This window comes from Grammomys surdaster, unplaced genomic scaffold (assembly GCF_004785775.1).
Source record: "Grammomys surdaster isolate TR1022 unplaced genomic scaffold, NIH_TR_1.0 61, whole genome shotgun sequence".
In the NCBI taxonomy this organism is placed as follows: Eukaryota; Metazoa; Chordata; class Mammalia; order Rodentia; family Muridae; genus Grammomys; species Grammomys surdaster.
In genome coordinates, this window is record NW_021604563.1 from 19,304,383 (window position 1) to 19,371,654 (window position 67,272).

Consider the following 67,272-nt stretch of genomic DNA (forward strand, 5'->3'; position numbering starts at 1 on the left):
TAATTGGCAAAAGACAAAATAAATAGATATTTTTCATTGAGTATACTATATAAGAATTCAGTGATAAAGTTATTGGTCATAGACTTGAATAGTAGGAGAGGAGGTAAAACCTTGCTGAGAATGGTAACTTCAAAGAAATAGAATGAAAAAATATTTCACTTCAAGACCATATCCAAACAAAGACAAATGCATCCTGTGAAACACCACACAGTTCTTTATAATTACACAAAGGGACAGACTGTGATTAAATTTAAAATGAAATGTAATAGAAATTATATAATATGAGAAAATGATATGGGGCAATGATGACACAGAACTTGTGAGAGTAGCCAACCAATATCTGGTTGAAATTGAGCCACACACCATGAGAGAGAACCCATACCCTATATTGACTGACAGCTTGAAACCAGAAACTGGATAGCTCAAAGACTGGCAAAAAATCAATGAAATGATTCCATGATACCTAACTATATTCTGCCATATTTTTAGATTGGTGGCCCATCTAGTTGTCATCAGAGAGGCTTTCTCTGGTAGCAGATGGGAGTGGATATAGAGACCCATTTTCATATATTATACACACAGAGAGACACAAAATTGGAAGTCTCCATCAGGTCCTTTTCACAGGAGCTCAAGGCACCCTGTGAAAGATGGGGAGGAAAGATTGCAGGAGTCAGAGAGGACAGAGGAAAACAGGAGAATGTATCCTATTAAATCAACTAAGCATGGCGGATATGGACTCACAGAAAGCAAACTGGCAAGCATTGGGCATGCAAGTGGACATACCAGGGCCTCTGTATATATCATATGTATGGCTGTTAACTTGATTTTTCTGGGGACTCCTAACAGTTGGAGAAGGTGTGTCACTCACATGGTAAGAATGTATTATATGAGAGAAGAATCTATGTTGAATAAAATAAAAAGCAATCAACACACACATACATGCACACATACATGAACACACACACACACACACACAGAGAGAGAGAGAGAGAGAGAGAGAGAGAGAGAGAGAGAGAGAGAAACAAAACAACAGCACAACCCCAAAAAATACAGTACTAATTCAATGAGTTTTACCTTCAAAATAAAAAGAAAGCAATAAAAGTTCAGCTTCACTGTACAGCTTTTCTATTTTCTTGAAACAGGAACATAAGTAAGCCAGTATATCTTGTCATAGTTCAGCATGTTTTCAGGTTTGATTTAGTAGCTCCAAAGAAGTGAATGTTTTCTCTTAGCCCTAATAATGCTTTATAAAAAGTAAAATAAAAACACATTGTTAGTCACACTGTCCATGTATTTTCTCCCTTGGAGTAAAGCAATAAATGTTATCATGTTTGTATGTATATATTTACCATGACAACTCAGGTCAAAAAGTTATATCAGCCCAGAATATTTAACTAGCCTTCCCCTTTCTGACAGAGTTTCAAAGTTAAATAGAAAACAGTAGCACAGCCTGATCAAATTATCAGAGTCATCTCTTCTGTGATATGTGTATTTAACTAATTTCACTCTCAACAGATATTTGCCAATGTTAGAAAATATTACATTGCCATATCTGGGTGAGAAAATTTCAAATCAAAGACCTCCACAGCAAAATAGTATAGGTATTGGTCTTTTAAAGCCATTGTTGGTGATTAATCTTTCCTATTGATAACTTCTGGCAACCATGTATCCAGTCTCTGCACTAGAAGTTTCTATTCCAAAAACTTCTATTTTAAAGTTTTCTCCATTAAAAAGTTTCTTTTGAGAAATAATCATGACACATCTGGAGTTAGTTTGTATTGTCAAACAATATCACGATGCAGAGAAATCATATGTAAAAAATATAGCACATACACACAGTTAGTTTGTCATCTCCCTTCAATGCAGTGTATTGCTTACAGGTTTTGTTTTTATGAATGTAGTTTCCAGGAGTACCTATCCACATTCTTTTGTGCTAACATAACTTTTTCATTTACAGGTTAATATGTTGTACTAGAATTACTAAGGTATACAGCAATCATGTGTTTTATAATAAATAATCCCACTACTTTAGAGAGACAGTGAAGTTCTTGTCTCAATGTAATAAGGCAGAGAGTGATAGAGTGGGACAGAATCTGCATGTGCATGTTCTCATGCATGCAAGTGTACATGCACATACAAATGAAAATACACACATACACATATACCATCATTATCATCATAATCATCATTCTTGTCATGACCATCATAATGTAGAAATTCTGTCACATACATATGCTACATTTCATTATTTACTATCCATTCAACAAGGATTCCATAAGTTAGCTATGGTGCATAGTGTGGTGATAATCACTGTTGAATAAGTATTTTGTTGCTGTTTGAATAAGTGTCTCATTATATAGCTCTGGATGGCTTAGAGTAAGTAGACAAGGCTTACCTCTAATTCACAAATATCTGCCTGCCTATAATCTTTGGGTGCTGGAGATAAAAGTGTGTGCCCCATGCCTGATGGTATAACTACTTGTAATGCTTTGATTTTAGTGGTATATACCCATATTCCATAGCTGGAACATAGAATAATTCCATGTTTATTTTTTAAGAACCTTCATATTGATTTCCATTCTAGCAACAATAGTTTGCATTCTTGTATGTGAATAAAGACTCATTATCTCCCACATCACCACTGAGAGTTTTATTTCTTCTTTAAAATAATTGTGTCCTGTAATTATAATTGAAATGAGATGGGATTTTAACACAATTCTGATTTTCATTGCCCTGCTAGGATAATATGTTGAATTATTTTTGGTTTGTACTTCTTAGATATTTAAACAAATTCCTTCAAATTAATTAAAATTTCTGAAACAGGATCACTAAGAAACAGATATCTAGATAGATAGATAAATAGATAGATAGATAGATAGATAGATAGATAGATAGATGATAGATAGATAGATAGATAGATAGATAGATGATAGATAGATACCTGACAGGTAAAAAGTTACAATTAAAAATTGGATAATGATATATAAAAGTTTAGAAGTAAGTATTTGAGAATGTTCTAACACACCCAGGACTACAGATGAGGAAGCCACAACATCTGCCCCAATGCCTAGAGTAACTGAATACCCCAGGATCCAGTAGCACAGGATCCTTCCAGTTTGAACCTTCATCTGGAACAGACCTGGGGTACCAACTCTGTTCCCAGTCTAAAAAACCTAGAGGGATCCCAACTCCCAGGTGCTCTGAAATGCTCTAGATCACAGGATCACAGAGAACGCTTGACTCCCAGGAGATCAGACACACCCAGGAGCACTGGAGCTCTGACAAATTCAATTTCACAGCTGAGGCCACAACATCTTTTCCAACATCTAGTATAACTGGGACACAAACAGGAACCAGGGAAACAGAAATCCCGGCCAACCAGAAGCACTGGTTCCTTCCAGCTTTCACCTGTGACCAGAGCAAACCCAGGACTCTGGTTCCCCACCCAACCCTACAACACCCAGAGAATGCTTGACTCCCAGGAGCTCTGAAACACCCAAGAACTTAGGATCACAGGATTCCAGAATCACAGAATCACAAAGACAGCTAGATTCTGAGGAGTTCTGAAACAAACAGAATCACAGGAGGGACAGGCTCCAGTCAGAGACAGCAAGAACATGTAGCACTAGAGTTAACTAGATTGCAAGAGGCAAAAGCAAGAACATGAGCAACAGAAACCAAGGCTGCTTGACATCATCAGAACCCAGTTCTGCCACTATAGTAAATCCTGAATACCCCATCACACCTGAAAAGTAAGATTTGGATTTAAAATCGCATCTCGAAATGATGATAGAGGATGTTAAGAAGGTAATAAATAACTCCCTTAAAGAAATACAGGAGAACACAGGTAAACAGGTAAACGCTTTTAAAGAGGAAACATAAAATTCCCTTAAAGAATTACAGGAAAATACAACCAAACAGGTGAAGGAATTGTACAAAATCATCCAGGATTTAAAAACAGAAATAGAAACAATAAAGAAATCACAAAGGGAGACTACCCTGGAAATAGAAAACCTAGGAAAGAGATCAGGAATAATAGATTCAAGCATCACCAACAGAATACAAGAGATAGAAAAGAGATTCTTAGGTGTAGAAGATACCATAGAAAACACTGACTCAATAGTCAAAGATAATGCAAAAGGTAAAGAACTCCTAACTGAAAATATCCAGGAAATCCAGGACACAATGAAAAGACCAAACTAAGGATAATAGATATAGAAGAGAACAAAGATTATAGACTTAAAGAGCCAGTAAATATCTTCAACAAAATTATAGAAGAAATTTTCCCTAATGAACATACAAGAAGCCTACAGAACTCCAAATAGACTTGACCAGAAAGGAAATACTTCTCATCACATAATAATCAAAACACCAAAAGCACAAAATAAAGAATATTGAAAGCAGTAAGTAAAAAAAGGTCAAGTAACATATAAAGGCAGACCCATCAGAATTATACCAGACTTCTCAACAGAGTTTATAAAAGCCAGAAGATCCTCGACAGATTTCATACAGACTCTAAGACAACAAAAATGATAGCCCAGGCTACTATATACAGCAAAATTCTCAATAAACATAGATGGAGAAACCAAGATATTCGATGACAAAAACAATTTACATAATATCTTTCCACAAATCCAGCCCTACAAAGGATAATAGAAGGAAAACTTCAAAACAAGGAGGGAAACTACACCTTAGAAAAAGCAAGAAAGTAATTTTCTTTCAACAACCCCAAAAGAAGATAGCCACACAACAGAAAGCTGCAATCACATTTCCTTAAGATCTATTAACATCAATGGACTCAATTCCACCATAAATAGACATAGACTAACAACCTGGATACTTAAACAGGATCCAGCATTTTGCTGCATCCAAGAAACACACCCGAGTGACAATCATAGACAGTATCTCAGAGTAAAAGGCTGGAAAATTTATTTTCCAAGCAAATGGTCTCAAGAAACAAGCTGGAGTAGCCATTCTAATATCAAATAAAATCAACTTTCAACCAAAAGTTATCAAAAAAGGTAAGGAAGGACACTTCCTACTCCTCACAGGAAAATTAAACCAAGATGAACTCTCATTTCTGAAAATCTATGCTCCAAATCCAAGGGCACCCACATTCATAAAATAAACTTTACTAAAGCTCAAAGCACACATTGCACCTTACACAATAATAGTGGGAGACTTTAACAACCCACTCTCAGCAATCCACAGATCATGGAAAGAGATACTAAACAGAGATGCTGTAAAACTAAGAGAAGTTATGGAACAAAAAGATTTAACACATATCTGTAGAAGAACATTTCATCCTAAAACAAAAGAATACACCTTCTTCTCAGCACCTCATGGCACCTTCTCCAAAATTGACCATATAATTGGTCACAAAACAGGCCTGAAAAGATAAAACAGTATTGGAATAATCCCATGCATCCTATCAGATCACCATGGACTAAGGCTGCTCTTCAGTAACAGTAAAATCAATGGAAAGCCCATATGAAGGCACAACATACCCAAACTTATGCGATGCAGAGAAAGAAGTGCTAAGAGGAAATCTCATAGCTCTAAGTGCCCACAAAAAGAAACTGGAGAGAGCATACACTAGCAGCTTGACAGTACACCTGAAAGCTCTAGAACAAAAAGAAGCAAATGTACCCAAGAGGAGTAGATGGCAAGATATAATCAAACTGAGGGCTGAAATAAACCAAGTAGAAATAGAAAGAACTATACAAAGAATGAACAAAACCAGGAGCTGGTTATTTGAGAAAATCAACAAGATAGATAAACCCTTAGCCAGACTAACCAGAGGGCACCAAGACAGCATCCAAATTAACAAAATCATTAAATAAATAAATAAATAAATAAATAAATAAATAAATAAAAGAAACTGAGGGAATTGAAAAACATCATCAAATCCTACTACAAAAGCTTATACTCAACAAAACTGGAAAATCTAGATGAAACCGACAATTTTCTAGACAGATACCAGATACCAAAGTAAAATCCGGATCAGAAAAACCATCTAAACAGTCCCATAACCCCTAAAGAAATAGAAGCAGCCATTTAAAGACTTCTAACTAAAGAAAGCCAGGACCAGATGGGTTTAGTACAGAATTCTATCAGACATTCAAAGAAGACATAATACCAATACACTTCAAACTATTCCACAAACTAGAAACAGAAGGAACTCTACCTAATTTGTTCTATCAAGCCACAATTACACTTATACCTAAAACTCACAAAGACCCAACAAAGAAAATTTCAGACCAATTTCTGTTACGATTATTGAGACAAAAATACTCAATAAAAGTCTCACAAACTAAATCCAAGAATCAAAACAATCATCTGTGGTGATCTAATAGGTAGGCTTAATCCCGGGGACGGAGGGATGGTTCAATATATGGAAATCCATTAACATAATCCACTATGTAAACAATCCAAAAAAGCAACAAAAAACAAACAAAAATCTACATGATCATGTCATTAGATACAAAGAAAGCATTTGACAAAATTCATCACCTCTTCATGGTAAAAATCTGTGAAAGATCAGGAATTCAAGGCCCATAACTAAACATTGCAAAAGCAATATACAGCTAACCAGTAGTCAACATCAAACTAAATGGAGAGAAACTTGAAGCAATCCTACTAAAATCAGGGAATAGAAAAGGCTGCCCCCTCTCTCCCTACTTATTCAGTATAGTACTCAAAATCCTAACCAGAGCAATTAGACAACAAAAGGACGTCAAAGGGATAAAAATTGGAAGAAGTCAAAATATCTTTCTTTCTGATGATAAGTTAGTAGAATTAAGTGAACCAAAACATTTTACCAGTGACCTCCTAAACCTGATTAACAACTTCAGCAAAATGGCTGGATATAAAATTAAATCAAACAAATCAGTAGTTTTCCTCTACTCAAAGGATAAACAGGCTGAGAAAGAAATTAGGGAAATGGCAACCTTTAAAATAGTCACAAATAACAAAATACATTGGTGTGCATCTAACCACGAAAGGGAAAGAACTGTATGACAAGAATATCAAGTCTCTGAAGAAAGAATGCGAAGAAGATCTCAGAAGATGGAAAGATTCCGCCAAGCTCATGGATTGGCAGGATTAATATAGTAAAAATGTCCATCTTGCCAAAAGTATCTACAGATTCAATATAATTCCTCTCAAAATTCAGATTCAATTGTTTTTAGAGTTAGAAACAGCATTTTGCAAATTAATTTGGAATAACATAAAACCCAGGATAGCAACAACTATTCTCAACAATAAAGGAACTTCCAAAGGAATCATCATCCCTGACCTCAAGCTGTATTACACAACAATATTGAGAAAAACTGTATATTATTGTTACAGAGACAGGCAGGTAGATCAATGGAATAGAATTGAAGACTTAGAAAGAACCCACACACCTATGGTCACTTGAGCTTTGACAAAATGAGCTTAAACCAGCCTTCGGAAAAAAGACAGCATTTTAAATGAATGGTGCTGACTCAATTGCCAGTCAACATGTAGAAGAATACAAATTGGCCCATTCTCATCTCCTTGTACAAAGCTAAAGTTTAACTAGATCAAGGATCTCCACATAAAACAAGATTAACTGAAACTAATAGAAGAGAAAGTGGGAAAGAGCCTCAAATACATGGGCACAGGGAAAAATTTCTTGAACAGAACACCAACGGCTTACGTTCTAAATCCAACAACAGACAGATAGGATGCCTTAAATTGCAAAGCTTCTGTTAGGCAAAGGACACTGTAAGTAGGACAAAACAGTAACCAACATTTTGGGAAAAAAATCTTTACCAGTCCTACATCTGATAGAGGACTAATACCCAATATATAAAGAACTCAAGAACTTAGAATCCAGAGAATCTAATAACCCTATTAAAAATGGGGTACAAAGCCAAACAAAAATTCTCAACTGAGGAATATCAAATGTCTGAGAAGCACCTAAAGAAATGTTCAACACCCTTAGTCTTCAGGAAAATGCAAATCAAAACAACCCTGAGATTCCACCTCACACCAGTCAGAATGGCTAAGATCAAAATCTCTTGTGACTGCAGATGCTGGCAAGCATGTGGAGAAAGAGGAAAACTCCTCCATTGTTGGTGGGAATGCAAGCAGTTACAACTATGCTGGAAATCAGTCTGGCTGTTCCTCAGAAAATTAGACATAGAATTACCTAAGGACCCAGCTATTCGACTCCTGAGCATATACCAAAATGATGCTCTAACATATAACAAGCACACATTCTCCACTATGTTCATAGCAGCCTTATTTATAAGAGCCAGAACCTGGAAAGAACCCAGATGTCCTTCTACAGAGGAATGGATACAGAAAATGTGGTACATTTACACACAATGGAGTACTACTCAGGCATTAAAAGCAATGAATTCATGAAATTCTTAGGCAAATAGATGGGACTAGAAAATATCATCCTGAATGAGGTAACCTAGTCACAAAAGAACACACATGGTATGTACTCACTGATAAGTTGACATTAGCCCAAAAGTTATCATAGACCAAATGAAGCTGAAAAAGAAGGGAGACTAAAGATTGGATGATTCAATCCTTCTTAGAAGGGTGAGCATAATAGTCACAGGAGAAAATACAGTGAAAAAGTGTGGAGCAGAGACTAAAGGAAATGCGATCCAGAGACTGCCCAACTTGTGGATCCATCCCATATGCAGTCACCAAACCCAGGCACAATTGTGGATGGCAAGTTGTGCTTTCTGACAGGAGCCTGATATAGCAGTCTCTTGAAAGGCTCTGGCAGAGCCTGACAAATACAGAGGTGGATGCTCATAGCCAACCATTGGACTGAGCCCAGGGTCCCCAATGAAGGCTTTAGAGAAAGGACTGAAGGAGCTGAAGGAGTTTTCAACCCCATAGGAAGAATGACAATATCAACCAACCAGAACCCCCAGAGCTCCCAGGGTCTAAACCACCAACCAAAGGTAGGGAACCTTGACTCCAGTAACATAAGTATCAGAGGATGGCCTTGTCGGACATCAATGGGAGGAGAGGTTCTTGGTCCTGTGAAGGCTCGATGCCCCAGTGTAGGGGAATGTCACGGCAGGAAGGTGGGAGTGGGTGGGTTGGTGGGGACACATCCCCCTAGAATCAGTGGAAGGGGGCATGGGATAGCGGGTTTCCAGGATGTGGGGACAAGGAAAGAGGATAACATTTGAAATGTAAATAAAGAAAATATCCAATAGAAGTAAGTATTCACTGATGTACATTATCAAATTTTAAAGTTATATCACTCATCTTGTAGAACCTCTTACAAAAGTAGAAAATGAGGAAGTATCAATAAATTTTGACATATTTTATGTGACAAAATTACCATGGTAATAATAAAATACCACTAGAATAACAATAAGATACCACAGGAATATTATGTACCTACAGAGTTCGTTTATAAACAGACATATATAAAATAAGTGAAAGCCAAGAAAATTCCGCATTACTTTTGACTTTGTTATTTGATTTTAGTTCAAAGAATGTAAAATTTTTAGCATAATTATGATCATTGCAAGCCTTATTAATCTTGATTATAACCAACAGTTATCTAATCTTACTTGAGGCTTGCTCAACACAAGGAAAATCCTTATAATGTAAACCTAGCAAAAAATAAATGACCAAAATGGAGAACATTAAGTAATCATGGGCTAATTAATACAATACTAATTAATACATCCAAAACACAACACTACACCTACCAGTCTGATAACGCTATGGATGAGGAGTGAGAAATGGTGTAAAATAGGTCTAGTCCATGTATGATGAGATAGTGTCTTCTACACCTGGCAGTGAACCCATGAAACCACACATGATTGCATAAACAATACCCACATAACAGCAACACTAAACAATATGTAAACATGGATGGAGAAAAATGTAACAATGTTTCTTTGTAACCCATACCTAAATGAAGAGTTATAAGAAGGCAAAGGCTATTTATAAAGAAGAATCAGGGTTTTTTTTTAACAGAAACAAACCCTAATCCTAAATGATCAGCCATAAATATATGTGAATAGGAGCAATGCCAATTGCTCTCCCTGTCTCTCTGTCTCTCTCTCTCTCTCTCTCTGTCTCTGTCTCTCTGTCTCTCTCTGCCTCTCTCTCTCTCTCTCTCTCTCTCTCTCTCTCTCTCTCTCTCTCTTTCCCTCTCCTGCTCAGTCTCCCTCTCTCTCTTTCTCTCTATATCTATATCATCTATCTCTATCATCTCTATCTATCTCTATCTCTATCTATCTCTATCATTTATATCCACATCTATATCTATATAGGTTTACCTAGATATATAGATCCTCCAATCTTGAGGGCATTATTAATCTTGGCTATAATTAACAGTTGTATTTAAGACTTGATCACTACAAGGAAACTCATAAGATTAGTGGCTGGAAAGATCATAGAACAGAGAATTGGTAAAGATCTTTTCACAATGTTTTGGTTGCTGTTTTGTCCTATTGACAGTTTCCTTTACCTTACAGAAGCTTTGTAATTTTATGGGATCCCATTTGTCAATTCTTGATCTTAGAGCATAAGCCATTGGTATGCTGTTCAGGAACTTTTCCCTGTGCCCATGTGTTCTAGACTCTTTCCCACTTCCTCTTCTATTAGTTTCAGTGTGTCTGTTTTATGTGGAGGTCCTTGACACACTTGGACTTGAGTTTTGTACAAGAAGATAAGAATGGATCAATTTGTATTTTCTACATGCTGACCTCCAGTTCAACCAGAACCATTTGTTGAAAATACTGTCTTTTTTCAGCAAATGATTTTAGCTCCTTTGTCAAAGATCAAGTGACCATAGGTGTGTGGGTTCACTTCTGGGTCTTCAATTCTATTCCATTTATCTTTTTGCCTATCTCTGTACCGATACCATGCAGTTTTTATCACTATTGCTCTGTAGTACAGATTGAGGTCAGGGATGGTAATTCCCCCAGAGGATCTTTTATTGTTGAGAATAGTTTGGGCTATCCTGGATTTTTGTTATTCCAAATGATCATACTAGCCTTTTTGTTCTGGGAATACTTTTATTCCTGCCTATCACATTAAAGCTTGTCTTTAGCAACATCAATATTTTGGCAGCCAAAGTACATGGCTGGAAACTGAAAATGAACCCCCAGACAGAGTTATTAAATTAACAGTCTGGCAAGCCAAGGAAGAATAAGATTATACATAGAGCCTTACCAGCCTAAGAGATAAGTGCATTGGTTTTGATAATGCATATTCCATGACAGGTAAGGAAGGCATTCCTGTCAGAAGGACCTAAGACAGGCTTAGTCTTGTTTATGAAATAAAAAGGGGGAGAGGCAGAGAGCTTTGGGGGCTGTTTCGCAAGAATCTGACATTGGCCAAGGACAAGGAAATAGGCTGCTTGGCAGGAATCTGACATTGGCCAAGGACAAGGAAATGGGCTTCAGGCAGGAATTTGACATTAGGCTAGAACAAAGAATTAATTTCAGGCAGGATTCTAAATATTAGGCTAGAACAAAGAGGTAAACTCAGGCAGGAATCTAAATTTTAGGCTATAACAAGGAAGTAGGATTCAGACATCAAAATGACTTTGGGCTGAGATAGGGAAGTAGGCTCAGATATTTTGATCATCCTGGTAAGCCTTTAGCAACAGTGATTACGAGAATGTTCATGGAATTTTGTTTATTTCCTTGCTTGTTCTTTGACTATTTGTGTTTATTGTCTTTCTTGTTTCTTCATTATTTACATCTATTATACTGCTAGTTCCTCAACCTAGAACTGATCTTAATACTTGCATGTTATTAAAGTGGTATAAAAACCAAAGAGAGGAGGGAGAATATGATAGGGGATTTCTAGAGTGGGGAAATTGGGAAAGGGGGTGGCATCTGAAATGTAAATAAATAAAATATCAAATAAAAATTAAAAAAAGAATAGAGTAAAAGCTGTTCCGTGTGTGTGTCTGTTTGTGTAAATAAAAATAATTACAGAAAAATAGGTCATAAATTGGAAATTAGGTTTTTGAACTGTATACAGAAGAGTTGGAAAAGTGAGAAAAAGCAGAAAAATGATGTAGCAATCATTATATATAAAATCCTCAAGTAATTATTTAAATCCACCAAAGACTAAAATAAATGAATGTACTCCAGTTAATTAGATAATCTGTAAGAAATAGATATTTGAAACTAATCCACCAAATTGAAATTTTTAAACTAACTTCATGAAGGCCATTATTTCTCTTAATCTAAGCCAAACTATGACACTACAACAAATGAAAATTGCAAACCAGTATAAGTTATGAGGAGTGAGGACAGATGTAAAATATTCATAAAGTTACTTTCAAGGAGAATAAACATATAACACATGAAAAAAAATGATGTGTTGTGATCAACAAGAATTAACCCTAAATACAAGACTAGCAGACCATACCCAAATCAATGACTGTAAACCTGTGTTAACAAAATAATTGGCTGAAATAAGATTATATGGACACTTATAGACAAGATTAAGCATATTGTAGCTCATACTTATAATGAAAAAAATTACCTCACTGAGGTAGAAATATTGCCACAAACCTGGACTCAAAGTGAACATGGACTTCCTAGTAAACACCAAATAAGCCAGAGCTATATAGAATGATGGTGTCTCAAAATGTTTCCTCATTTTGAGGAATTTTCACAAAATAACCTTTTATGAAACAATGCTCAATATTCTAAGTATAAAATGAATGTGTTTTAACAAAATTAATGTAATATATCATAAACATTTAATTACAGCATCTATAGTGGTTTAACAAATTATACCCGTTATTCAGCTATCAGGAATTTGATAAAGATAATAAATTTTTCACTGCTATTCAAAAACTAACTAACAGGAAGTCCTAATTAAAATTATTAAATAACAAAATATATTTAGGGTATCTGTTATGGTTAATAATAAAACTGGCATCACTCAATCTGTCTTGTTGTTATGGAGCCACCATGTTCCCATGTTCCTGACTAGACACTGCCTGAAGCCAAGAGCCAAGAGCAGCAGTGTGCTCCCGACACTGCTCAATTCTGACCTTGCCTCATACAGGCCAAAAGCACCAGCCCTGCCAGCCACGAGTCGCCAGCATGGAAGATGGCTCTGCCTATCTACCAAGCTGTCTCTACAATGCTTAGCTGAATCCCAGTCAATACACACCACCCATGTGGTACCCGATAGAAATGAGACTCTAATGCTTAAAGATTATCCAAAGGCTTTATATAATAAGAAATGTTCAATTAACAAGATGCTCATACAATTAGAGTTGTAACCCAATATTTAACCTTATGATATAAATCGTTACCCAGGATCGCCCTGGGCACAAGTGTGGTTCTCTATGGCTCCTACCTCTCCCCTTCTAGCTCCTTCTCTTCCTTTTCCTCTTCCTCTCCTTACTCCTCTTACTCCTCCTACCTCTCATACAGCCCATTCGCTGAGCTTTATTACAAATGTAGTGGGAAAATACCCCACTACAGATATCTAGCAATTAAAAGCTCAAAAAGAAATTAGCAAATCCACCTCTGCAGATAGCTGGATTTTATGAACAAAAAATTGAAATGAACACATATGTTTTTGTTTTATTTTTTGAGATTATAATTAATTAAAACATGTCACACTTCCTTTCTTCTCTCCAAATCCTCCTATATAGACCTACACATTTTACCTCAAATTCTTTAAGATCTCCAGTTGACACTATTCTTTTTAAGAACTAGTAAATTCAATAATTTTGCAGGATACAACATAAACCTAAACAATCAAAACCTTCTATGCATCAATACATGAAAATGAAATAAAGAGAGTTACTCTTCTTAAAATTTTATGAATGACCCAAAACGATTTGGAATAAAATTTTAAAATATATGTCTAATTGAAACAGTCATCACTTTTCTCACAGCCTATTCTTCTTCCATCAGTCCAAGGTACCCTCCTCCAATCCCTTCTATGTCACCACCTCTAACAAACTGATAGCCTCATTTTTTATTATTATTGTTAAGCACACACATACAAATGTATGTATATATGTATGTATGTATGTATGTATGTATGTATGTAAAGTATGCACAAACATATAAATACAAATTTCTGAGTCTATGGGATGGTTTGAATGAAAATGGTCCCCTTAGACTGATAAGTGTTGGCATTATTGGGAAATGTAGCCTGGTCTACTGAGCAAGTTCCAAGAGAGCAAAGCTTCGAAGGTAAAAGAAACCATTGAAAACAGAAAGCTGGTGAAATATATTTGAACAAGGAGGCTATCATGTGGCTCTGGCTTTAGAATCAAGGACAAAAGAAAGGTGTTATAGTATCTACCTCTATGGCTAAGAAAGTCCACTGAGGCCAAACATGTGGCAGGGGTGGAGGTCTGGAGAGGCTTTGCATGAAGCTGTGAAAGTGAAGCTTAAATTGCCTTGAATACACAAAGATGTTAGGGATGTCAGAGTTGTAGAATACTAGACAAGGAAAGTTCCTAACAGGGAGTGAAATCAGCCCAAGAGAAGTGCATTGCAATCAAAAAGTGAAAGGAGTTGGAGATAATATGAACAGTGATTTGTTATCAGATGTGGAGCTCAGGCATTTAGAGTTTGCTTAGTTAGTTTTTGGTTGTGTATTCAAGTATTTTCTCACTATGCTTCCTTTCTTCCTCTTTGGAATGATAATGTATATCTTGTGCCGTTATATGTTTATGTATGTAATCTCCTTTTAGATTTTGCTTTTTCAGTACAGTTAAGTGACTGCATGAATCTCAGAAGAGTCTTTGAACTTTGAACTTTTAAACAAATTTGAGACTATTGTAAACTATGGTAACTTCAAAAATTGGACTGAATATTTTTGCTTCATGATATGGCTACATGTCTATGGGGGGAGGGCGAGGAATAGAATGTGGTGATCTAAATGATCATAAGGAATTATCACTCATAAAGAGTGGCACCATTAGGACCTGTGATCTTGTTGAGGAAGTGTGTTACTGGGGTTGGGCTTTGAGAATTCAGAACCCCAAGCAACACGCAGAATTGCTCTCCTTTCCTCCCTGCCAATCTGAGTAAAGAACCCTCAGCTTCTCTCTAGTACTACATCTGCCTGCCAGCCTCCATGCTTTTCACCATGATGATAATAGACTAAACCTATAAACATGTAAACCAACTCCTATCAAATGTTTTCCTTTATGAGTTGTCTTGGTCATGGTGTTTCTTTATTAGCAATAAAACCCTAAGTCTATAGAGATATTTAAATCATCTGCTATTAATTGATTGGTTTTAATCTGTGTGTTCAAATCAAGTAGTATATTTTTTTAATGAAATTGGGTCCATAGGAAAGAGAAAAATTGGGTCTCAGGCTAGCTTTTATGGAGTTCCCAGAAAATGGTCTTAGTTGTTTCATCAACTTGACACTAATCATCTGGGAGAGAGGAGACTCAATTGAAAAAATGTTTCCATCAAATATGCCATAGACAAGTCTACAGCACCCTTTCCTGACTGATATTTTATGTGGAAAGACCTGATCCCACTGTGGTAGTGCCATCCTTGTGCAGGTGATCCTCTTTTTGGCATACCAAAAAGCAAACTGAGAAAGCCATGAGAACCAAGTAGGAAAGAGGCTTGCTATATAACCTCTGCCTCACTCAGTCCCTATCTACAGATTTCTCGATGAGTTCCTGTCCTGCTTTCCCTTCATGGGGAACTGTAAGCTGTAAGATGAAATGTGTTTTTTCTTCTCCAAGTTGCTTTTTGTCTTCGTATTTTATCACTGCAATAAAAAGGAAACTAAGACATGGCCTAATCAATAAACTGGCAAATGAACTAACCATATTTTTTTTAAAAAAATGACCAATGAATACATGAAATGTTGAACAATCTTAGACACCGGAAAATGTAAAATAGAACAAAACTGAAGTTTTATACGACTTAGATCAAAATACCTATCATCAAGAAAATAAACAAGAAACATTGAAGAGAATACAGACCAAAATGAACAATTTTCCACTGGGTATCGGACTATAAATTAACTCAGTAACTGTGGAAATCAGAATGAAGTTTCTATAAGTAGGTAAGTAAATAAATAAATGGATGAATGAATAAATAAATAAATAAATAAATAAATAACATTTCTATATAGAACTTTAACACCACCTACCCCTAATGATTCTGAATATGCCCCCAAATAATTCATGTTGAGTTACCAAAGAGCTACAGGCCAAAACATGTTTAAAGTGGCACCATTCACACTAGACTGATCATAGAATCAATATCGATGATAATCAATGGATGACAGATAGAAAAGCAGCGACATTATATATAATAGAGTTATATTTATAAATTAAACAAAATTAATTAAAGTTATAGAATATTGATAAAACTGGGAATCATTATATTGATTGAAAAAGACAATTTCACAAAGATATTTTTTCTCATACTTGAAACTTAGAAGGAGAGAAAAACATAAAATAACAAAAATATAATACTAGGGGTGTATAAGGAAAAGGAGAAATAAATGACAATAAGACAGATAATAAACAGTAATAGAGAGAATGAATATAAATAAGTACACTGTGTGTATGTGTATAAATATCAAGATGAAGTCCTTTTGTAAAATTAATGTGCACAAATTTTTAAAAAGTATCTCTGCCAATACAGTGAGATTTAGTTTAACAATGTATACAATAGAGAGAGGCAGACTGGAAACTCAAAGTTAGTGAAGAACAGCCTAATATGAAAAGCCAGTTATGACACCTAAGTTCATGATGAGATCTTGGTCTATGCTGCCATCATGTGTCCATGTGTCCATGGCCTTACAACAGCAGGAGTCTGTTACAGTCAAAGGCCAGGTACAAAGGCCAGACTGTACTGCTTCCTGGGGCAATGTTAATGTCTGAATGCTATGTGTAACTGAATCCATCCCTTCATTGGGCATTGTGGGACAGGTGGCCCAGACAGCATGAAAGTAGGAGAGCGGGCCCTGCTCCTAGTGAGCTGCAAAAATAGAGTCAGTCCTGCAACTCACCCAGGAAGCACAAGCAGAGTAGAGCTGGTACTGTTTGTATGAGTTGCAAGTGAGTCAATCCTGAGGGTGTGAGTGTGGAAGATTTTGCCCTGCCATTTGTCTGATAGGTGGTGGCACAGGTAAGGGAGAGATACTTCCCCCCTGCCACATGCTGCAAAAGGGAATGCTGGCCCTGGGGTCATGAAAGCAGGAGACCTAGCACTGTCCCTCACCTGCAGTAGTCCTAAGGAAAATGGGATCTGCATCTTGCCTGGACAGCACAATAGAGCTGATAATGATGGAACGGACACAGGTGAGCTGACCTGAGGGCATAAATGTAGGAGATCTGGCACTGCCCTTTGCCAGCTGCACCATTGGATGAGCTAGGCAGGGCAATGGTAGAGAGTTTGCTCTGGTGGTGTGGGGGCTGAAGAGTTGGTGAACTGAAGAGCTCAGATACCATCAATTCCCAGATCCAGGCCTTTGAGTTGGCCAACACCAAGATCCAGAAACTGCTGGAGGATATGAAGGGGCATGTCATAGAGATCCAAAGTTACAGGATCTCTATGACATGGGCCAAAAGGATATCTAAGTGGAGTTCCAGTTAGGTTCCAGTATTGCTAGTGTAGCAGAAGCCAGAGGTCTTGAATAAGACCAGCAACTCATTGCAATGAAAATTTGAAAGCAAAGATGTATGGACAAAAGGGTACACTGTGACACACTGTAACACGCTAGAGCTTCCAGAATGAATTGTTTTTTTCTTTTGGTGAGGATGTTACAAGGGCATAGGGCAAGTATGAAGGGACAGGGAGATGAGTCGATTAGGGGAATATGAGGTGAAATTCACAAAGGATCAATAAAAAGTTAAACAATAAAAATTCTTAGAAAATTCTGCAAAATATTGATGTATTACAATAAAGCAATATTTTATTACAGTAAAGTAAGTCCTTTTAGGGCTTTTCTAATTAAATGAGGCCAATCACAGAATTAAATATTATATTATTACACTTTTAATAAATGTCAAATTGACAAATCCATAAATGTATAAAATAGATGGGTGATTGTTCAAATATGGACAGTAAGATATGGTAAAGGTGAAAGGTTTCCTTCAGTACTCATGAAATACTTCTTAAGTTAAAATACATATTTTCACATTAAATTTTGGATGATGGTTGCAACCTTAAAGTTGTGTATGCCAAAGTGGACAGGAAAAAGTTCATGAAGTCCATATATATACATCCAACTAAGAAAAAAAAGAGTCTTAGATTTGAAAGCAGGTAAGAACATGGGAGGGTTTCGAGGGATGGAAGAGAAGGATAAATGATGTATTATGTAATTATATATTTATTTATATATTTTTCTTTTCCTTTTTTTTTGACACGTTTTCTCTGTGTAGCTCTGGCTGTCCTGGAACTAACTCTGTAGACCAGGTTTCCCTCAGATTCAGGAATCTACATGACTCTGCCTCCAAGAAATACTGTTTTCAAAACGAAAAATAGATTCCTAGGAATTTGAGATAGAAGAAAAAAGAAATGAGCAGCCAGGAGAAAAATATATATGTACTATTATACAGAAAGGGAGAGAGAGGGTAGGGAGGGAAAAGTATGCAGTATTTTCTAATCTATTGATCACAGTCAAGCAAAAATTTATTTGTCATCTTACTCTGGGCAAGATGGCAAATATCTGTACCAGATATTTAGTTATCTCATGAAGCATTTGTTAACTGTCATGCATACATAATAAATATTATCATGTTCACTTTCTCAATCACAACTAAAAATGGCAGAATTATGAAGATTTTATAATATGAACTTACATTTTAAATCGCTGCTTCTTTATAGCAGTGAATGCTATCAGCCAGAATTTAGGCTATTAAAAATATTTAAGTATATTTTCTTCTGAAAACTAAATGAATTACAGTCAAGATCATAGATGCTACTGATAAACTGTTTGGCCACAAATGCATTGTCAAAATTTTATACTATTTATAGTATTTTGAGAACATTCCTATTCAAATCAACATCATCTTTGACAGTCGTTCCTTTATCTGGCAGGGGATGGAGAATTAGAAGAAACAAGTGAAATAAACCTTGTAAGTTCAATAATTAGTTAAAACATGAATATATTTTAAACATAAAAATATTGATCTGTATATTTTTTACATACAAACTTTGAAATCTGGTAATAGTTCACATTTATAGAAGAATTTAATTCATATTATCCATACCATAGTTACTTAATAGACACAGGTGATTAATAGATACTATGTGTACTGACAAGCCAAGGAGACACTATGCAAATATTTTATCAACAGGTAATTGTATCTTGTTGTGATTGTGCTATGTCATAAATGTGTAAGAACATGTTACACAATGTCATAATTTTTTGAAGAACAGTAAATTCATAAGTTTCAAAGGCTTCAACAGCAGCCATTTGTCAGATAATCATGCCTGCCTTAGTACTCTGGCTGAGGGTAATTCAAAGGATTTTTAAATTTCACTCCTTATTGCTAATATAAACTTTTATACCATGTAAAACATAACATACATAAAATATATCTGTATTTATCATATATGGATATTATATGTAACTCCATGAATATGAGTTACAGAATGAATGTACGTTAAAGTGGCTGTGAGAGATTTCACCAGATTTCAGAAGTTGATTAGTAGACATGCATACAGAGTCTGTATTGAGAATATAATAAACCCAAAGCTACTTTTGTTAAATCAGGCCTTGGGAGGGTGAAGACTGATAGTCATGATATAGTCAGGTGCAGAGATGAAAGAACAGAACTGGATTGAGAGGAAGAAATCAGTTCTAAGTTCAAAGGGCTAAGCAGATGACTGAGGAGAAGGTAATCAAAAGAACCCAGATGTCCTTCAACTGAGGAATGGATTCAAAAAATGTGGTATATTTACACAATGGAGTATTACTCAGCTATTAAAAACAATGAATTCGAGAGGTTCCTAGGTAAATGGATGGAACTAGAAATTATCATCCTGAGTGAGGTAAGCCAATCACAAAAGAAGACACATGGTATTCACTCACTGATTATTGGATATTAGCCTAGAACCTTGAAATGCCCAAGATGCAACTCACAGGCCACATGAAGCCCATAAACAAGGAAGACCAAGTGAGGGTGATTCGGTCCTTCTTAGAAGGAGCAACAAAATACTCAAGGGAGCAAATATGGAGACAAAGTGAGGGACAGAAACTGAAGGAGGGGCCGTCTCAAGACCACCCCACCTGAGTATCTATCCCATGTGCAATCACCAAAGGTAGATGCTGATGTGGAAGACAGGAAGTGCATGCTGATAAGAGCCTGATATGGATATCTCCTCAGAGGCCTTCAAGAGTCAGACATTTTCAGAGGCAGATGCTCACAACTAGCCATTGAACTGATCATGGGGTTCTCAATAGAGGAGTTAGAGTGAAGACTGAAGGAGCTGAAAGGGTTTGTGGCACCATGAGGAGAGCAACAATACCAACCAACCACAGCTCCCAGGGTCTAAACCACCAGCCTGGGAGCACTTAGGGGGGGATCCTGGGCTTCAGCTGAATATGTAAAAGTGGAGGGCCCTGCTGGGCATAGGTGGAAGAAGAGAACCTTGACCTCATGAAGGCTGGATGCCCCAGGGGGTGGGAATTTTGAGGGTGGGGAGGTGGGAGTGGGGGGGTGTAGATAGAGGTTACATCCACAGAGAAGAAGGAGGAGGGGCGAGGGGATTGGGGGTTCCGAGGGGGTGGTGGGGGATGGGGTAAGGGGACAAAATAGGAAATGTAAACAAATCATCCAATAAAAAAAAAACAAAACAAAAAACAAAAAAAAACAAAAAAAAACAAACAAACAAAAAAAAGAAGTGACTCAGCAGTCAAGGTCACTTGATGCTCTGGGAAAGGATCCAGGTTTAGTTTCATGCATCCATATCAGACATTTCACAAACTTCTCTGACTCCTATTCCAGGGGAGCTAACATGTTCTTATGTCCTCCATGAGGATATACAGACATTCAGGCATTCATACATACACATACAAATACAAATAAATTAATTATATTTTTATAAGCAGCATCAACAGTGGAGGCTGAGCTCAACTGAAGCCCAAAGGGATGATGTAATAATTTTTTGTCTATCTGCCCTTGACATGCATGCACACCAGGTGTCAGGTAACAGGCAAGTACTATGAGTGATATGAGTGCTAGGGTAAGGGAGGTACAATCTTCAGACTGGCATATCCAGTACATTCATAGGCCTATATCCAGGATATGATCTTAATATACGCATGTGGCCTTTCAGTCTCAATTTATCACAATAAAGTTACATGATGGTACACTTTCTAGTCCCAGGAATACATCATTTATCACTCTTTATTACATTGTGGTACAGGACAGTTGGTTTTGTTTACAGATATATCTAGGTACTCAATCACCTTCTACTCTCATAATGGAGTCCAAAATCTATCTTAGGGCATAACACAAACTGGAAAACCATTGTTTTATAAAATAGGAATATCTCATGACAGGAAATAGCATGTTATTTATATTTTAAGCAATAAAAGTACACAAGAAGGGTTACAGAGGTCATGGTTTTGGTTTCTAGCCCCCATATAATGGTCTAAAACTATCTGTAATTCCAGTACCAAGGAATTGGTAACTTCTTATTTCCTCTGATGGTGCATGAACAAACAAACAGAAAGCACACTCATACACATAAAATGTAGTGTTCTCTCTCTCTCTCCTCTCTCTCTCTCTCTCCCTCTCCCTCCCTCCCTCTGTCTCTCTCTCTCTCTCTCTCTCTCTCTCTCTCTCTCTCTCTCTCTCTCTCACGCCCACACACACAGAGTAACTGCCTTCTTTGGAAGATAAGATCTCAAAGGCTGAATCTCAGAGGATGGGAGAGAGTATTATTTCCTTTCTCCTTCAATTCTGAATTTTAATTATAATTATATTATGAATTTCAATAAAAGACAAATATAAGAGTTGTTTGTTTACCCACTGGAGGACCAATGATATAAAACAATATCTAGTACAAAAATGCATCTAAAATATACATAGCTTTATAAAAGGTGTAGGGAGCATCTGAATGACAGAATCATAATAGATGGCCAAAGTATCTCTCAGTTATTTGATATTATGCTCCTGGCCTTGTCTTGTAATAAAGAATTTGCTTTTTCACTCAGAGAAAACAGATTATGTAGACAGAGTGTACAATTTAAGAGACACTTCTTATGCTAATGTGGCTAATATAGCCCATTGTTTCAGGTAGTTTTGTTTCCATAAGTAGGTTAATCATACCGGCGAAAAGGTATGGAGTGGTTGCTGGTTGCATGGCAACTTAGATAATATATGCAAAGTACTATAGGTTATGTAAATGTAAAGCATCATCTTTATAAGCATGGACATCAGTAGTGTACAACACCTCTTTCTCTCCCTAGCTACTTATTTTCTCTATCTTCTTCTTTATCATTTTATGAAACCTAACTTATATTTGCTAGTTCCTTTTTATACACTAAAGAGGTTTATAACCAATTTTCAAATAACTTTTATTGAAGAAGAATTATTACCATGTGCAATTGAAGCTAATACTTATTGTCTCTCTTTCTGAGTTGTGTTGGTCTAGAGTTCATAGGCCAGTTTCATTGTGAATGCTGAAATCCTGTAACTTTTTCAGAGAGTCTTAGAATAAAATGCATGATGAGAATTTGGATGATATACTCAGATGTTTCATGGTTGAATAGCTATACATTTGTAAGCAGTTGATCTATACATAGGTTCTCTTTAAAAATCAAATGATTTTTTTGAGTTTCCAATCACAGACAGAAGGGGAAGAACAAGGATTAGTTATGTGATATCAACATAAAACCATTTCTTTTTGTAATTTAGGGGAAATTAATTAGGTGAAGAAAAATCATCCAAATTTCTTATTAAGATTTTAGTGAACAAATTGCTTAGTATCTTAAGAATGGCCACTTCTCCATATTGATTTTATGTTTCTCAATTTAGTATAATATTATGGCTTTGATATTTCTATCAGCATATTTTCACTGCTCTCTGTGAGAATAATTATTTTCTCACATTATCTTTCCATTCCATGCACACACACCCCATTTTTTTCCTAAAGATACCATTCCATTACTTGGAGAGCATTACTGTCTACTAAATTGTGAAAGTGGGTTTCATTCAATTAATGAACTGGAAACAGGGAGACATTCCATAGTAAATGAGGTTTACATATGATAATGTTGGGTTTGTCGTATAAGAGATTGCTTCCTTCCACTTCTCTTGGAAGCCTAAATTTTGCTTTTATAGAGTCTGCTTGATGTTAATATAAATGAACTTGACAAATTGTACAACAAAATTCTAGTTTATAATAATACTAATGAACAAAAATTATTCTTAATTCATTATAAAAGCAGGCCAGCACTAAAGGCTAATTATCTTAAAAGCCAACAAAAGACACGTATGACAGAATGAGTTCTGATCTAGCAATGGTCCTATAATTATAACCATTTTCATTTTATCTAACCAGGAAGAAATAATTAATAAAATATGAAAATGCACATGAAACACTGGTTATCTTTCTATATATGTGCATACTATGGTGTTTCATTATTATTTTATTAAGAAAGCTAATAGAACTATAGCAAAATCTATAGATGTAGGTAATAAAATATCAATTAATTTCTGTAAATGGTATTTTAATGAAGCCCAGTTAATTAATACAAAAGTTTGTGCTAGCTTTTAATATTGTAGTTAAGAGATATAGGCTATGTTGCATAAGTAGACCCATAGTAAGTTGAGAGGAAAATTTAAAGCTCTAATTTATAGCTCATCTTCTTAGGGACTTATAAAAGCAGTACAACACTAACAGAAATTTAGTGATTCTGACATACAGTATGATCTTAGAACATTTAAATTGTCTTGACAGAATCACTCTCTAAAAATCTACACTAAAATATTTACTCACTAATTCTTTCACAGAAAGTTGTGATATACAATTTGATCAATACAACTCCAATTTCAACAGTGTTGTTAATTACTGATTAGAAACATGATTTTCCTATATAAGACACTATTAAATTATCTGTATATTTTCTTTAAATGCCATAATGATTTTGTTAGACAAGATGGCAGACAATTTAAATTCAAGAACATGGGAGGTAGAGGCAAAAGAATCTTGAGGTCAAAGCCAGATAGCGTAGCACTACAATACACTCTATCTCAAATAAAATTCCCATTCATATATATATATATATATATATATATATATATATTATACAAATTAATGTATATATAATTTATTTTATTATATTATAAATATATTTTATAGAAACATAGTATATAGGGAGATAAATGAAAAAATAATGCAAAAAGTCATAAAAGAGAATTCCTCTTTTAACTAATTTCCAAGAGGAGTACATGCAAGACTCAGCATTCCCTATGAAATTATTATAACTCCTTATAATTTGGTATGACAGCAATAACAATGATAAAAGATACAGTACAAATAAGCAAGCATTGGTTAATATACCTAATTGTAAATAATTGTTTAAAATAATTCGTGGCTGCTTTTTTTTTGAGTCAAGCACTATTTGTGTAGCCCTGGCTAACCTGGAACTCACTCTGTGGACCAGGCTGGCCTTGAACTCAGAGATCTGCCAGCCTCTGCATCCCAAGTGCTGGAATTAAAGGAATGTACCACCATCACCCAACTTAAAAAAATTCTTAAAGGCTTTTCTGCTTTATGCTACCTTTTTCTTGAGCAGTGAAACATTAATAACTTTTTTCCCTCACTTGACAAAATCTCCAAACAGGTCTCTCCATGATTCTAGGATCTCACTTTTGATGAAAATATGCCATAAGAGTTACTGTATTTCACCTGAAACTGATACTAAATACAGCATACAGAGACACACAGACAACTTAACATGCCAGTGTTTTCTCTCAAAATATGTGAGATTTAATGAAAGAGTTTTGAGAAAGTTAAAGAAATTTAATGGTAATGTTTTGATTCCTGAATTCCTGTTTTCATAATTGTTTGGATGTTACCTTTCTATAAAGTTCACAAAGACACTAGTTTATTTTAAAAAGTGTTTTATTCATATAGGTGTATTATAATCAGTCAAATAATCTTTTTAATATTTTGACAGCATATTATAGGTTGTGTTTTATAAAGAAAAAATATTTCATATAGTTCTTCATGATAGAAAGAAAAGGTGATAGAATCTATGAGGGAGTTTTTCTGCACAATAATATGAAACACAAGCTCAATATGTTCTTTATTTGTTAAATCCTTTCTGACACTATTTACATCATCAATGATCTATTTACAAACACTATCAATATATGAATCTGAAGATTGGATTTCTAAAACATGAATTTTGGAAGGAAACACACTCAAAACATAGTGATTTCTAACAACAATGCACAAATCATTTCCAATATTTAGCTATAGGCCTTTTTAGTTGTCACAGGATCTTACCCCAATGATGTGATAGCTTGGAATGTAACAAGAAGAGTGATAAACAAAATTTCTAGAAATGAACATAAACTATTTCCAACAAAGTATCCTATTCTCAGCAAAGTATCTGTGAATTAAAATATAAGAAAGATCCAAATTAGTGTTGCATTGTCATTAGTGATATCATAAAAAAAAGTTTAGAAAAACGTTTTCACAGGAAACAAAATCAATTTTCTAAAGCATGTGACTTGAAATTATGTTAGCTTATATAATAAAGGCTATGTATATCTAATAAAGTAAACTATGTTAAGATGACACTATTATATACAGTTCTATAGAGTACTTAATAAATAAAATTGTCTAAAATGAAAGCTAAATGAACCTTTTTAAAACTTACATCAATGTAAGATGAAGAAAGGAGAGAGGTATACAACTTTGCCATATTTGAGGATGAAGGAAAGAGGACATGAGCTTTAATAAAATTCATTATATAAATTGTGAGATTCCTGATTGCTATAACCATTAAAATAGATAAAAACAATGTGCAAAAAATCTTTTAAATAAACTAAAATTTTGCTTAGAAATGTTAGTTGCGGGCTGGGTGATGGTGGCGCATGCCTTTAATCCCAGCAATTGGGAGGCAGAGGCAGGTGGATTTCTGAGTTTGAGGCCAGCCTGGTCTACAGAGTGAGTTCCAGGACAGCCAGGACTACACAGAGAAAAGAGAAACCCTGTCTCGAGAAACCAAAAAAAAAAAAAAAAAAGAAAGAAATGTTAATTGCAAATCTATACATTAGAAATCAGTACCAAGATTTAGGTGCAGGAAAGGATGTTCTGAACTTGACATTATTCTCCCAGGACCTCACTGAACTAAACAGCTCTGTACAGAAAAATAATTGGTTGAGCAAGGAAGAAACCCATGGATTAGGAGAAATATCTCTGCTACTTTGACATCTAATAAAGTATTAACTCTCAGAATATACAAAGAGCATAAATAACAAAGAGTCAAGAATACCAACAACCCTATTTAAAAAGGGGCTATGGATCTGAGCAGAGCTCTCTAAAAAGAAGCAGAAATGACTAAAAAATGCCTCCAAGAACGCCTTGTATCCTTAGCAATTGGGGAAATACAAATGAAAAATACTTTGAGATTTTATATCGCCCTAGTCAAAATGGATATGATCAAGAAAACCCATAACAAAATTCTCGTTAATACAATCCCACTGCTGGTGGGATTGTAAACTCATCCAATCACTCAGGAAATATGTGTGGATAGTTTGATAAGCTAAAAGTAGACTATCCCTATGATACTATTCCTTGGAATACACATAAAGTACTCAATGTCTTACTATAAATAAGTTCCTCCGGCATGTCCAGTGGCATTTTATTCACAATAGCTAAAAAATGGAACAATCTAAATGTCTTTCAGCTGATGAATGGGGAACGAAATTGTACATATACACTGTAGAATTCTTTTTGCCTGTGTTTGGGAAAATTAAATTATAAACTTTCAGGAACCAGAAAATACCAATCAAGATGCAAAAGACAAAGACTACATATTTTCTTATTTCTGGGTCCTCAGTCTAAATACACAAATTGTAGTATATAACTTAATGTAACTACAGCAGACAGTCAAGGAGAAAGAGCTCTTGCTGGGAGGAGAGAAGAAGGAGTTCTAAAGACAGGAATAGTAGGACACAGGTCCAAAAAAAGTAGGAAATGAGGAAAACAAAGTAGACAGAAGTTAACTAGGTGGGAGGGTAGCATAAAGATATATAGAAGACAGTGGAAGTAACACTAAGGATTTTAAACAGATTGGGTAATTTTGGGGTTCCCGTGGGACTGTTTTGGCCAACTCAATTAGATATAACATATTCCCAGCACAGGAAGATTTGATTGGTAATAAGAGGTATCCAGTTGGGGCTTTGTCTCCCTGTTTGGTGATTTCATTTAGATTGGCTTCATATATGTATGCAATACATACATATATGCGCTCATACAAGTGTGTGTGTGTGTGTGTGTGTGTGTTTGGGTTATGTCTATCATATTAGATTTCCATATTAATCCTCAAATAGACATTTTAACTGTATGTCCCATATTCCCTCCTTTATCTTCCTCTTCCCTCTTCCCTCCCCTCCACTGTTAGGTTCTCACGTTTGAATCTCCTTCTTCCTATCCGCCCATAATTATCTATTCTATTTCCTTTTCCTCATGAGATTTGTGTGTTCTCTAGTCCCTTACTCTATACATAACCTCTATGGCTCTATGGATTACAGACTTGTTTTCACTAACTTAACAGGTAATACCCACAAATAAGCAAAGACATAAAATATTTGTCTTTCTAGGTTTGGGTCACCTCACTTAGGATGCTTTTCCCTCCTAGTTCCATCTGTTAATCTCTGAGTTTTAGGATTTCATGTTTTTAATTGCTGAGTAATAATCCATTGTTCATATGTACACTTTCTTATCCATTCATCTGCTCTGAGGACATCTCATTTTTTTCCAGTTTCTGGCTATTATGAATAGTGCAGGAATAAACATAGTTGAGTAATTATCCCTGTGGTAGATTGAAATGCCCTTTGGATATATTGCCAAGAGTGGAATAGCTGTGTCTTGAGATACATTGATGCTAATCTTCCTGAAGAACTGCTTTAGATTTCCATAATATCTGTACAAGTCTGTGCTCCCACCAGTAATGGATGAATAGCCTTCACATCCTCGCTAGTATGAGCTGTCATTTGTTTTATCAATCTTTGCTATTCTCGTGGGTGTAAAATAAAATCTCATAATAGTTTTGATTTGAATTTCTCTGATGGTTAGGGATGTTGCACATTTTTTGTGTGTTTCTCTGCCATTTATATTTGCTCTGCTGATATTTTTCTATTTATCTCTGTACCCTGTTATCAATTGGATTGTTTGTTTCCTTGACAGTTTTTTGAGTTCTTTAAATATTTTGCATCTTACTTCTCTATGAAATGTATCATTGATAATTTTTCCCATTCTGTAGACTGCTGCTTTGTTCTTATGATTCTGTCCTTGATGTGTGGAAACTTACCAGTTTCATGAATTCCCACTCATTTAGTGTTCATCATAGACACTGTGCTCATAGTTTTCTGTTCTCAAAGTCTTTTTCTGTACCAATGAGCTCAAGGCTATTTTCCACCTTCTCTTTTATCATGTTCAGTGTATCTGATTTTACGTTGAGGTATTTGATCAATTTGGAGTTGAGTTTTATGATAGGTGATAAGTATAGATCTATTTGGATTCCTCCACATGCAACCGTCCATTTTGACTAACACCATTTATTGAAGATATCTTTTTTTTTCCTTTGTGTGTTTCAGGGTTCTTTATTAAAAAGCAAAAACAACAACAACAACAACAACAACAAACAGATGCCCACATATGTTTGGGTTATGTATGGGTATTTTACTAGATTTCATTGATTAACCTGCCTGGTTTTATGCCAATACTATGTTGTTTTTATGACTATAGCTCTGTAGTATAATTTAAGATCAGGGATGGTAATACTTCTAGCAGATTTTTTAAAAACTTATCTACTTTATATCCTGCTCACTGCATCCATCTCAGTCACCCTTCCCACAATCCTCCTACCACCTCCTCTCCTTCTCTAAGGAGGTAGGGTAGTCCTGGATACACTTACCTCCACCGTAGCTCACCAAGTCTGTGAAGCTAGGCATATCATTTCCTACTGAGGCGAAATAAGGCAGCCCAGGGAGAAGAACACATCCCACATTCAGGCAAAAGCTTTTGGGATAGCCTCTGCTCTAGTTGTTTGGGATATACATGAAGGCCATGCTGCATATCTGCTACATATGAGCAGGGAGGCCTAGGCCCAGCCAGTGTACATTCTTTGGTTGTTGGTGCAGTCTCTCACAGCCCCAAGGGTCCAGGTTAGTTGACTCTATTGTTCTTCCTGTGGAGTTCCTATCCTCCTCAGGGCCAGCATTCCATCTTACTGCTCTTCCATAAGAGTCCCCAGCTCTATCCACTGTTTGGCTGCAGGTGTCTGCAACTGTCTGAGTCAGATGTCAAGCAATTATTTTATTATTCAGAATTGCATCAGATATTCTGGGTTGTGTGTGTGTGTGTGTGTGTGTTTCCATATGAAGCAGAAAATTGTTCTCTCAAGGTATGTGAAGAATTGGGTTGGAATCTTGATGGTGATTACAGTAAATCTGTACATTGTTTTTGATAGGATGCTCATTTTTACTATGTTAGTGTTACTGATCCATGAGCATGGGAGATCCTTTGGTCTTCTGACATCTTCTTCAATTTTTTTCTTCAAAGATATTAAGTATTTGTCATACAGCTCTTTTACTTGCTTGATTAGACTGACAACAAGATATTTTAAATTATTTGAAGCTATTTAGAGAATGTTGCTTTCCCACTTTCTCTCTCAATCTATTTATCATAAAAATGTGGGAGGACTAGTGATTTTTGTGAGTTAATTTTGGATCTAGCTACTTTGCTAAAAAATGTTTATCAGCTGTAGGAGTTTTTGTGTGGCATTTCAAGTGTCACTTATGTATACTACCATATCATTTGCAAGTAAAAGTAATTGACATTTTCCTTTCCTATTTCTATCTCCATGATCTCCTTTAGTTGTGTTAGTACTCTAGTTAAAAATTCAAGTACTATATTTAATAGGTATAGAGAAAGTTAACAATCTTGTCTTGTTACTGATTTTAGTGGAATTGCTTTGAGAGTCTCTCAATTTAGTTTGATGTTGGCTATATGCTACCTGGAAACTGTCTTTTTGTTATTTAGATATGTCCCTTTTATCTAAACTCCTTAAGACATTCATCATGAAGGAATGTTGGATTTTGTAGAAGACCTTTTCAGCAGATAATAAGATGATCATACAGTTTTTGACTTTTAGTACATTTATACTTTAGATTACATTTATCAACCTACTGGAACCATTCCTGTGTGTCTGGGATGAAGCCTACTTGTTTATTGTAGATGACATATTTTGTTATGGTCTTGGATTAGGTTTGCAATTATTCTATTGAAAATATTCTATGCTCATTTCTAGATTTTCCTCAATTTGGATTTGCTTCATTGATTTTATTTCCACCCTGAGACCTTGAATTGTTTTTTTCAGTTTCCTCCATTGCTTGTTTATATTTCTATGTATTGGGGACTGACACTTAGGAATGAAGATAGTCTATAAGAGAGATTATGAAGGGATGAAAGAAGAGATTTCTACCAAATCTTTTTAGTTCCCCAAATGTGAGGGCAGACAGTGAGGAGAGACCATAACAGCTAGTCTTCTAAAAATTGGGGATGATACTAGTAGTTTGGCTGCTCATAGAGAGAGGGAGAATGAGGATCTGAAACTCTTCTACCTATTTCTCTGCCAGGCTTGCTCCAGGGAATGTGTGCTAGAGTTAGAGAATGAGATAGTAGGATAAGTCAGGAGAAATAGTTGGAGGTCTCTGGAAATGGGGGAGAAAAGGGGAGACTGAAGCAGGTAATCTGCTACAGGGTTGGGGATGATAAAAGGCAGATGGTTTTAAAGAAGAAAGAGAGTGAAAGATCCATAATTAGGCTACCTGCTTCCTTTGTTGAAGTGCCCTGTAGGCTCCCTGGGAATATTTGCTGGAGTTGGGGACTTGGATAAAGCAATGAGTAGGAAACAGACAGATTGAATTGGAGGTGAAAAGAATGAGGGAGGGCAGCTCACAAAACCTGATGTACTAAGGAGCTTGGCATGAGACTGGGGAATTTAATTTGGAGGTAAGGGTGAAGGAGGTGAAAATCTGAAGTAGCTTACTTGCTTCCTGGCTGGAGTACCCTGTGGGTTTCCAGGAAATACCTGATGGAGTTGAGATCTACAATAACTCTTTGAGTTGGATGAAGGAAGGTTAAAGAGGAAGATCTCTATGATCCACTGAATATGGAGATAGGGAAGAGAAGGGAGAACACAGGAGATGGTCTGAGAGCTGAGGTGAGATTGAGAAATTGAATTCGCAGAAGAAGAAGGAGCAAAGTTCTGATACTCTTCCAAATGCCTAGCTGCCTGTCCATGGGTTCCCATCGAATACCTAGTGGTGTTTGGAGTCAGATAGTATGATAAGTTGGAGGAAGAAAAGTTGGTTGGGAAGGTCTGCTTACTCCACTGGAGATGGGGTCAGTGTAGTAGTATAGGTCACTCCAAGTGGACTAGTAGAGAGCTGGAAATGAGTCCTGGAGATTGGATTTAGAGGAGACAAGGGAAAACTGAAGAGCTGGGTTTATTCTACCTGCTTCTTGGCTGGAGTACTGTTTTTTACTTTCTTAGTAAAATGTATTTGTCTAGGAATTTGTCAATTTATTCAGTATTATAAAATGTGTTGTCATGTAGCTGTTTATAATAGTCTAATGAAATGTGGTGTTTCATACTTTTAAGGTAATGTCCTGCTAAATAACTCAGGAAGGCTTTTGACTTATTCTCTTGTCTCAACTTTTAGACTGCAAGGATTGCAACCTTGAGCTATAATGCCTTGATGAACTTTTTTGTGTATTTGCTGTTTAGTAATTTCTCTCTTAATATCTCTAAATTTATTTGACTCCTCACTGTCCTTTTCTCAGTTAGACCATCTGAGAAGGATATATTCTATATATGCGTCATTGATTTTTGCAATTTTCTTCATATTTTCATTTAGTTTCATTGTGATCTTTAACATTTCCTTCAATTAGCTAATTATAGTGTGGGTTTCTGTTTGTTTCAACAGCTTCTTTATATGCAGCAATATGTTGCTGAATTATTGCTTCTTGTTTCTTTGAAGTAGGAGTTGATTACTATAAATATCCCTCATTTACTTTCATCCTTTTTTCTCCTTGTCCACCAGTACATTTTCGATTTTACTCCATTTTGCAATTTGAAGTACTATTCTTACAATTGCACTTCTTATTTTCACTTGTTTTCTTCTTAGTAACTTTCTTACACTGCCACATATGCATTTATGCCTGAACATAAACAAATAAAAATGTATAAAGTCTTTCATTTTGTATTGTTGTCTGATTTCCAACCTATTTTCTTGTTCTACATTTCTAGCTTTGAAGCATACTGACCAGAACACATATCTGATCCAATTTTAATCTAATACTTGTAAATTGATTTTAAAAGTCTGATTTATATTATTTTACCTTTTAAGTTGAATCTATCTTTCTGTAAATTATATAATTTTATTGTTTTTTGTAAATCTATTGTAATGCCTTGTATACATGAACACACACATACAATTTTTAAAATCCATTCACTCGTATGGTCTCTATTACTTTGGTATTAAAAACACTGCTCTGATAAACATGAATGTGCAGTCATCTCTATGGTAAACTACTTTGGTTTTTTTATATGAATAAAATGAAGTAATATAGTTCTGTTTCATTTCTGAGTTAACATCTATGACCATGTCCATACTGGATCCATTCATATAGTATGCATTTTTGTCAGTAATTTTACTTCCTTGTCAGTATTGTTTAGTATTTGGATAATTGCCATTCTAACAAAAACACATTAAGTTTCACTTTAGTTTTGGATTGTATTATTATATTTCCCATTTTGTCCAGTTTCTTTGCCCATTTATAGAGCAAGATTTTTGTTGTTGTTGTTTGTTTGTTTGTTTTTGAATTTTGGGATTTTGATATCTCTCTCTCTCTCTCTCTCTCTCTCTCTCTCTCTCTCTCTCACACACACACACACACACACACACACACACATACACACACACACACACGCATACACACAGACACAGACACACACATGACCTGTGTGTCTGTGTGTCTCTGTGTGTGTGTGTGTGTGTGTTTGTGTGTGTGTTTTGATGAAAAAAAACATAATTCAAGTCCCAGACACCAGGGATGTGAGGCTCCCAGGGCCCAATGGGCATGACATTAGCCAAAATAACCAACAGAGGGGAGATAGAACCTGAAGACACCAGTGGAGGGATGGTGCCATCTACCCATCTCACAAATTTTAAACCAGAATTGTTCCTGTCTAAAGGAAACACAGGGACAAAATTTGGACCAAAGACTGAAGGAAAGGCCACACAGAGACTGCCCCACCTTTGGATCCATCTGAACCATACACAGACACCAAACTCCAACTCTATTAATGATGACAAGAAGTGCTTGCAGACAGGAGCCTGGTATGGGTGTCTAGCACTTGACTATGACAAATAGAGATACTCACAGTCAACCATTGTACTGAGCCCAATGGTTGCTATCTTTGACCAACCCAAAAGCTGGAAAGGGGGACAACATTTAAAATGGAAGAAGTAGGGGAAGTACTGAAGGAGCTGCCGGGGATTGTAACCCCATTGGAAGAACAACAATTCCAACAAACCAGACCGGACCCCTCAGAACTCACAGAGACTACATCATCAACCAAAAAGTATACATGGGCTGGTTCATGGCTTATGCTACATTTGTAGCAGAGGACTGGCTCATGTAGCATCAGTGGGAGAGGAGGTGCTTGGTCCTGTGGCTGCTTGGTGCCCCAGAGAAAGGGGATGCTGGAGGAGTGAGGTGGAATTGGGTGGTTGCATAGGGCAGTACCCTCTTAGAGGCAAAGGGGAGGGGGATGTGTAGGGGGGTTTGTGGAGGGGAGACTGGAAAGAAGGACAACATTTGAAATGTAAATAAATAAAATAATTAGTTAAAAAACAATATTCTTTCCTTAACAGGAATAAAAGTTATTCTATAGGCAAATTTTAGTGATCATGGCCTGAGAACACAGATTTGGGTTGCACTGAATCCCATGTTCCATGGCTGTTTATAGTTTTAAAGATCAGAATAAGTCATAAATCAGGGCAATTTGAAATAATTGATGAGGTGTGCCAGAGAGGCATTTCAATGGAGAGGGGAAGCTATTCTAAAGGCCTCAGACGTTGTCTCATGGCATTCTAGGCATTGAGTTAGTCAAAGATAGCAATATGTTAAGTACATAGACTCTAAAAGGTTTATAGTTAATAGTCATAGGATGTTAGTTCCTAAACAGAATTGATCAAGCTAAAGTTAATCAGAGATAAAGTGGTTCTGTACCAGATACATTTCCACCTCTCAACATCATTGCAGACTGGATCACCAGGTCATTCTCTCTAGATAACTTCTTTCCAGGAGACCTTCAAACAAGACCTCATACTAATACTCTTCAAACTATTCCACAAAATAGAAACAAAAGGAACACTACCCAATTCATTCTATAAAGCCACGATTACGCTCATACCTAAACCATACAACTACCCAACAAAGAAAGAGAAATTCAGACCAATTTCCCTTATGGATACCAATGAAACAATACTCAATAAAATTCTCACAAACCAAGTCCAAGAATACATCAAAATAACCATTTACCACAATCAAGTTGGCTTCAACCCAGGGATCCAGGGATGGTTCAATATATGGAAATCTACCAATGTAATCCACTATATAAACAAACTCAAAGAAAAAACCCACATAATCATCTAATTAGATGCTGAGAAATCATTTGACAAAATTCAACACCCCTTCATGGTAAAAGTCACGGAAAGATCAGGAATTCAAGACCCATACTTAAAAATATTCAAAGCAATATACAGCAAACGAGTAGCCAGCATCAAACTAAATGGAGGGAAACTTGAAGCAATCCTACTAAAATCAGGGACTGGTCCAAGGCTGCTCATTCTCTCCCTATCTATTCAATATAGTACTTGAAGTTCTAGTCAGAGCAATTATACAACAAAAGGAGGTCAAAGGATTACAAATTAGAAAGGAAGAAGTCAAAATTTCACTATTCGAAGATGATATAGTATACTTAAGTGACCCCAAGAATTCAACAAGTGTACTCCTAAACCTGATAAACAACTTGAACAGAGTGGCTGGATATAAAATTAACTCAAACAAATCAGTAGCCTTCCTCTACTCAAAGGATAAACATGCTGAGAAAGAAATTAGAGAAATGGCATCCTTCACGATAGTCACAAATAATATAAAATACCTTGGTGTGACTCTAATCAAGTTAGTGAAAGATCTGTATGATAAGAATTTCAAGTCTCTGTAGAAATAAATCAAAGATTTCAGAAGATGGAAAGATCTTCAATGCTCATGGATTAGCAGGATTAATATAGTAAACTGGCCATCTTGCCTTTGTAGTAGGTTTCAACCTCACCTGGAAATGCCACATAACCCCATTCTACTCTTCTCCAACCCTTTCCCCAACCTGATCTCTCCTATTACCAACCCAAATTGGTCTCAGTACACTTGCAAAATTTAGTCTATTTCCTCTTTCCAGAGAGTTCCTTGTGTCACACATCCCTCTCTAAGCCTTACTTTGGACTTAGCTTCTCTGAGTCTGTGGACTATAGCATGATTGTCTTTTACTTCACAGCTAATATGCAATTATACATGAGTATAAATATATACTGTGTTTGTCTTTCTGGGTCAGGGTTACCTCACTTGGGATGATTATTTTTCAAGTTTCATCTATGATTTTTATAATGACTCAGAAATTGTTAATTGCTCTACTGGCACCTGACAGTAATTGTGAAAAGCTCATATGCTTGAAAAATAACTGTTAAAATGCTTTCATTTTATATATTATATACTTAACATTAATATATTTTAATAAATTAGCACATTCATAATCACATTGAAAGTACATTTGAAGCATGTATTTCATGATGTCACTGTTTTTAACAGCTGAGTAATAAATACTCCATTGTGTAGATGTACCATATTTTCTTTGTCCATTCTTTAGTTGAGGGACATCTAAGTTGTTTCCCATTTCTTTCTATTATGTATGCAGCTGCTATGAACATAGTTGAGCAAGTGTCCTTATAGTATAGTGGAGCATTCTTTGGATATATGCCCAGGAGTGGTATAGCTGGGTCTTTAGGTAGATCTATTTCTAATTTTGTGAGAAACTACCAGATTGACTTCCAAAATGGCTGCACATTACCACCAATAGTGGAGAAGTGTTCCCCTTGTTTCACATTCTCACAAGCATAAGCTGTCATTTGTGGTTTTGATGTTAGCCATTCTGTCAGGTGTAAGATGGAATCTCTAAAATCATGATTCCTCTGTCTCACTACTATACTGTTTTGTGAAGCTTGCTTCATTTACGCACAGCAATTCAAATTGGTGAGTATGTGAGATTGTTAGTTATCCTTGTATTCAGCAATATTCTTCATTTGTCCCATTCATTTATTCATTTTAATTGTTATTTCATCACATTAATTGTATTAATTCAATGTGAGTTCTGGAACCAATCCTAAATTATAATGACAAGTCTTACATGTGTTGTTTACAAACATTTTACACACTTATACATTCAGTTGGTTTTAATTTTTGTAATAGCATTTATATTAATGAAAAATGCATTCTGGCATTTTCTTGTCCTGTGATGCCTTTACTGGAATTTAGTTTCACAATAACCATGATTTTTATAATGAGTTAGAAATTGTGACTTGCTCTACTGGTACCTCACAGTAATTGTGAAAAGCTCATGTCCTTGAAAAATGACTGTTACAATGCTTTCTTTTTTATGTATTACATATTTAACATTAATATATTTTAATAAATTAGCATATTCATAATTATATTCAAAGTACATTTGAAACATAAAATTATAGATATATGCAGGAAAATAATTATTTGGATTATAATATGAAAAAAATTGATTAAAAGTTTATATCCAGTGCAGAAGTACGGCTCCAGGAGTGAGCCTCTGAGTGTAGCAATGGAATCTCCAGGAGGAAAGATCATTGTTCCCGGAGAGAGCTAAAAATATTGTTCAAGAGCCACAGGGTACTAAGCAGGGATCAGAAACAGAAGCGTCAGGTGGTCGGGGCTGTGATAGATGAAGGGCTGACTACAAGAAGCAGGCTGGCTCGTGCCAATATCATGCTATCTGGGAAGAAGCACAGGAAACTTGCAGCAGGTCCAACTTGTCCTGGAAAGAAAAAGCAGCCATGGAAATGGAAGTCCCCTCCAAGTCAACCAGGGCTAAGTCAGCCAAAGCCCAAATGACAAAAGATGATAAAAACTACCCAGGAAGTAGATATTGGAGATAGATCTTGGAAGTAGATCTTGGAGATAAGAGCTTAAATTCCTACATCTTCTACCAGAAGATTCTCAACAGCACCTAGAAGGATTTGGAAGACTTTGGAAAAATATTACCATAATTCATTCTCCCAGATACCTCTTCTATAATGGACCACTGACCTCCCCTGGAGGTACATATTGGGAAGGAAGAGGATACAGAGAAACACTGGAGAGGGCCCTCTCTAGCAGTCAACTCCTTTTGTACTAAAGCTTTAGTGCTTAAAAAAGTTTATATCCACAGATCAAGTTATACTCTTAAAAGATGTAAATATATAGATATAGCTGAAATTAAACACAAACGAAAGGATTGACTCTTAAAATATAGGCACCACAAAGAAGCTAAAACCATCCTGTGGAAAAAAGACAGCGTTTTCAACAAATGATTCTGGTTCAACTGGCAGTCAACATGTAGAAGAATGCACACAGATCCATTCTTATCTCCCTGTACAAAGTTCAAGTACAAGTGGATCAAGAACCTCCAGATAAAACCGGATACACTGAATCTAATAGAAGAGGAAGTGGGAAAGAGACCTGAACACATGGGCACATGGGAAAATTTCCTGAACAGAACATCAATGGCTTATGTGCTAAGATCAAGAATCAACAGATGGAACCTCATAAAATTGTCAAGCTTCTGTAAGGCAAGGACACAGTCAATAGGACAAAATGGCAACCAACAGACTGAAAACAAAGATCCTTATCAATCCTACATCTGATAGAGTGCTAATATCCAATATATACAAAGAACTCAAGAAGTTAGAATCCAGAGAACCAAATAACCCTATTAAAAATGGAGAACAGAGCTAAACAGAGAATTCCCAACTGAGGAAACTCAAAAGGCAAAGGACTTAAAGAAGTGTTCAACATCAGGGAAATACAAATCAAAATTACCTGGAGAGTCTAACTCACATCAGCCAGAATGGCTAAGATCAAAAACTGAGGTGATAGCAGATGTGGACGAGGATGTGGAGAAAGAGGAACATCCTCCATTGTTGGTGGGATTGCAAGATGGTGTAACTCTTGGACATAGTACTACCTGAGAACCCAACTATACCACTCCTAGGCATATACCCAGAAGATGCTCCAAAATATAAAAAGAACATATGCTCCACTGTATTCATATCAGCCTTATTTATAATAGCCAGAAACTGGGAACAACCAAGATGTCCCTCAACAGAGGAATGGATACAGAAAATGTGCGTTTACACAATGGAGTACTACTCAGCTATGAAAAACAATGAATTCATGAAATTCACATGCAAATGGATGGAACTTGAAAATATCATCCTGAGTGAGGTAATACAGCCACAAAAGAACACACATGGTATGCACTCAATGATAAGTGGATATTAGCCCAAAAGTTGTATCTCAGATTACCCAAGATACAATTCACAGATCATATGAAGCTTAAGAAGAAGGAAGACCAAAGTCTGAATGCTTCATTCCTTATTAGAAGGGGCAACAAAATATTCACAAGAGCAAATATGAGACAATGTGTGGGACAAAGACTAGAGGAGTGACCATCCAGAAACTGCCCTACCTGGAGATCCATCCCCCATCCCAGGTGCAATCACCATATGCAAACACTGGTATGGATTTCTAGAAGTGCATGCTGACAGGAGCCTGATATACCTGTCACCTGAGAGGCACTCTCAGAGCCTGACATATACAGAGGCAGATAGATAAACTTGCCAGATTCCAGTATTCCATACATCTCTGCCATGTTCATTTACTCCCATATGATAAAACTTTATGTAACACTTTTAATCTCTTACAGTTCCTATAAGTTGTCTGATCATCTTACAAGATAAGACTGAAGGATAGGCAATGATGGATTAGTGATGGGCTCGACCACATCTCACAGATTGTTTGAAAATGGACCTTGGTCTCCTATTTAAGCTTTAATCTCACTTCAGGATCCTGAACAGAACTTTCGAGATCCACTAAAATCTATTTATAGAACGTCAAAATGTGGCCACATTGAATAAATCTCCTTTCTGCCTTCTTCTATTAAAGGGGGTTTCTTTTAGTCTTTTATTTATAATATTTAAATTCAGAAATAATAAACCAGTAAACTAAAATATTAATTTTTTTAAAAATGACAAATGTATTAATACAATAAGCATTTTCATCTTCTGTTAAGCAAATGAAAACCAAAACAAATAAAATAATGATAGTTTTCATGATCATTAATATCCTAGAGTAATAGACTCTGGTCAGTGATTGATTGAAACAGATAGCAATAAAATTTTCAATTTTATAGAAAACAATGCAAAAAAGAAATTATTTGTTAATATTAATATATAATGTGAAGTGACAGAGCCTAAACTATCTCAGTCTTCAATATCTGAAGTTAGCATGTCTGACAAATGGAATGTAGAATAGTATCCAGGGTACAGTGCAAATAGAATTTGCCATGAGTGTGAAGAAACTATTGCAAGATAATAAAAAGAATCATTCAATGAGATTGCAGTGCCAAGCAACCATACAGTGATGAAAAGATTATCTACATCTATAGGTCACTGAGTAAACTATGCAGAAGTAATTGACATAGTAAAAGGGGACTTTGCACTGTGATAGTTGTACTTAAGATACATTACAGAATTTAATTAAATTTAACACATACTAATACATTTTATTATGGAATTTTCATACATATTTAATTAACATTAATTTTCCTTTCCCATTCATGGTCCCTATCCACATTGTCATCCCAATACTGATCCACTTTCTGCCCGTAATAGCACCTACTCAACTCTCCCATCTGGTTCATTGCATTGCACTATTACTTCCTCCCTATTAAAGCACTGTTATTCATACTCATAGTCACTGTTCTAGTTTCATGTCATATACACACATGCAACATGTGATGAGCACACACACACACGCATGCACACACATGCACAAACACACACACACACACACACACACACACACACACACACACATACACATACACACACATACATTTTAGGACCAGGATGGAAAACAAAACAAAACAAACCATGTATATGTCTATCTGAATTTGACTATAATTAATATGATATACATTTTCAGGTAACAACGTGGTATAATTTTCTTTGCAGGTAAATAGAACTACATTTTATATAAGATTATAAAATCATGTTTCCCTGGGGATTGAGCCAGGAATTGATCTAGCTCAAACTCCACCTATACTACTCTTGGGCATACACCAAAAGAACTCTTTATCCTAATATAGAGATACTTCAGCATTCATGTCCATTTCTGCTTTATTCATAATATCCAGAAACTGAAAGCAGTTCAGACTTTTATCATATGATATATGGATAATGAAACTGTGGTAAGCTTAGAAAAGGGAATATTATTCAGCTATTAGAAGTAAAATTATAAAATTCACAGATAAAGGAGTGGAACCAGAAAATAATAATCCTGAGTAAGGTAACCTGTTGTCTAAAAGACAAATATCAATTTTGTTCTCTCATATAAATATATTAGCTTTTCATCTTATAAACATACTCTATAGTCTGAATAACCCAAAAATGTATCCTGTGTAAGACACCAGGACAAGAAAGTAAGAGAGGATATCCTAAAGAAGGGGAAACAGAATATAGTGCCACAGAATGACAAAGGGAAAACTAGAATAGCAAGATGTAATAGGGATAGAGATGCAGATGAGAGAGAAGGATATAAGGTATAAGAGGGTATAAGGGGCAAGACAACTAACATTTAAAATAAAAATATAAAAACCTATTACTGTAGAAACTTTCTAAAATATATACATGAATGAAAGATATATAAAAAGAGTAACCAAATAATAATGGAGAAAATGCTCCACTCTAGACACCTTATGCCACCAAGTAAAACCTCCAGTGCCACGAATTACTTATGTATTGTTGAGTCATTAGCCAAAGAGTTAACTTGAAAATCTCCAAACATCACAGGCTATTATCAAGACTACTGAATGTTTTCCACAACATGATGGCAAGACCCTACTACTCCAAACAACACATTCATCAAACACATAAAAGTTGAGCTAGTGAGTAACTGGAAGCTTCACACCTACTGGCTAGTGTTCATAGTACTGGATGTACTCAGTGTGCTAATAGATGAGAAAGGTGATCATCAGCCAGGACCCTCGCCCTTACCCTCACCCCCTACCTTTCCTCACCTGTACAATGTGCCCTGAAGTTTGGCAACTGCAAGATCCTGCTTGGCAACTGCAGATAGACTCAAAGCAGTGTACCATATCTTCTGAAGAATAGCAGGTTGCGGTCCTCCTAGCCCCCACGAATAACTAGGACCCGCCGGTCGGGTCAAGTGGCACCCAGACGTAGGGCTCAAGGCACGGACCCCTCCGGATGGACCCTCATTGAGAGGACGTGCACAGGACATCAAGATTGAGTGAGACAGAGATCGTCGCCCACGACCTGTCATCCTCGGAACCAGGTTGTTTCTGCCATCAAGAAGACGGTTGAAGTTCATTACCATCAGCTGAAAATTGAAGAGGACCCAGAAGTGACTCCACAGGAGACTGGCACAGCACCAGCTCCCCTGCCTCCCCCTACGGTCGACCCCTAGACTTCCACACCCTCCAGAAGGGTTCCTGGTATGCCTGGCTTTGCCCTCGTTTCTCTCACTAGAGAGCTTGGCCTCTTGATCACCACAACAAAAATTGGCTTTTTCCTAAACCAAGGCCGCCCTTGATATGGCCGCTAACATTGGGGAGCCTTCCTTTATGACAATATTACACCCCAAACTGACAAATGGTTGGTAACTTGAACATTTACAAGAGACTAGGATGGCTGTGAGTTAGCCCAATGACGGGATTATTGTAGGTCCACTTCCCAGGGGCCCACCCAATGCAGATGAAAAGGAGTGCGTGGTGCTGGGAGTGGGTGCAACCTACATGGCCTAAGACAGAGCTCTCATACCTCCTTTCACCCACCTCGGGATCCCTTGACGTTGCTCATCGTCAACAGCCTAAAGCCTCCGACCATGGATGTGACTCATCTCACATCAATGTTTTGGGGTTGTGAACTTGTCTAAGACCCCCCATAATGAGACATCCAAATTCAAAACTCACATACTTGGGATTGATCATAAGACACCTTCTCTAACTAAACAGAGAAGGGGGAGATGCCAGAAGCCAGGACCCTTGCCCTTACCCTCACCCCCTATCTTTCCCCACCTGCACAATGTCCCCTGAAGCTTAGCAACTGCAAGATCCTGCTTGGCAACTGCAGATAGACTCAAAGCAGTGTACCATATCTTCTGAAGAATAGCAGGGAGATCATAACTCAAGCAGTGTACCATATCTTCTGAAGAATAGCAGGTAGATCATAATTCAAGGCAGTGTACCGTATAGACCATGACATGTTTCAAGGCAGAGGCCAAGAAGATCCTGTACTTTTCTACCAACTGGCCCCTTTTACCCCCTCCCCTTGTAAAACATGCTATAAAAAAGCATTTCATGTTCAAAAAAAATTAATAAAAAACAAAACAAAAAACAAAACAAAACAAACAAAACAAAAAAACAAAAAAAAAGAGAAAGGTGATCATCAACATCATCCATCTATCTGTAGTTGATACCCACTGACAATGGCGAAATTAGTTTTTTCAAATGGAGTCTCCTTGTATGTAGCAACAAGACTTCACAAGAGGCTCCATTTCAAGGAGTAGTTGATCAACAAAGCCCAAACTAACTGGCATTTTTATAGACTTTTTGTTTCACTTTGTTTTATGTCTATTTTCTAACTATTGTAAGTAAAACAGCATAGACATGATCAAACACATATTTCTTAGTAGAATATTGAGTTCTTTTGGGGGATCCCATGAATGTGATTTTATTCAGTGAATGCAGTCCTATTCAGAAAGTCCTTTCCACTACCCACATCTTAGGCAGTGCCTACGTTCTTCAAAAAGATTCAGTGTTTTGGGATTCATTTAGATTTCATTATTTTTTCTAAATTTTCTAAATTGTTATTAAATCATTTTATTCACTTTCCAAATGTGGCCCCCTTCCTTGTCTCCCCTCCCCAAATTCTTTACCCAATCCCCCTTCCCCTTTGTCTCTGAATGGGTTCTCTCCTACCCACCCCCACCGGACTCCTGCCAGTATCCCAATTTTCATCAGGTTTCTACAGGATTAGATGCACATTCTCTTCCACTGAGGCCAGAAAAGGCAGTCCTCTGCTACATATGTTCTGGGGGCCAAGGACCAGCCCATGAATGCTCTTTGGTTGGTATCTTAGTCTCTGGGAACTCTGATGTGTCTGGGTTAGTTGACATTGTTGGTCTTCCTAGGGGATTTTCATCCCCTTCAGCTCCTTCAATCGTTCTATTTCTAGGAATTTTTAAATGTTTGTAATTTTTGTTTCACCTATTCTTCTTTCAGTAGTATATTGTTTATTCACTATGGGCTTTTGTAATTTCTAGAAATTTTTTATCTCTTCATATTAAACTCTATTGGGAAGGTTTAGGTTGTGGAGCCTTGTTAAAGAAAGTACATCACTCAGGCAAGGCTTTGAGTTTTCCTTGCACCACTGCCATTATACTATATCCTTCATCTTTATGGTTGAGCATATGTGCTATCAGCTTCTTACCTCTGATAGCATGGCTGCTTCTGGTGACATGCTTTTTTTTCCATGATAGAGTCTCATTCCTCTGGAAACATAAGCCTAAACATAAGCCTCTTCTATAAGTTGTCTTTGTCATATTTTATGACAACAATTGAAAAGTAACTAATATATTCAGGTATGTTTTGTGTAATAATAAGTGATCTATTTTAGAAAAAATTCCATGGGCTATAAAGTCGTTGAGATTCTTTAATGTTTGGGTAGAATATTCTGTAATGTTTTAGATCAATAATATGAATAATGTTATTTAATTTCAGTGAATCTCTGTTTACTCTTCCTCATATGGTCTGTGTGTTAGAGAAAGTGGGGAATTAAAATCACCTACTATTGCTGAGTTGAGATTAATCTATGTCTAAAAGTCTAGTAGAATAATTTTTCATAAATTATATCTGCCAGAATTTTGTTTGCACATGCTTATGATTTGTAATGTCTACTTGGTAAATTGTTCACTTGACCAGAATGAAGTGTCCTTTATCTTTCATAGTTAATTTGTGTTGGAAGCCCACTTTGTCAGATATTAGTATGACAACACATATGTGTTTCCTGATTCCATTTCCTTGGCATATTTTTCCATCCATTGATTCTACATATCTTTGAATTTAAGATGATTATCTTTTAGACAACAAAACAATGGATTTTATTTCTTAATCCATTCAATTAATGCATTCCTTTTGACAGCCAAGATAAGGTAATTGATGTTTAAAGTTATGATAGAAAAGTGTGTGTTGATTGCAGTCAGTTTTTTTTTCCTTTTTGTGTCCTTATTTCTAGTTTACATTGTTCCAGACTCTTCTGTCTTTTAAAGTTTCCATTGAGAATTAGCTATTATTCTGATGGATCTTCTTTATATTTGGCTTATGGTTTCTGTTTTCTCTCTTTTTTTGATTCTGTCTATTCAGTGTTTTCACTATACGTCATGAAGAGTTACTTTTCTGATCCTGTCTACTTTTGTATTCTGCATATTTCTAGTATCTGCAAGGATATATCTTTTCACCATTTCAGAAAGTGGTTTTCTATGATCCTATTGAAAAAACATCCTTTATGACTTTGAACAAGGACTCTTCTCCTTTGTCTATATTTTTTTAAATTGATCTTTTCATGGTTCTAGAAAGTTCTATGTATTCCTTTGCAGTGTGTGCTTTTAATGTATCATATTTTTGAATGAGAAGTTCGATTCCTCTACTTTATCCTTGAGTTCTGATACTGCTTTCTACTTGGTTCATTCTACTGATAAGGCTTTCCACTACATTTTCTGATTGGTTTAGAACAGAAATTTTAACTGAATTTTATTGTATATGTTAAATTTTCCACCATTTTATCTAAAACAACTAATCAATATAATGTACAATGTAATATGCAATACCTAATACAATGTTTTGCATTTTACATCTTATTGTGCTGAAGACCAAAAATGGCATTGTCTTATACATGCAGCTTAGTAAGCACTTTTTTTAAAATTTTTTTGAACATGAGATGCTTTTTTATAGCATGTTTTACAAGGGGAGGGGGTAAGAGGGGCCAGTTGGTAGAAAAGTACAGAATCTTCTTGGCCTCTGCCTTGAAACATGTCATGTCTATACGGTACACTGCCTTGAATTATGATCTACCTGCTATTCTTCAGAAGATATGGTACACTGCTTGAGTTATGGTCTCCCTGCTATTCTTCAGAAGATATGGTACACTGCTCTGAGTCTATCTGCAGTTGCCAAGCAGGATCTTGCAGTTGCCAAGCTTCAGGGGACATTGTGAAGGTGGGGAACAGCCTAAAGCCTTCAACCATCGATGTGACTCGTCTCACATCAATGTTTTGGGGTTGTGAACTTGTCTAAGACCCCCCATAATTAGACTTCCAAGTTCAAAACTCACATAGTTGGGATTGATCATAAGACGCCTTCTCTAACTAAACAGAGAAGGGGGAGATGCCAGAAGCCAGGACCCTCGCCCTTACCCTCACCCCCGACCTTAGTAAGCACTTTACCACATCCTCAACAATTAATTTGTCTGAGATAGGATCTAATGTTGAAGTTCAAGCTTGCTTCAAATTTGCAATACTCCTGTTTAATCCTCTGAAATATTTGGGCTACAGATGTGTGTTACCATGCTCCACATATATGACTTCTTATTCTTTAGTTTGAAATATACATTTAAAAGTAAATTAATTATAAGAATTTGGTCAGAATCTTACTGATGTTTTTATCATTTTACTTCCCAAATAACTACTTGACACTACTTCACTCTACCTAGTAATAACTTTAAAATATTTTAAAATTATTTTAAATATTTAAGACTTTAAATATGTATGTCCTTATAAACTTAAATACAAAGTAATGTGGTGAATTGGATTCCTCAAATTTCAATTTATCTCATCTCAATTATTTATTGTCAATACCTCATACCAAAGGAGTTTCCACCTATTAGTCCAGTTAATCACACTTAACCTCTATTTCCTAAAAGCAGATATGTTAATATCATAAAATGCAAAATTGCAAAAGCATATATTTACTCTCTGAAAAATGAGAAATATGAATGTACTTTGGCATCCATTTATCTAAGGAAGGTAGCCATAGGCATGAACATATAAATAATACGTTTTCTGTTCTTCTCATGAACATCTATTTTTCATCAACCCCATACAATGGTTTTTGTTAGCAATTGAATTGAGGACTGAATTCAGACTTTCCATATCATTTACTTTGAAACTAATGCACATGGTCTGTGTCTCCCTAAATGCTGATTTTCAAAAATACTTTATAGAAAAGAATTTTAAAAAGATCTAAGTCATTCTGCCATTTACACATTTTTTATATCAATGTACTTACTAGTGACATACATAAGTGTTTCCTCTGAACAGATTTAATTTTTAATTTTCCTGAATCAGTGTTAACCAGGAAAAAGGTAATTGTTGTCAAGAGTATTCAAACTGTCAGAATATCCTTCAATCTAAAAGCTGTTAGAATCTGTGCAAAAGTAATTACTGAAACTCTATTCAACTGTAATAATAACCTGCCACTGATGACAGCAATTACTGGGAAAGTGCAATAGAAATCAAAGGCGCATTTTTCTCTGACAAGTACATTTCTAACTAAGGTTTACATTGGCTGAATAGTGTTGACAATGATGATGTGCTGTATCATTCTTAATCACGTCTGGCATGATGTTACAGTTTGAACTGCTCACTGTTAGAAAGCGACTAATTGCTTGTTTCATTTGACACTGTCCAGGCTCTCTCTGCAAAGGAATATATATTTTAGATGAATAGAGGTTAAGTGTTATGCTTCTTTGACTGTTTTACATCCTTTTTAAGTGCAGGTTTTAAGTACATTTTGCCTCAAATAAAAGAAACTAATTGCAGTTAGGCCAAACTGACAAGGTAAACTTCTAAGATTTTACAAAGGTTTAGAAACCCATAATTAGGTCAAATTATGGCTGCTTCTTTCAACATGAACTTTTAGCAATGGTCATCTTCACTATGAACATTCTTGGACATGTTGCTTATATCATGCCTTGAAATAAAATTATATGGGATCCTTTAAATTGAATTCTCTTATACCATCACTAGGAAGAACTACAAAATGTGAAACAAGTAGGTTCTGCCTACTTTCCTTGAAAGAATAAGAAAATAATACATAAGTAGTTGTTTTTTTCCTTCTGAAAGAAATTAAATATATAGAAAAATTAATAATTATTTTTCATGAGAGACACAGGAAGAATTTGAACATTGAAGATACTATAATAAAAACTAAGACTTACATCTCTATCCTCTTTGGATGAATCAAATTGTCAAATAGTTTCTAAAACAAAGCTGGTTTTTTTCTTCCATTTCTTTACAAGTGATACATTGCCACTAAGTTGTAAGATAGAAACAACATGAAAACACAGAAGTAGAACTCAGAAGTCTAACTTTCATAATGTCCAGAACAAAGAAATATTTTAGATGTAGATTTTTTTGTTTTTTTTACAATATTGTTAAATTTTATATTACTGAAATTTAAAGCAATATTAGCTGAAGTACTGTATTTTCTAGCATTTTGTTTTTGCTCAAGAATTGCTTTTGGAAGTTTCTGGTAGAATAATCCCAATTGTTTTAAGTCGATTAATCAACAACTTTCAGTTGACACTACCAATGCCTTTGGTATAAAAAAAAACTATATGAAATACTTTAGAGGCTACCTAGAGAGTCTGCATCTCCTGTAGATGCATAGTATAAATACATTTTATTCTGAATAATTAGGAGGATGTGATGGAGATATTACAGCCATTCTGTTATTAGCTTTATACCATTATTTATTATGCTTTGGAAGAACAAGTAAAACCTCACCCCAAAAATGGTGAGAGTTCACAAAAGCTGAACTTGAAGCACACTTTACACCACCCAGGTACCTCAATAGTTTGGAGAGTGTCTTTTCCAAGTGACTGGGATCTATGCTCTGTTGATTTCTGGGCAGCTCAGTTGATTTCTGTTTTGTTTGGTTTGCTTGTTTTTGTTTGGTTTTTCAGTCAAAAAGAGAAATATTGTTTCTTTCTGATCTGGTCTTGGAGTCTTTGAAGCTTGTCTTGTCTTAGAGTCTTCTTTCCTGATTGGCTCATTTACTCTTTGAGGGAAGGACTTAGTGAATTTGACTTGTTTCCAGGTCATCTTGAAGCTATTTTGAGTTGTTTTCTTTCTATTTAAGGAGCTTTCCTGCAGAATGGCATGTTTCAATCTAGGAGAAAATGATTATAGAATATAGCCCTAGAAATCATTATATAAGAAAAGAACCACCTTCCATGCAAATCTTTTTCACACACATCAAACATACATGTACAAATTATGTACAAGTAGTAATAAAAATGAAGAGAGCTACTAAAGAAGATGCCCAGTGTAGACCTTTGGCCTCCAGAAACGTGCACATGCTCGCACATACATGAGCACACACATTAGCATGAAAATAATGTACACATATAAACCATAAAATATTATTTCTTCTGATTTAGGGAATCTAGATTCCCTAAGAGAAAAAGTAAAACACAAAATTAAAGCAAAATTTTAGTATATTTTAAAAATCAATCCATAGGGCAAAGGAGTCCCTCATTTTACCTTCTCCTTGTGATAATATGTCATAGATAAAAAGACAACATCAACTAAATAGAAGTCTCAATTCCATTTACAAATGTACTCATCACAATAATTGGAATATATTATAATATTAATAATCTTGGATTTGTGATATATACAATTAAATAATTGACATGTTTATACTTTCTAGTTGTTATAAGAATCAAAAGAAAGTTATTTCTCAAAATACTTTCTAAATTATTAACAATTTTGCAAATATCATGATAAATTATATTTTTAACCATCAATTAGCTGAGGCTGTGTTATGAGAAATCATTACTTGTTTTTGAATACTTGGAAGATGTTATTTATTATATCCTGTCACAAATAAAGCAGTTTAATTATGAATTATAAATAAAGTAGAGTACTAAGGATAGACAGGGAGAAAATATATGGATATAGTACTTTGAGACTTAACAGAAGTACTAAAGATACTCTAGGAAAAATATAGAAACCCATGACACATAAACTGAAAATATTCCATTGAGAAGACTTTGAACTTCGTGATAATATTAAATATCCTGAACCCTAGCCATCCATCTTCAATTTCTTTCAGGAATTTATTTTAAGGATTATTATTCTGCTTAGATAACAATTTCCAGATAACACACCCTATTTGGCATGGATTTTCATTTTTTTTATGGAACAGTCTATATCATTAAATTTAACATGATCAATACACATAATTTATATATTTTCTAGAGAAATTAATGATAGCTTAGACAAAAATGATACCCTTTGGCAATTTATTTTTTAACCATGGAAATTTTTCTCAGCTTCACTCAAGAATCACAAAACAAAAATAGCTGTTCTTGTAAGTTCCTGTAGTTTTGTATATACTTAAAGGAATAACTAACTTCTGTGAAGAATTTTCTATATGATCTAATTAATTGTTGATAAGTTTGGTCTAAATAGGTACATAGTAAAGAAACAGAAAAAATTATAATTCAGAAGCAATTAGACACAGGTTGTTTAACTAGAGGGTGGGTTTTTTAAAAAAATTCAGAACTACTCATTGAAATAGATCTATTGTATTCTCTCTGTACTCTACTCAGCAATGAATGGTGCACAGCATGCATTTACAGCTATAATATGTCAACAGTATGAATTGTTCCTTAAAGTCATTATGTGCTCAAATCATTTTGATTCATCTGTTCTGAAGAGTCTGGTTGATTGTACCAAATCTCAGCAGGAAGAATTATTTCACAGTCTACCAATGAGTTTAAGATGGGTTATCTGAGACATAGATACATTGGGTACCACAAAAATATGCCATCTTTTATAGGTTTACAGGATGCTTTACATGAATAGTTCAGGCTACACAGAATCAGCCTTTGTTAATAGACATTAGAATAAATTGAGCACCATAAACCCCAATGAAAATCAAGATATTTCCTCTTTCTAATGTAGTAATAGTAAAAATATGATTGTTAACTACCTGAAAAAGAATCTGTGATAACATACAAAATATTGTTTCAAGATTTTGATTATTGTGAATTCAGTCTAAAAAATTATTATGAAAAAATTTAATTATGAAATCATTAAAAAGATTGTATAGTGAACACTCATCAATCTCCATTCTATGTATGTTCCAGGTAGAATTTTGCTAAATATATGTTGCTACATATACTTTCATGAATCTATTTTTGAAGCATTTTTAAATAGCATGAATCAGCTGAATCAACTACAACCATATCAAATTTTGTATCATTTATGTTAGATATATATTTAATAATGCTTTTGAAATTTATATTTGGGGTTAAATGTATTCATTTATTCCTACTCACTGTTGGACAAGAGTCAACTGCCTGACTCAACTATAATATGTTTACACTGATGATAAATAATACAAGGGCTATTTCTTATTTGGGCTATTATGAATATAGCTGCTCTCTATCCTCTTTAAAATCTGATTTCATTAATAAAAAGTACAAATTCATCTTTTGTACTTGTAGGTACAATTAAGATTATGGTTCTGGAACACAAACTATTAAGATATTTGAAAAAAATCTCATTTGTATAAATAAAATATAGGCAAGTGTGCTAATGTAAACCCATAATCTCATCTACCCAAGATGCTTAGGTAGGTGGATTAAAAGTTTAAGACCTACCTGTAAAATGATTAGAATCTGTTGAAATTACTGAGACCCTATATTAAAATTAAGTTTGTTTTTTTTTTAAGTTGTGAGGTACAATTCTTTGATAAAGTACTTACCTAGCATTCTAATGAGTCTAGGTTCATCTGTTGGTTGCTGTTTTGTCCTAATGACAGTGTCCTTTGTCTTACAGAAGTTTTTCAATTTTATGAGGTCTATTGTTGTTCTTAGAGCATAAGCCATTGGTGTTCTGTTCAGGAAAATTTCACCTGTGCCCATGCATTCAAGGCTCATCCCCACTTCCTCTTCTATTAGATTCAGTGTATCTGGTTTTATCTGGAGGTCCTTGATCCACTTGGACTTGAGCTTTGTACAGGGAGATAAGAATTGATCAATGTGCATTCTTCAACATGCTGACTGCCTGTTGAACTAGTAACATTTGTTGAAAATGATGCCTTTCTTCTACTGTATGGTTTTACCACCTTTGTCAAGATCAAGTGACCATAGGGGTGTGGGTTCATTTCTGGATCTCCAACTCTATTTCATTGATCTACCTGCCTGTACCTATACCAATACCATGCAGCTTTTATCACTATTTCTCTGCAATACAGCTTGAGGTTAGAGATGATGATTCTCCCAGAAGTTCCTTTACTGTTGAGAATGTTTTTTGCTATCCTGGGTTTTTGTTTGTTTTTGTTTTGTTCTGTTTTTGTTATTCCAAATGAATTTGAAAATTGCTCTTTCTAACTCTATGAATAATTGAGTTGGAATTTTGATAGGGATTGCATTGAATCTGTAGATTGCTTTCAGCAAGATGACCATTTTTAATATATTAATCCTGCCAATCCATGAATATGGGAGATCATTCCATCTTCTGAGATTGTGTCAAATTTATGCAAAAGTTTAGAAAAGAATAAATTTTATGAAAAAGGTGTGAACAAATGTGAACTAGAAAAGAATTATACATAGACAGCTCAGTAAACAAACAAGTAAAAGAAAAATACAAATAACAATCAAACCAACCAAGAAAACAAACAAAAAGAAAAAGGAAATCAGCAACTACACTAGAGAGTAGCCATGATTCTGTAACTGAAATTATGATTGGCTGAATTAATTTAAAGACAAAATTCAACTCATGGTTATCTGTAAAGATATAAAATGCTCTTATAAAAACACATGCACACACACACACACACACACACTGAATGTGAAATCATGGAAAGTGATATTTGACAAATAGAATATCAAAGAAAGAACAGTAACAATAAATATGTATGACAAATGGGATTTTAAGGCAGATTTCAAAAATATAGAGAAACTCACTGTTAGATTACTGACCTACACCATTAAGCCAGTTCCCAGACTGAAAAGATCAGGTCACACCTCCCTGAAGACTTCCATAGCACAGAGAGTAAGAAGCTATCTATGTTGTTGCCTAACATTAGCCCATGATTTATGCTATTGAATATCTTCCTTCATGTTCTTTGTCATGTGTAATATTTTAGACTAAATCATGTGATATGAAACGTCTTAGCAACTCTTAACATTTACAAAAACTAAGATCTCTCCATTGTTCCAAGGAGTGAGCCAAAACTTAAGAAAATTGTTGGGAATATTTCTCTGAAAGATGCTCTCTGAAAAGACACTTCTGGTGTTCCCTTTACCCTCCCTTTCATAACTTCTGTTCCTCTATGTCTGTTTTTTCTGTCTCTGCCTCTGTGTATATGTCTCCCTCTCCTTCTCTGTCTCTATTGTCACTCTTATTTATGTCCCTACCCAGACTTTAAATGTAATCATTTCCTTCTTTTAGGGCTCAAACATTTTTAAATCTCCATATATTGCATTGTTTCTGTTTAATGCTTTCATTTCCACATTGCATCATATTCATAGCTTTGAGACTTTTTCATTCTGATAATGCTTATTAGAGTAAATTATCTGCAGCTTAAGTTCTGGACTGGCTGCTGCCACCAACTTTTTTTTTTTTCACTTAACAGTTACTACATGTAACTAAAGAAGAGTCCATCAAGAAAAATAAATAATGCAATTATCAGTAGAATATTGATGAAATTAGTGAAAATAGTTAAAATTTCTACCAAACAAAAATAAATTTAATCCATTAGAACTTTTATGATACACCCCTAAAAGGAAGGTATACAGCTATGAAAACTTAAATTACAAAAAGCAGACAGAATAAAATAAATATATTAAGGTATCTGAGAAAAACAACAATCCAAATCTCATATCATCCATGGAAAGATTTAAGATCTTGGCAGAAGTTAATGAGATGGAGATTGAAACAACAATACAAAACCTATGTATTTGTGGCTTTTAATAGGTAGACAATATTGAGAAATATTTCACTAAGCTAGCAATCAGAAAGAAAGAAGGATTTAATAAGATGAGTGATAATTAACTGGACATTGCAAATAGTAAAAATGAAACCCGCAGCATCATTAGCAAATATTTTGAAAACTTTTATTCCAATAAATTAGATCATTGAAATTTGAATAAGAAATAAATTAACAAACAAACACATGTAACATACATTAAGTCATGAGGATATAATCAATTTAAACAAATATGAGAGATATGAGAAAATTATTGAAAAGATCATGTTTCCAACAAAGAAAAGCTGGGTACCAGACAGATTCACTTATGGATTATTTCAAATATTCATACTTAAAAATAATGTTCCTCACAAGATACAATAGAAAAATATTCATTTATGCTCATTATCTGAAGTTAGTATTACCCTGTTATAAAAGTCAGATACAGACAAAACACACACACAAATATATCTGCCTGAAAAAAAGTGATGCAGAAATTCTCAGTAAAATATTCATAAGCAAAATTTAACTACATATTTAAAAAACTGTTCATTACCAAGTTTGTTCATTACATGGATCTGGGCACTGTTTTAAGCAAATCACTAATAGAATACAGCAAATTGCTAGAAACAGTGTGGTGGCTACTTTTATATCAACTTGACACAAGCTAGAGTAATCTGAAATGAGGGAACCTCAGTAGTGGAAATGTTCCCTTAAGCTCCATCTATAAGGCATTTTCTTAATTGGTGATTGATGGGGGAGGTCTAAGCCCATTGTGAGTGATGCCATCACTGGGCAGGTGGTGCTCTGTTCTATAAAAAGCAAGCTGAGGAAACCATGAGAAACAAGCCAGTAAGCAGCACCCCTACATGGCTGTGATGCTGTGAAAATTGGATATTTACAAAGAGAGGAATGAAATTAGAGGGTCATTTTACACCTTGTATGAAAATCAACTCAAAATAGAAAAAGTACCTTTAATTTAAGACTCAAAACATTGAAACTACTAGAGGAAAACAGAAAAATAATTTGAGTTATTTGCATGCACAAGAAGTTATTGAATAGAGTTTCAATATCCAGTAAACCTGAAGAATTTTCAAAAAGGAATACATGAAATATAAAAGTATCTGCAGAACAAATGCAACAGTCAATAGAATAAAAAGCTATCCTATAGAATTAGAGAAAAAATCTTTATCAGTATCGATTTGACAAGGAAGGAATATTCATCATATGCAAAAATAAATGCACTAAAATAATTATTGATTCAATAAATAGGAATAATAGTTCACACAGGAAAAAAACCCACAAATGTACAACAAATATATTGATTAGTCTGCCATTTTTAACTACCCAAGAAATGTAAAATGAGATCATTTTAGGAAATTTTATAGAACATAACACTATCGTGATATGTGAAATATGCCAAATTCATGAAGATGAATATATCAGAGATTATCTGTATTAAGAATCTGGATTTTACAAATGTATTAGTTTAGTTAATATTTTAGTTAGGATTGTGAAAGAACAGCATAGTTTCTGGTTGAGCACTGGCTAGAGATGGCTGGAGACACAGCAGGTTGGAGACCTCACAGGCTTCCCTGTAAGAAACAGCATGCAGTTCACCATGCTCCCAAGACTCCAGGCTCCTGACATGAGGCCGAAGATCTCCATTGATCCGTGCCTTTCAGGCATGTAGGACAGCCTTCTACAGTCCCTCCCAAAGAGAGGTTTGTGGTCATCAGTCATGTAGCACAGGTATAGCACGTTACTACATTCTACAGAGCCTCAAGACATCTCCATATTCATGATATACCTAAAGGCCAGAGAGCGTAGCCAATTAAGCATTCCTTTTCAGACCCTCCTCCTCACAAAAGGTATTTAGACTTAGGCCCACCCTGAGAATACGGAGTATAGCTTCAACCATTTTCCACCATGACAATAAACTTTTTAAGACCTAGACTACATCTCGTCTTTGGGTCCTGCCTTGGATAACCGTGGAGAAGGTCTACAACTACCGAGCCTCCATTTAATCTCCCCACAGAGGACCTCTCTCTGTCCCAGCCATGGAGATTGCCAGCTCAAGTGAGCTAGCCAAACCAGCCACGACCTAGTCAAACAAGTTGCAGCAAACAAGTGTCTCATTCCCTGTGGGGTGCCACTAGAGCTTATCTTCTCCCCCTCGTCCCTTTTGGCTGTTGGTCAATTCATCCCATTCGCCCCCATCTTGGTCCTTCCGCAGCCTCTCAGCAATTGACACAATAAGTATGTACTAATAGTAAAATAAATACAAATATTTCAGAGATGAGGATTTTTATCAGTGATAGAGCACTTTTATAATGAGAACTTGCATCTACTTTACAATCTTGAAAATATATACAAAAATTTGACAGCATGCAACAATTAGTTCTAGTACTGGCTACATACTAGATGTTAGGCGTATTGAGAGCTCTGTTCAATTATTTTCCACATAGTGATAGCAGAATTCTACCATTAGAAAGAAATTCAGTTATACATTGAAAGTTTCTCATTTCATTTAACAGTGTTATAATGGGTTATGTACTATCTGCTAAGAAAGCTTCTAATTGATCTCTCTAGGTCATTAGCAAAGTATAATGATAGACCTCTCTGAACACATAGGTAAACTGTCTTAGCTCATTTACTAAAAATATCTTGTGAGTCACAGACTCTTCAAGATAATTAACATGTGTAGTACTAACTCTTCAAATAATACTATACTTGCTACTACGATAATAATTAAAAATTTTATTATTTTAATTACATATGTGTGTGCCTGGGAATGAATATGTACATGTGAATGCTGGTGTCACAATTGCCAGAGGTGTTGGACACCTCTGAACTTAGAGTATAGATACTATGTAAATATCATACATTGTCACCATTAGTCAATTTAGCGAGTTTTATATTTCCTATTCACTTCCTACCCTTAAATGCATTGTTTATTTTTGAGACAGTTTTAATTTTTAAAGCATAATATTATTGAGCTTATGTGAATTTATATGATGTCATAATTTCCTCCTCCATATTAATTGGAATAAATTTGTTTTGTAGTCTACTTATCCTTTCTTAATATAGTATTTCTGTTTTTTGAAATTAAAATATAATTATATTATTTTCCCCTTTCTGTTCATCTCTTTAAACGTTAACATGTACTTCCCCTACCTTGCTCCCTCTAAAATTCACAGCCTCTCTTTTTAATAATGTACATTATATAAATAAATGGTATAATCTATAATATAAATATATTAATATAAATAATAGATTATGTGATTAAACTATAAATTATACATATATGTACAATTTATTAGACTTCTCTGAACAACTTGTAACTGGGATTTTTATGTCTGGTGCTGGGGATTTTGTTAGTCTATGGTCTTGGGCAGACATTTTTAGATCAGTTTTGAAACTTTTATTTAAGCTATATATCTATAGACATAGACCTGTACTCATATATGCTATTGTAGTTAAGAATATAATAATATTATTTCCTTATGACTTTTTAAGAATTCCATGTTATTTTTTACTTCTCCATCCCTCTCCATCTGAATTGACCTCCCTCTTCTTCCTCCTAAATAAATTCCCCTCTTTTTCTCACTTTCCCCTTCAAATCACTTGCACACTGCTATTACCCTCTTCATTTCCACCATGGCCATATTTTACTTTCTTATATTCTTCATTTACTGTATATTATATACCTTTTTCTAAAGTTCTTGTGTTAGGAGCAACAGAAAAGAGAGAATATGCTGTTTACCTTTCTGTTTCTGAGCTACCTCACTCAATGTAATCTTTTCTATATCTCTATGTATTTATATTCAAAGTTCATGATTTCCTTTTTTTCTTTAAAGATGAAAAGTATTCTATAGCTTATATATCCATATTTTCATGAGTTGAAGAATGCTTAGGTTATTTCTATTTTCTAACTACTGTGAATAGAGTTGAAATGGACATGACTGATTATATATATATCTACAGTAAAGTGCTGAATCCTTTGGGCATATGCCAAGAAGTATTCCATCTAGTTCATATTGTAGGTCTATCTTTACATTGTTAATAAATCTCCAAACTGGTTTCCAGAGTGCCCATTCCAGTTTGTAATCTCACCAAGAGTAAATGAGGGTTCCATTTTCCCTACATCCTCCACAACATTTGATGTTGATTCTTTTAGTTTATCTTTCCCACTCCAATTGGTAATCTTCATATTTTTTTTTACCTTAGTTGTGAAGTCTAAACAGGACACTTGTCATTTTTTATCATGCACTGGGGGCCAGACCCAGCCTTTTGGGATTTGGAATTGAGGTGGAACACAGACTTAGACAAAAGCCAAAACACTGATGATTTCTAGCCTTGTAACTCTCTCCACTGTACTGAGGGCTAGAAGCTGATGAACTCTGGCAACTTAACACTCTCTTGATCATTCTGTGGTTGAAAACTGCTGGATTCTTTTCTCTTTAATTCTGTGTTTAAATAAGTGCTGTAGAAACTTAGCTCTGTGTTTAAATAAGCACTGGAGAAACATAACTCTTGGTGTTTAAATAAAATCTCCGAAATCTTCACTTTTTGTTCAATGTTTCAATGAGCACTAAAGACATAACACTTTAAAAAAAATTTTACTTGCTATTTTATATATTTACATTTCAAATATTATCCTCCTTGCTGTTTTCCCATCCCCAAATCTCCTTTCCTACCTCCTTTCCCCCCAGCTTCTAAGAGATTGCTCTACCACCCACCTACGCATGTACCCACTCAGGTCTGCCTCACTGCCCTATCATTCTCCTATGCTGGGGCATCAAGCCTTCACAGGACCAAGGGCCTCCCCCTCACTGATGCCAGATAAGCCCATCTTCTACTACAGATGTGGCTGGAGCCATGGGTCCCTCCATATATATTCTTTGGTTGGTGATTTATTCTCTGGGAGCTCTGGTTGGTTGATATTGTTGTTCTTTCTATGGGGTTGCAAACCACTTCAGCTCCTTCAGTCCTTTCTCTAACAGCTCCATTAAGATTCCTGTCCAATGACTGGCTGCAAGCATCTGCATATGTATCAGTAAAACTCTGACAGAGTCTCTCAAGAGACAGCTATATCAGGCTCCTGTCAGTAAGCACTTCTTGGCATCAGCAATAGTGATTAGGTTTGGTGGCTGCATGTGGGATGCGTCTCCAAGTGGGGCAACCTTTGGATGGCCTTTCCTTCAGTCTCTGCTCCACACTTTGTCCTTGTATTTCCTTTAGACAGAAGCAATTCTGGAATAAAATTTTTGAGAAGGGTGGGTGGCCCCATCCTTCAACTAAGGGACATGCCTAAACTCTGGATATGATCTCTACAGGTTCTCTCTCTCCTTTATTGTGTAGTTCAACTAATATCATCCCTGTCAGGTCATAGGAGCCTCCTCTTCCTGATATCTTGGACTTTCTGTTTTCTACCCCTGTTGCCAATCCCCCATTGTTCCACATCTCCATTTAATTTCCTGACCCTGTGACCATCTCCCCCTTCTCCTCCCATACCTGATTCTGCTCCCTTTTTTCCCCTCTCCTCCTCCTCTCTTCTTTCCAAGTCATTCCTGACTTCTACCTCCTTTGATTATTTTGTTCCTCCTTCAAAGTAGAACTGAAGCATTCACAATTTGGTCTTCCTTCTTTTTGAGCTTCATATGGTCTGTATGTTGTATCTTTGATATTCTGACCTATTTCCTTAATATTCACTTATCATGAGTACACCCCATGTGTGTTCTTTTGTGAGTGTGTTATCTCACTCAAAATTATATTTTCTAGTTCTATCCCTTAGAAGAGTAATTGGGAAAGAGACTCAAATACATCAGCACAGGGGAATATTTCCTGAACAGAACACCAATGGTCCGTGCTGTAAGATCAACTATAGACAACTGGGATCTCATAAAATTGAAAAGCTTCTATAAGGCAAAAGACACTGTCATCAGGACAAAATAGTAACCTACAGACTGTGAAAAGACCTTTCCAATCCTACATCTGATAGAGGGCTAATATCTAATATATACAAAGAACTCAAGAAGTTAGACTCCAGAGAATTAAATAACCCTATTAAAAATGGGGTATAAAGCTAAAAAAAAAAAGAATTCTCAACTGAGGAAACTCAAATGGCTGAGAAGCACCTAAGGAAATGTTCAACATCCTTAGTTATCAGGGAAATGCAAAACAAAATGACCCTTAGATTCCAGCTTACACCAGTCAGAATGGTTAAGATCTAAAACTCAAGTGACAGCAGATGCTGGCTAGGATGTGGAGAAAGACAAATACTCCTCCATTGTTGGCAGGATTGCAAGCTAGTACAACCACTCTGGAAATCAGTCTGGTGTTCCTCAAAAAATTGTACATAGTACTACCTGAGGTCCCAGCTATACCATTCCTGGGAATAGATACAAAAGATGCTCCAACATATAACAAGGACACATGCTCCACTATGTTCATAGAAACCTTATTTATAATAGACATCATTTTTAATGGTATCTTTAGATTTGCCACATCCAGTTCCCAATGTCATCACTTCATTAGTATCTTTTTGACATCTAACATCTAAATGAACTAACATCAAAATGAAATCATGAAGTTTGCAGATCAGTGAATGAAACTATAAAATATCGTATTCAGTGAGGTAACCCAGACTCAGAAAGACAAATATTACATTTTCTATTTCATATGAGGCCACTAACTCCAAATCTTCAGATGTGAGTATACATCTTAGAGTAACTACAGAAACCATGAAAACAAAACAAAACAAAGGACCATTTCCAGCCTAGGAGAGTGAGGAGCAATACAGCAGTGAATAACAAGGCAAAAGTGACCTGACTAGAGAAAGGTGAGGGTAGATCTAATCAGAATAGTTAGCATAAGAATACAGAAGAAGAATGGAGGAGCCTAAACTAAAATTAAGAACATCTGAAAAGTTGTAAGGAATCATACTATCAATTAACTACCTAAAAAGGACCCTATAGTGTGCCCTCCTCCAGCCTTGAGCAGGCCAGAAAGACCTTGTTTGCCACAGGACCTTAAGGACTCAGGTGATGACATCCACCCTGCCTGCATGTACAACTTCCTACAGGAACTTAGATGAATACACTGATTACTGAGCTTGCCTTGTGGTATAATCCAGCTGAAACAAAGGATGGGTTCAGTGGGGCTTTTCCTATATATACAAAGTGCTGAAAATTAAACTTTGAGCCTTGATCAGAGAACTTTGTCTTGGCTTCATGCTTCTCACACCACTCTCTCTGTTTTTCATTTCCAGCCTCCCTTTCAAGTAAACCCAGTTCAAGCATGGCTACCAGTCAGCTACAGGTGGCACTTGAATGTGGGTCCTGAAAATGGGGGTTGGGGGAACTGGTTGAGAAATGCTTTCTTGGGTGGAGCTCCAAAAAAAAAGGAAGAAGTAAGAGTATCCTGTACAGTAAGCAATGAACAGGATTGATGCTAGCACTACTTATCTTTTGGAGACTTTGTTGCAGGTGCATTAAGTGGATATAGCTAGACTGAATAGGTTTTGACCCAATGCCGAGTTCTCCTAGGGGTGACAGCAAAATTTCAAGCAGAGGAATCATAGATAGTCCTTCATCCACAGCCTAAAAGCTGCCTCAGATGAGAGAAGCAGGGTTAGGAGGAATTGCAGAAGTAAAGAAAGCAGGGCACTGAGGAGTAACTATCAGTAGCTGCCAATGCACCTCTGAAAGAAGGAGATAAGAGTTAGACCTTGAATAAGCTATTTTAGAGCTCTCCTAGCAACAGGAGGAAATGGGAGAGATCCTGCTTTCTCTATGGCACCTACTGGAGAAATACTTAGTTCTCTCTATTGTCTGTTCAGGTGTGTCAATTGTCTGTTATTGTTTCATTGTTTGAATGATTGTTTTTCTGTGTTTCATGTTAAAAAGATAAAATGGTTAAAACTTTATCTGCTAGCTACCCACCACTTGGTTTAGTATGACTTGTTTAAAATTCTGTCTTAATGTGCACAGCAGAAACTGGTAAGTTATACTGCACCTGTAGTTAGGAGTCAAGTAAAGCTGGAGAAGCCCTGCTAGGGGCTGATTATCTACACAAGCCACTCTTAAAGGGAGCTGATGACTGTTTTTCCTAGAACAATCTCTTTGACAGTGTTTATTGGGTTCAGCAGGTGACAAGGTGCTTCTCTCTTGAAATTACAGCTAGAAAAAGTAAGATTACTTTGTTTGGTTTACATATATAAGATGTATATCTACTTCATTTTTGTTTCTGACTGGTTTTAAAAGTATTAATATTGTTCTGCATGTCTTGGTTATAGATTATTGGCTTATAAGTTATTGAGTATGATTAAAATTTGTAACATCAGTAACAGAAAGTTGGCTTAAAACTGGTAACTCAGGGTTGGAGTCATTCAGACAACACATGGCATTAGTCAACCCAGGAAAACAGGTTTCTAAAGATCATAGAAACTAGACTTATAAAGATAAAGTTTAGGGCAGTGTCTCTTTGGTGAGGTATTGGAGACTCCACAGTTGTGCATTTGTGTGCAGGAATTAGCAGCCAAACATTGTAGCATGGGGTGATTCACTTGGTATTTTTGGAGAAATTGGATTGTTTGGAGGTTGAGTTTTGCTTTCCAAAGTTGTAGTTGCTCTGGTGTTGCATGGGAAACTTAGAGGTATGGTTGAATTGCCACTGGCTTCAGTTTGCAGTTAAATCACTGTGTGCTTGGGATTTTTGACTCACCCATATTTGTAATTGAGAAGAGAATTGAGCAGGCAGAGATGATGGCAAGAGTAATAAAAGAGTTAAAAACAGCTATAAAACAGTAAGCCCTGCTGCTCCCTTTTACACAAGCTCTATTGGATGTTTTAAATGTAGAGTTTTGAGTCATTTTAGAAATGATTTTCCCAGGAACAAAGGCACTAGCAGACTATCTTAGGTGGCGCAGATTAAGAACATTTACATTTGAGTTAATACAAAGCTCAGAGTGGGCTCAGCAGAGGTTGTGCAGCATTCCTTTTGTCTTGGTCATCCTGACTAGCCCCTAGATGCCCCTAGAAATGTGTTTTCCAGATTTTGTTTATTGCCTTGCTTTTTCCTTGGGGAAGAGGGGTCAGCCTCAGACCCCAAGGCACTCACAACCTGCAGCTTATAGACCAGGAGTTACAGATGTGGGAGAAATTAAAATTATGGCTGTTTACCCCCATGGCAGTATACCTGTACCTGCTAACAATTGCTCAAAGAGTAAGAGAGGATAAGATTGGCCTTCAACTTGGCCTTTATCTGATACTTATACTCAGCTACAAGGGATTGCTTATTCCAATAATCCAAAACAAAGTTCAAACTTAAGATTTATGGAAAGTTAATGAAACTAGGAACTTGTGAGGCATTACATCCTGACTTGCCTACTCGAGCTGCCATTCCAGAAAATGCATATAGAATTATTATGGATTTAGAGGATTGTTTTTATACTGTTCCTTTGCACCCTGGTGACTGTGGAAGGTTTGCATTTAGTGAGCTTGCTTGTGATTTTGGAGAGCCCATGAAGTGATATCATTGGAAACTTTTGCCACAGGGAATGGCTAATAGGCCTTCATTATATGAAAAAATTGTTTCTGTTTTAATACAAGAGGTTAGGACTTTGAATCCTTCAGTGTATATTATTTATTATATGGATTTTTTTTATTAGCTGATCCCTCTGAAGTAGTTTTACTGCATGCCTTTGCCCTCATTTTGGTGAGTGTTTGTTTCTCCAGAAAAGATTCAAAGACAATAACTTTTTCATTATTTGGAACTTCAGTTATATATCCTAAAAGATTGTGGCACAGAAAATTCCAATAAGAAAACATAGTTAAGGGCTGGAGAAATGACTCAGCAATTAAGAGCTCTGACTGCTCTTCCAGAGGTCCTGTGTGTTCTATTCACAGCAACCAAATGGTGGCACACAGCCATCTGTAGTGGGATCTAGTGCCTTCTTCTGGCTTGCAGGTGTACATGTAAAAGGCTTACTTTTAATGATTTTAGAGAGTAGAGATATTAATTGGATAAGACTTCACCTTAAGCTTACCACAGGAGAACTTAGACCTCTGTTTGATATTCTCAAGTAGATTGCAAATCCCAATTTCTCTGGACAATTAACTGATGAGGGACAAATAGCTGTGCAGAAAGTAGAGGAAGCCAACAACAGATAAATTATACAGACTAATCAACAACAGATACATTATACAGACTAATCAATTGTTGGCTGTTTCACAGCAGTTCTTTTGCAAAAGGGATCATTAATGTGGATTCATCCTTCCTTATCTCCAAGTAAACATTCTATTATGAAACTGTTGCTGTCTTAAATACAGAATTGTAGGATAGAATACGGAAAGTATTTTGGATGAAATGTTTATTCCTTATTTCAAACAACAACTAAATTGGTTATTATAGAATATTGATATTTGGCCTATTGCATAGCAAATTTTTAAGCAAATTTGATAATCATTATCCCAAAAACAAGGTGTTAGAATTTTCTTCTATGCATGCTTTGGTAATTTCTGTAAATTTACACATGCAGCCCATAGAAAATGTTCTTACTATATTAACAGATGGCTAATCTAATGGGTAGGCAGTATATGTAGTTGGATCATGTGTTAATTTTCTTGACTTTCCCCCTACTTCAGCACAAATAATTGAATTATGTGCTGTAGCCACTGTTTTTGAAATGCTGAAAAATCAGGCTTTTTAATTTGTATACTGATAGCCATTATATATAGCTCATGGTTTATAATCACTTGAAAGCGTTCCTTTTATAGATACTGCTAATGTTAGGGTAATATTTTAAAATGGGGTGCCCTAATCTGGCTTGTTCTCAGTCACCTGCTATCTTGCCGACTAGACTAGGCCTGTGGCCACAAGTGGTAGCAGCATATTTTCACTACTGTTTGGCTCAGGTTGCTGGCTCAGATCTCCAGTTCCAACCACTGGCTACGGCAGCCAGAGACACTGGCCCTGCCACTCATGAGACGCCAGCATGGGAGATGGCTCTGCCAATCTTCCACACTGTCTACACAAGGCTGGGCTGTGCCCAGACCATCCCACCATCCATGCAGTGCCGGATATGAATGAGACTCTAATGCTTAAAGATTAATCAAGAGCTTTATATGTTTGGTAATGCTCAATAACAAGGTGCCCATACAATTGGAGGTGTTTCCCAATTAACTAACCGAGATATAAGTTGTTACCCAGGACAGCTCCCAGTACAAGCATGGTTCTCCATCCTCCTACATCTCTCCCCTAAATCTTCCTTCCCCTCTTTCTATCCTTACTCCTCCTCTTCCTCTCCTTACTCCTTTCACCTTAGCTCCTCCCGACTTGTGGGAAAATTTTCCTGCTACATGCCAATTCTCAAATTTTACTAATACAGCTTAATTTAAGAAACATGTAGTGTTCATAACTTTATAGGACATTTAAGAGCTCACACTGGATTGCCTGGAACCCAGGGCAATATCACAGCAGATTTGTATATCAGGCAAATTATAGGCCATACAGGAACAATTGACCATACAGTCTCATTCTTTACATCATCAAAATAGCAATAGCTTGAGACAAAAATTTAGTATTTCTAGAGAATGTGCATATCAGTTGTAAACACTGGTTCTCAGTGTCCTTAGTTTCTTCATAATAGTGTTAATCCTTGAGGGTTTATACCTAATCAATTATGGCAAATGGATGTTACTCATTTCTGATTTTGGAAAATTAAAATATGTACATGTGACTTGATACCATTTCAGTCTTTCTAGTTGCAATTGCTTTAACAAGAGAAGCAACTAAAAGTGTAATTAGTCATTGCCTACGTTGTTTATCTATGCTGGTTATTCCAAATAAGATTAAGACAGATAATGGAACTGGCTATTGCAGCTAGGCATTTGAGATGTTTTGCTGAAAATTTAATATTTCCCATATTACGAGGATTCCTTATAATTCTCAAGGAAAAGGTATTGTGATATACAGGAATCATGGAACTTTAAAATAATATCTTCATAACTTTCTGAGTAAGGGAAGAGCAGCTTCTGCCCTGGCTTTGCAAGGAATTGTCAAACGTGCGTGCATATCTCACTCTGAAAAATTGTCTTTTAAAAATAAAAGAAGAGGATTTATACCTACCAATGTCACCAAAAGTCCACCTTATTTTTCTCTTATTTGTATTAAATTTTTTGCAAACTGATGCTAAAGGTCAGTCTGTAGCTGATCGCCACTGGCATCTAGTCACTTCCAGCTCATATGCCATGGTTAAATGGAGAGAACCCCGAACTAATACATGGAATGTTCCCAACCCTGTTTTAATTTGGGGCCAAGGTTCTGTCTGTGTTTTTTTTACAAATGGAAAATGGAGTTTGATGGCTGCCTGAAAGATTGATCCATCAAGTGGACACAGATCCTGAATCTAATGATTATGATACCAATGATGAAGATGGCTCAAAATCCCTATCAGACACCTGAGTTAACATGGAGTATAGTCTCCACTCTTACTGGAGAGCAAGTGCTTTTTATCAATACTCAAAGCCACCCCCCCAATATACCTGGTGGCCAGATTTTGTGTTTGATCCTTGCCAATTAGCAGAGGGATTAGATACCTGGGACATTCTTGGTTACAACTTTAATTTCTATACTGCTTGTTAATCTTATTGCTTTTAATTTTGGAACTTATATCTCAAACAGATTGGTTGCCTTAATACAGGATCACTTTCAGCAAGCTTGGCTATTCACCATGAAAGTTATTTATCACTATGAAGAAATGCATTTAGAAAAATTATATAATTATATTATAATTTCAAAACTAAAATAATAATGGCAAATAGCTTTATGAAATGATAAAATTCCACATTACAAATAAGGAAAATGTAAACTAAAAAAATCATATATTAAATAACATGTACAATGATACTTATTGTCAAAAGCATAAGAGTTAAAAGCATTGACAAAAATATGGTTAAATCACACCATGGATATGAATATGAATTGGTATAGCTATTATATACCAATATGGATAATATTATGTAAAATATTAAAAAAATCATTGGCATTTGACTCAGAAATTCTGCTTCTGGGTAACAAACGAAAGACATGAAATCACTTCCTAAATATAGCTGAACTTCTGTGCTCTCTAAAGTACTATTTACAATTACTAATATTTGTCAGCATAAACAAATATCGAAAGAAAAATATATATTCAACTAACAAAACTAAGAATCTTGGGCTGGGGAGATGGCTTAGATGGTAAGAGTACCTTTTCTATAAACTTGAGGACATGAGTTCATATTACCAGTACCCATATAAAAACTGTACCATGTTATGCATGTCCATGATCCCAGCATCAAAAAGAATAGACACAAGAACAGAGAGAGAATAAAGATACAGATCCTTGCTTCCTTGCTTTTTATCTATCCTTTTCTTCTTTGACCAAGAGAACATAGGGAAGGATTCATCTAATGGTGGCTTATAATTTCAAAGGGTTAGAGCCTATGACCCTCAAAGGAGAAACAAGTAGGGAGACATGGTACTGGATCAGTAGCTTAGAACTTACATCCTTATTCCTAAATGAGAGAGAGAGAGAGAGAGAGAGAGAGAGAGAGAGAGAGAGAG

General features: G+C 35.7%; 1 pseudogene; it reads left to right on the forward strand.

Moving 5' to 3' along the window:
• Positions 1 to 37,161: 37,161 nt before the first annotated feature.
• Positions 37,162 to 37,508, forward strand: LOC114629188 (annotated as a pseudogene).
• Positions 37,509 to 67,272: the final 29,764 nt, after the last annotated feature.